At 41.2% G+C, this 72,089-nt stretch overlaps 1 long non-coding RNA gene across 1 annotated transcript; it reads left to right on the top strand.

The window, feature by feature from the left end:
- The first annotated feature begins 29,564 nt into the window (after nt 1–29,564).
- LOC129497182 (uncharacterized) lies at nt 29,565–56,647 on the top strand. The gene is made up of 3 exons (XR_008661894.1): nt 29,565–29,662; nt 53,609–53,671; nt 56,506–56,647. It is a non-coding gene; the product is annotated as an uncharacterized LOC129497182 (long non-coding RNA).
- Nucleotides 56,648–72,089: the final 15,442 nt, after the last annotated feature.

The following is a 72,089-nucleotide window of genomic DNA, read 5'->3' as shown; positions in this document are numbered from 1 at the left end:
GATTATATGACTAGAAACCCAAATCTTAGGCTTGGCATCAGTGTCTGTATAATTTGGGGGCTGCATGTCAACATAAAGGCAAAGCATGGTGCACTATGAACAAGCACCAATTATATTGATGTTGGGAAAACCACTTCAAGTCTTGAGTCTCAGGTTCCCTCATCTCTAGCTGCAAGTCATTTTAGAACATTTACCACATTCCTGAATAGGGTGAGTGGGCAATTAGAGTTGTGATCAGTTATCCTGAGTGCAATCCTGTGACTGAGGGTTCTCAGCAGGAGTCCATTAGGTGAACTCCTTTGAAGAGATACCTTTTTCTATACCCCCGCAAGGGAGGGGGAGCTTTGCCACACGTTCTCACATCATCTTCTTGGTAGCTTGGCATCCATGTTTTACTGTGAGGGGGAAAAGTGAGGCTGAAAGACGTGAAGAGCTGACTCATGCTGTCTCATAGTAGTGGAGCCCAGATTGGAACCTGGATGTTTAATACCTGTACATGAACTTTCTTTCAAGAAAGCTAATTTATTACATGTATGCCCCAAGTAAATAGTTTTAAAACTTAGCACAGGGCTGAAATAGGTTGAACTATATAAAATCACAATACTTGGTGGTATTTTGTGCTACAAAAATGTTAATTCCATGTGGCTCTATCAGTATATAAATAACCCCTTGCCAGGTTATTTTATTCAATTTGGGGTTGGGAAAATATAATTATTGAAGGACCCCTCTGATGTTAATATTCTAGAACATGTAATTCTAGCCCAAATGGGTGCAGTTCCAAGAAGTGATGGCATTATCAATAGGCATGGTCATTACTCCTTGCCAAACATTTGTTGCCTCCTTTCCCTTCTGCACCTTACCATGAACTACTGTCTTCCCACAAACAGGAATAGTACTTCTTCAGTAAAGTACTTTTATCTAACTTAGGTAGCTGCATTTCCAAAAAAAGAAGAAAAAGAAAAAGAAATCTTTACTGCTACAATTATAAAAAATAGAAAGATTTCTTTGTATAGAAGAAGTTTACTGCAGCAAGAGCCACAGTAGGTATATAATCACAGCCAATACCAGAGGGTTGGATTGGAGGATACATGGGGGACTGCCAGTGAAATGAAGCTGAGTCTGTTTTATTTTCTCCATCCTCTACCACACTATCATATACTGTCTAACCCTCCTCTATCTTATATTACTTTGTATGAGAAGATAATCAAGTCAGATCATCAAAAATAAAAGTAAACTCTTCAAAAATACAATTTAAATATGGCAGGACAAAAATATTGTTGTGAAAAGGAAGTCTTACTCTGTCTTTTGGAGAAGAAAGAGTTTGATTTGCTGAAAGACAGTACACCTACAAAAGGAAAGTAGAGGGGGTGAGGGAGAAGGAACACAAAAAAGGTAGAACAGCATTACAGTGAACTGAAAAGATGCAAGAAGCAAGGGAAAAATGGTCACAGAGTGAGATGTCTCACTGCAATCCTTCATCCTTCCAGAGGCCTCCTAGAGCCCCACTCTAAATAGTCTCCCAAGTACACTCTCACATAGGATGGCGTGCCTGGTTTTAGCACAGAAAATTTCAGTTCCTGGGAACCTAGTCAGGAGGTTGGTCACTGGCCTGCCATGGCACTCTCTCCTTTCCTTACACTGAACTTAATACCATTGGGGGCAATAGTTAGTTATAAGGTATGTAATTTCTTTATTCCTTCATTTTCTTACATTTGTTTCCCCCATTAGTCAGTAGATTTCGTGAGTGCAAAACCAAACAGTGGCTTACACATAGTGGGCACTCAAGTGTTTATTGAATGAAGAAACGTGCTGGACAGGAACAGGCAGCCAGGCTGCACATGTGCAAATACAAAGATGGGGAGAGAGCCTGGTATGTTCACGGCATGGCCAGAAAGAGTCAGAAGGCTGGGGTGAGACCATCCTAGGGCATTTGCATTCGGAAGGCCATTGACTCCCTTCACTGTCTGCTGAAAGCTATGAATCTGCTCCCCACAGAAATTCACAATTGCACATCATTATGCATATAGATTCCAAGGTTAGAGCATGAGTGGCAAAATTATAGCCCATTGGTTAAATCTGGCCAGTGGCATGTTTGTAAATAGTTTTATTGGAACACAGCCAAATCATTTATTTGTGTATTGTCTGTAGCTGCTTTCTTGACTGAGGGCAGAGTTCCACGGTGGTAATAAGAGACTGTGATGAGCCTACAAAGCTTCAAATATACCTTTGGGCCCCTTACAGCAAACATTGGCTGGCCCCTCATTTAGAGAGTGCTGAGGGCCTTTGGACCCAGGATCTCCCCTTGCTGTAGATGTTTGAGAACCAGTGAAGGATTTTAAAGGTGACAGCAAAGCTGTCAGTCCCCCTTTGGGGATGATAACTCTGGCTGATGTGATCAAGGCTTTCCTGGAGATGCTGATGCTGTGGATACTGGATCTCAGCCCCTTCTGGCCTCAGCTGGCAGACTTCAAGCCTAAAAAGCTAGTCCATGACCAGGCAGGAGGGGCATCTAGCTGCAATCAGCCACAGATAGAACACTTGGAATTTTTTTCTGACTCTTTCAGTATAGGTAAGTGGCACCAAATGGATATAGATTTGTCTCTATTGTCTGCTCTTCTCTTGCTCCAGCATTGCTTGTCTATTGTGCATAAGGATGTTCTCAGCCCCAGGAAGACACCCTGGCATGGTGAGCCAGACACATGTGATCCTTGCCCTTGGAGATCTTACCATCTAATCAGGAAGAGAGAAAGTAAATAAATACAAAATAATGACCACAATTGTCAGAGGAGCTAGAAAAGACCAGTAGAGCATCACCAGAGCTCCTTCACTGCAGTGGAAGTTTACAATTCAAACCTTGGCTCTACTTATTATATCAGATGGGGAAGTTATTGGACCCTTCTATGCCTCAGTTTCCTCATCTGCAAAATGCAGAGATTTAGGGCTAAACCATATGAGAAATGATGGTTTTAAACTTTGCTGCCTCAGAATCCCCTGGAGGAGATCTTAGAATTTCCAGTGGCCAGATTGTACCCACACCAATGTAGTCAGGATCTCTGAGGGTTGAGCCCAGACGCTAACATTTTCTAAGAGATTCTTAGGTGATTCCAATCTGCAGGCCACTTGGGGAACCAGCCCTCTAGCCCAATGCTTCTCATACTTTAATGTGCCTGTGAATCACCTGAAATCTTGGAGTATGCAGATTCTTTTTTTTTTAAGATTTTTAAAATTTATTTATTCATGAGAGACACACAGAGAGGCAGAGACATAGGCAGAGGGAGAAGCAGGCTCCATGCAGGGAGCCCGATGAGGGACTCGATTCCGGAACTCTGGGATCATGCCCTGAGCCAAAGGCAGACATTCAACCACTGAGCCACCCAGGTGTCCCAGAATATGCAGATTCTGATTCATTAGCTCTGGGATGGGGCTAGAGTATTATATTTCTAGTGAGGCTTGGGCAGTGGTTCTCAGCTGGGCTGTTTTCAGTAGACCTTTTGCAAAGTTGGGAGACATGTTTGGTTGTCAGAATTGGGAGTGAAGGGTGCTATTAGCATCTAGTGGGTACAGGCCAGAGATGCTGCTAAACATCCCACAGTGCATGGGACAGCTCCTGCAACAGAGAATTTTCTGGCCCCAAATATCAATAGTCCTGAGGTTGAGAAATCTTTTTCCCAGTGAAGCTGATGCTGCTGGTCCACAGACCACACCCTGAGTGGCGACAGATTTCCCTTCACTAGTTTAGCCTCAATGATTCTGGGCTAAGCTACTCAAGTGAAGCTGAGAATTTGTCACAAAGTGAGCTGACAAAATTAGCAAAGATCAATCTTTATCCCTTATTGAGGTTTTGGTGGGAGGTAGGGAGGATTTCACCAGCCCCAGATTATTGGTGTTAAAGTCGCTGTTTGAATGTTTGTAAGGATTGGGCATTCAGAAACCAAAGAAGAATGTGCATGCATCCACCGGATTTAAGCAGCAAATACAGAAAGAACTGAAGAAGGCAAGGGCATGAATTATTAACAGGGCTGGGTGTGAAAAGTGTAGTGCAAGCCTTTTTAACACTGTTTGAGATCAGGATGAGGAAAAATGGGCAGAGACTTAATTGTTTCATTGACTTTTGCAGAGGAAATCCAGAGTCATCAAATACGCACACAGAGGGCAGAAGAAGAATTCAAGTGCCACACTTTCCTCCTTTACTTTTTTTTAAGATTAATTTGTAATTTATAGCTTTAATGGCCTGCCTTGTGATGGAGTTGGGATCTGGATGTAGGATTCATAACACAGTGACCCTTGCACAGCTCTCCAGAGTTTTCCCTCCACCCCAATTCCCCTGCCATACTTACACCCTCATCATTTCTCATCCAGATGCATGCAGTAGGCTCCTAAGTGGTTTTCTTGTGTTTACTCAGTCAGCCTTCCCTTCAGACCATCTTCACATTGTGGCCAATGGGAGGTTTCTCAAAAGAATATTTGAACCCTTAAGTCTGGGGGGAAGCTGTCTAATGCACTTCACTGCTCTGGTCAGTTAAGCTTCCTAGGGCTGCACATCCTAGATCCTAGATTCCTAGATCCATGGTCCTCTGAGCATGACCCATGGACCCTAGTGGTTTCCAAGACTTGCAGGAGGTCTGGGAGGTCAAAACTAATTTCATAATATTGAGACATTATTTGTGTTTTTCATTGTGGACAGTGGGCCTGCTGGTACAAAAGCTGTGGTGGATGAAAACGCTGGTGCCTTGCAGGAATCAAAGCTGTGATTGTATAATTCCACTTACATAAGCTGGCATAGTCTTCTTCACTACTATGCTCTCACATTAAAACAAACAAACAAACAAAAACAAACAAACAAAAAAAAACACAAGCAAATAAATAAGGCCAGTTTTTCTTAAGAATGTCCTTGATAAAGTAGTAAAGATTATTAATTTCATGAAATCTCAAGCCTTAGCTGCACATCTTTTAATATTTTATGTGATGAAATTGGAAGTATGCAGAAAGTTTTTCTGCAGCCTGGCAAAGTGCAATGGCTGCCCCAAGGAAAAGCACTTGTGTGATTGCTTGAGTTGTGAGCTCAACTAGCCACTTGTTTCATGCAACACTATTACTTGGAAAAGCAACTGATAGACAAATTATAATTATTCGAAGTTGACTATTTGGCAGATATTTTCTTGACAATGTGATAAGGTGAACCTGTCACTTTCTCATTCAAGCATTCAGATAAAAATTAGAATTTTGGAAAACTTGTATATGCAACTGTGAGCTTGAGAGCTTCCCAGTACTTAAATACTTTTGAATGAAATTGGTGATATTAACAAATGTGGGCTTTTTTAGTACCATATAAATGAAATGTGAAAATATTTGGGATAAAAAACTAAAAAAAAAAAAAGGGCAGCCCCGATGGTGCAGCGGTTTAGCACCACCTGCAGTCCACGGTGTGATCCTGGGGACCTGGGATTGAGTCCCACGTCGGGCTTCCTGCATGGAGCCTGCTTCTCCCTCTGCCTGTGTCTCTGCCTCTGAATGAGTGAATGAATGAATGAATAAATAATTTAAAAATATTTGGGAAAGATCTGTATAACTCAGAGAACCCATATTTTCTAAATGAATCATCATGTATGATCAACCATTTAAAGTGCAAGATGAGGGATCCCTGGGTGGCGCAGCGGTTTAGCGCCTGCCTTTGGCCCAGGGCGCGATCCTGGAGACCCGGGATCGAATCCCACGTCGGGCTCCCGGTGCATGGAGCCTGCTTCTCCCTCTGCCTGTGTCTCTGCCTCTCTCTCTCATTCTGTGTGACTATCATAAATAAATAAACATTAAAAAAAAAAAAAAAAATAAAGTGCAAGATGAACTGATGAATTTTAATTGGACAGATGACAGAAAAATTATTGATACAGTTTCAGATTCTACATTGCAATTAACCTTTAGAAAATACCCCTTGTTGAGTTTTGGTGTAGTATCAAATAAGACTACCCAGAGTTATCTGAAAAGACTATTAAAACATTCTTCTCTTTTCTAACTACATATTTATGTGAGTCTGGATTTGCTTCATATACTTCAACCAAAAAATAAATTATAACAGATTGAATGTGTAAGTAAAACTAAGAATCTAGATGTTTTTTATTAAGCTAGACATTGAAGGGATTTGCAAAAATTGTTAATGCCACTCTTCTCCCTAAATTGTTTTTTTTTTTTGTCTTGAAAACTAGTTATTTAAAAATAAACTTGTTATTTATGTTGGCATGTAATGGGTTTACATGCTATTTTAAATGAATGAATAAATATTTAAAAATGTCATCCATTTGAATATCAATAGACCCAACTCACATAAACAAAAGCTCTTGGGAACCTTAATAGATTGTCATTGTGTAAATGGGTCCCTGGGACCAAGAGTTTGAATACTGCCATCTTAGACCTTCACCACTATTACCTCTTTGATATTCTGTGTGCTCAGAATGATGTGCTACTCTTCTTTTTTTAAACCTGTAAATGTGCACCACCCCAGAGATCATTGCATTTCAGAGAGTGATCACATTACATTATCAGCTGCAGTTTCACAAGGCTAAGGAGTTTGGGAGTTTGGAGGCTTAATGACCTGCAGCATGGATAGCCATGCTGTGAAAAATAAAACCAAACAGCTGGTGGGAATCGAATGCCCACTGAGAGTTGTCCTTGGATGTGTCAATCTTTCACCCCGAACTCATAGACCTGTAACTATGAACTCTCCATTAAGTGGGACCCAGGCTGGGCAATGTATAGGTTATTCCTTGAAAGGGAATTTGTCACAGGTGAATGGGATTTTGGGGGTTGCTTTCTTAGTGCTACATCTTCTTCTTTCTTAGAGATGACCCATTAGTCAGTCACCACCAAGACCCAAATGGACTGGTAGCCAATGAGAATGTCAGCCTTTACAAGCCTGCCTCTGTAGAACTACAAGCCCACCTCTGTAGAACTGCAGGCATTTTCAGGCCTCATCTAGCCTCCTCATGGGGTAAGTTGTCTTGGCCTGGACCAGATGGACTCCCCCAGGAGGTTTAGCTAAAACATCTTCTTTTTCTGAATGTCTGGTGCCCTCAAGCTCATAGGCAAACATCTGTTCCTCTTGAAAATGTGTCTCACCATTGGGTTTGGGGTGATCTGGAATTTCCATGCAAATGTAACATCTCTGTCCCATTTCCTCTGACACCCAGTTCCCACTTTCACAGGTGATGGGTTTGCTGGGAAGATAGACTTAAATGTGATGCTAGCACTTCGGAGTTCTGTGTTTGATTATAGAGTCTAAATTCTACCATTCATCCTCTTGTTCTGTAGTCTCCTGACTCAAGGGAGCTGTGTGAACAAGGGCAAAAGCTAAATGGAAAAAAAAATGAAGGACTTGGACAGAAATTCATGTACCAAGAAATGTGGGATTCTACGATAAGCAGAGATTAGGCCAGGGACTTCAAGAAAACTACTTGTTTCTCCTTCCTGAATCTCTGCTTGTTTTACCTGCAAACGAGAGGATATTATGACTATAATTCAAGATAAAGCCAAATCAACTGCGCCGAATAGACAGGGTAACTAGACACAGGTGGCCTCAGATACTAGTAAGTTACTGGCATGGGCAGTCCAATCCTTGATGGTCCAAGTTACTTGGTCAGTAATTGGAGAAGGAGAAGGTAAAATAGAGATGAGAAGGCTTATTCCCCTCCCACATGGGGGATAGTGCTTGGTCTAGACTAGCACTGGAAAAATATGTCCTTCTCAATCTCAGCACTATTGACATTTTGGGCTGGGTAATTATTTACTATAGTGGGGCTGCCCTGTATGTTCTAAGATGTTTAGGAGCAACTCTGACCTTTACCTGATAGATACCAGTAGGACGTTCCTTCCCTCAAATCACAATAACAACAACAAAACATCTGCAGATGTTGCCAAATATGTCTCCCTATCCCTTAGGCTGAGAACTGCTACTCTGTAAGAGTGGCCTGATGTCAGCATTTGAGACAGGAATTGGTGACACATAGATTAGTGAATATCCTCCAGCTCTGGACAATGAGCTTAGAAAGTCATCTTCTGGTGGGGAAGATCTTGGGAAGGGAATGGGCCTAGGGTCTGAGGTTCTTGCTCCACACTGTTCCCATGGACAATCCCTCTTTTTAATTTCCTATGAGAAGGAAAGCAGAAATTCAGCCTCTCTCCACCACAGTTCTCATAAAGAAGAAGAAAATACACATGGTGGAGTTCAGTGCTATAATGTTTGGTTTATCCCTTGGTAACATACTGTTCCATTTATCGTGCATCATCCAGGACTCAGATTAGCAGCCTTTCTCTACAAAGCATTTGCTGGCTACCCTATATCATGTAGTTTCCCTCTGAAACTATATAGTTTCATATAGTTTCCCTATTAAAATCCTTCAATATTTGACTAAAGACCATTTTTGTTTTCTAGTCATTTTAACAGACATTTTTTGGGTCCCTTTTTTCCACCCAATAGAAGTAAGGTTGCCAGGTCTCTTGTTTATTATTAGATACAGGGGAGGTGTTTATTGATTTGGATCCATCCCACCTCCATTGGGGTAGCAGCATGATGTGACCAAATAAGGGCTACATTGTGGGTTCTAGTCTGGGCAATCTGAACAAGTGTCCATCTCCCCAAACTATAAAAAGAGTAACTCAAGTCAAAAGAAATTGGTGAGAAGGAAACATATAGTTGCCCAAAGACACATTAAAGTTCCATCAAACAGCATCAGTTACAGCCTCTTCACCTCTAACTTATTCTCTGTTAACCTTCAGCAAATCACTTTACCACCTTGAGCCTTAGTTCCTTAATCTGTAAAATTCAAGTGTAGTAAAGCTTTCGTAAAGATGAAATAAGGAATGTACAGAGTAAAGACTGAGCCCTAGGAGGTTCAGGAAAGAGATTACCAAATATACAGGAGTTGAGTTTGGGTGGAGCAGGGGACTTGAGCAGGCATGTGATTGTGCAGAGATGGGCCCAAGAATATTTTGGCTGCTATGAAAGTTTGAGGAGGAGTAGAAACATCTGAACATAATTTTTTAAAAAGGAAGTGGTGTTTGTGGGGAAAAAAGAAATCAGTCTTCCACTTTAAAAAAAAAAAGAAAGAAAGAAACCTAGGTGATTGCTAGTTTATTTATCCAAGCTTTCAAGTCAGATTTGTATCTCTTCCCAGTGGCAAATTCTATAGAAAGAGCCATCAGGGAACCCATGTATTTACATTAAAAAGTGGCCATAAAAACTCTCCTTGAGCTCTCAACAAACACTGGTTTCTTCTTTAGCCCTTCTCTGATAGGATCCTGTGCAGTTATCCTGAGTAGAATCCATGTGTTCCTCTCTCATAAGTGATAGATACTCTAAGTGTGCCAACATGTTGACAAATCTGACTGGGAATGGTGGGGGAAGGAGGTGGCACTTGGATAAAGTTTGTAATGCATCTTTATAATGCAAAAACAAACTTTGTGTCTTTTGGTCTAGACAAGAAGCAATCAAACATAAGCTTGGGCCATGGTTGATTCTATTATTTTAAAAGTATATAGTATAGCAACCATAGAGTAGAGCAACTCAAGTTGCAAAACAGACCTGGCCAAAAGTGTGTTCTCATTATTTCTGGGGTCAGAGCCCATACTGATTCATTACTGAGGCATTCAGAGCAAATTTCCTATGATGAAACCTTTCTGATGAATTTGTGGCAGGAATCGGTGGAAGGTATTTGGTTCCCCATCAACTTTCCAGCTCGCAGAGATGAGACTTGGGTAAGCAGCAAAGAGCTGATGGGCCCCAAGGAGGTCCCAATGCCCAAGAGAGCATCCCTGTGTAAGGAGGGAGGCAGGTGTTGGAGTCAGATGGAGAAGCTCCAGCACATTATGCATTTCTTCTCTTCACTAATAGCTTTATTGAGATATTACTCACATACCATAAATTTTACCATTTTTAACTAGATATTATGTTTTAGAGCAGTTTTAGGTACACAATAAAATTAAGTGGAAGGTAGAGATTTCCCATGTATCCCCTGCTCCACCACAAGCAGAGACTCCTCCATTAGCAGTGTCTCACATCAGAGTGGTATGTTAGCTACCGTCCATGAACCTGCACTGACACATCATTATCACTGAAAGCCAGTGTTAGTCCACATTAGGGTTCACTTTTGATGTACATTCCGTGGGCTTGGACAAATGGATAATGACGTATGTCTACCATAATAGTATCATGCAAAGGAGTGTCACTGCTCTATAAAAACTCTGTGCTCAAATTCGCCATTTTCAAGTATAGAATTCACCATTTTAAAGTATAGAATTCAGTGTTTTTTAGTATATGAACATGCTTGTGCAACCATCACCACTATCTAATTTCAGAATATTGTCATGGCCTCTAAAGAGAAACTGCTTAGCCCTTAGCAACCATTCACCATCCCCTCCTCCACGAGCTTCTGGCAATCACTAATCTTTCTGTCTCTATGGATTTTCCCATTCTGGACATTTCATGTAAGTGAAATTATGTAATATGTGTCTTTTTATAACTGGCTTCTTTCGCTTAGTGTAAAGTTTTCAGGAATCATTGTGTTGCAGCATGCGTTAGTTCTTTGTTCTTTATGATTGTCACATAATATTCCATGCTGTCACACATTTTGTGTATTCATTCATTGGTTGGTAGACATTTAGGTTGTCTTCCATTTTTTGGCTATTATGAATAATATGAATGTGAACATGCATGTAAAGGTTTTTGCATGGACACATATTTCTCTTGAAAATATGACTAGGAATAGAATTGATGGATCATCTGGTGACTGTAGATTTAGCATTTTGAAGAACTGCCAAACTGTTTTCCAAGTGGCTGGACCATTTTACAATTCTACCATCAATATATAAGGGTTCCAATTTCTCCAGATCTTCACCAAGACTTGTTATTGTTGGTCTTTTGATGAATCCATTTATTCTTTCCTTTATTCACTCAGCAGTTAGTTACTGGGTATCTATGTGTGCTAGAGACTATAATAGTGAGAAAATTGCACAAGAAGTTTATGACATTTTCATAGAGACAAATAGTAATTGTAAGATAATATAAATAAACATGCAATTATGTGAAGAATTACAAGGGGGGTGGTGGTGCACAATGCTATGAAATGGTATACCAGTGAGACCTGACTTTGTCCAGGGGTTTAGGGATGGTGTCCCTAAGGAGGCAATGACAGAGGTCACCGCAGGCTAAATGAGAATTATGTTGATACTTAACTATAAGCAATACTGTTAATGTTTCTGTGCCCCTCTCTGCCTGTGTAATATGGAGTTAGCCAGAGTCATGTGGGGAAGCCATTGTCAGGCACAGATGAGTTGCCTCAATTAATGATTCTCTGGTTCCCACTTGTAATCTTCCACCCTCCCTCACACTCTGGAGTAGTTGTCTCTGGACAGATAATGGTAAGGAAGATGTTGAGGTAGGCTAGGATTTGGAAAGTGTCTTCTGTGTGCCAGGTACTGTGCTAAATTCTTTATTATGTCTTATTCATTTCTCATGAGGACACTGCAATAGAAGGGGGTCAGCATAATTATAAAGAGGGAGAAGATAAAGAAGGCAATGGAGATAAAAGGCTCTGAGTTTCTGTATGAGGGAACTGGGCTTATGGTTACAGAAATGATTCTGAGGCAGAAGTTTCTAAGGCTATGTTTAGAAAGTGCCAGAAACAGGTACATGGTTTCAGAAAATATATTTTTATGCTTAATTCTGTTTATACTTGAGTATTTTACTTCTTGAATACAGAATGCAATTTCTTTTATTTCAAATCACTTCTCTGGTATTTAAACTAAATAGTTTAGCTTAATCACATATAACAAACCTCCCAGTATAAGGGCCTGGATCCCGAACTAAACTACAAATTAGTTTCTAGCCCAGGCAATAAATGCATACCTGGAGCAAATTCAAAAAGGGAAACCACTTTAATTAGGTTTGAAAGTGTCTCCAATCAGTTCCAGAATAGCTGTCACTGGATTTATGATGCACCTTCCAAACTGTAGCTCTCTTTATATCCAGCTGAAGCAAGAAGGTCCCAGAGGAAACTGAGCATGATTTCTTGAAACCTAAATATTTATTTGCCAAAATAAGTGCCCCTAGAAAATATGGACAAGACCAGTGGAGGGAAAGCTGGCTCACTTGGGCCAAACCTGTCAGCCTCTCTCATTGTTTCTACTTAATTGTGAGGGTTCTAGAAGAATTAATTCAATCAAACATTCCTTGGAACATTTCCACATGTACAGTCTGGCCCCACTTATCTGTCATGCGACAATTACTTTCACTCTTATGTTTATGTCCAGTGGCAGTAATACAGGGCCTTATTGGAGCAGGAAGCTGATGCTGAGACAGAGTAGGTAAGTGACTTGCAGAATATCACTGAGTTCTAAATGTCAGAACCAGGATTCAAGCCCAGGTCACTCCACCGCCAGTATTTTGAGACCAAGAAACATACTCAAAGGAAAATGTTGCAATAAAAATAATGATCAGTCATCTCATTTATATGATTCCAGCTGTTTTGAAGTTGACTCACCTGTTAATTTCTGTTGGAGTCTTTTATCCTTGTTTTCCCAGCTGTAATACATGAATGTGACACAAACATGAGAAAATACACAGACAGCATGGGGTTTGGAGTTAGAAAAGTTGGGATCAGAGCCTGGCTTTCCATTTCTCTGTGATGTGACTTTGGGCTTAACCACTCTGACCCTTATTCTCCTTCTCTGGATAGGGAGAATTAGTGCCTCTGGGGAGAGAGTCGTGGAGAATATGAAGAGAGAAAATGCCCTGTAGACTCTAAAATACCTTCCATGTTACTTATTACTTTTAAAATATACAAGAGTATAATTAAGTCTGACAAAAGAAGTCTGCAAGGTCTTCTCTGAGAGTTAATCGGAAATGTCGCTGTGTCAGAGAGTTACGGTGCCACTTATCCTTAAGCACTTACCAACCAGCTCTTTTCTTCTTGCAGGAATGGTGTAGTAGTTTCAAAGAAGGTAGGACATCAAGGTTAGAACTCTTAGTATTTCCACAATGTGTTGGACACTGTACCAAACACTTTGTAAATATTACCCCACTTAAATCTGTGTGTTTGATAATATTATAATCCTTGCTTCACAGATGGAAAGTGAGCACAGATTGGCTCATGTTAGCCCAAGTAAATGATAATTTCTTTGGTTTCAATTTCTTTTGCCCTTCCGTTTCCTTGTTGTTATCAAAGTGGCTTGCCAATGGAGGTTTAGAAATCTCTTTCTCTTGGATGACTGTCATGTGATTTTAATCTGATTGTGTGATAGTGTAGTAGACAGAACACATCCCTGCCCTCTTCCAAAGATGTTCACATTCTGATTTCAGGATCTGCAAATGTGTTATCTGACATGGTAAAAGGGACTTTGCCTATATGATTAAGGTAAGGCCCTTGTGATGGGAAAATTATCCTAGATTATGTGGATGGTCACAGTGTAATCAGAAAAGTCCAGTGTAATCCAAAAGGCAGAGAAGGAGATATGATGACAAAGCAAAGGCCAGAGTGGTACATTTTAAAGGTGGAATAAAAGGTCAGAGCCAAGGGATGCAAGCAGCCTGTAGAAGCTGGAAAGGCAAGGAGGTGAATTCTCCCCTAGATCTTCCATAAGGAACCCAGTTCTGAGGGCAAAGTGGTTTTAGGCCAGTTAGACCCATTTTGGACTTCTGACCTCAGGAACTGTAAGGCACTGGGTTTTAGTTCACTAAGCTACTAAGTCCGTGGTAATTTGTTATAGCAGCTATAGAAAACTAATACAGAGGTTCATACCAAATAATTATTCATGGCAAACAAACCAACCATAAAATGTCATCATAAACATTCAAAAAAGTATAGTTCTACTGTGGACTATAAACATGCAGAGTGGCAGTGGATTGGGAAGCCAGCCAGGGAGGTGAAGGCAACACAGCTAGGAAGTTCAGCTCCTGGAATCCAAAGCCAGGTCTTTCTGAGCATGTCCACTATTTCCTTTTTTTTTTTTTTTAATTTTATTTATTTATGATAGTCACACAGAGAGAGAGGCAGAGACACAGGCAGAGGGAGAAGCAGGCTCCATGCACCGGGAGCCCGACGTGGGATTCTATCCTGGGTCTCCAGGATCGCGCCCTGGGCCAAAGGCAGGCGCCAAACCGCTGCGCCACCCAGGGATCCCTACTATTTCTTTATAAATATAGCCTGTGTAGCAACTCACTCAGGAGTCCACAGTTGGTTACCAGCAGAGCTTGGCTTGCATGTGGTCCTTATTCTCCAAATACATTTTCTAAAGAGCGGTGATATGAACACAGACTCATCACAGGCCGGTGATAGCAAACCTCATTATCCTGCCTCCTCCATGTGACTTATTTTTGCAAGCACCTGAATATGGTGTTCATTCATCACTTGTGACTAGTCTGTCCGTACTCATGATCCTATGCTACTGATTAATTGGCATACAATAGACATCCATGTTAAATAATCACTAATGAAGTGGTTAATGTTTGCTGAATGTCCCAAGACTGCACTTTGATTCCTTGTCACCACCACCCATCACTGAAGGACAGTCCTGATAGAAGAATCTCTTTTGGTATAAACAAAGCTGGGGTTACGCACAGTTCAGGGCATTTCCTATAGAATATCATCTCCTCCCTGGTGGTGAGATTAGGACGCAGCTATGTGACAAAGCTGTGTTTTGCAGGGAGGGAAGGAAACTACATGCAGATGGGGCACCCGTTGTCTATACAGAATTAGACTTGTGCTTTCAAATCACTTAATTCTCACAATGGCATTGTGAAGTATTATGCTTCCTCATTCCAAATATGGTTTTTCCTCTCCAAATATGGAGAGACTTAGAAATATAGGATCAGTGGTGTTAAAAAATAAAATTCAACTGAGTAAATTTGAAGACCTAATTGACTTTATTAAGCAATTTATGAATTGGGCAGCATCCCTTCTAGCAAGTAGAGATGCTCTGAGGAGTTGTACAAAATGGAAGGTTTGTATAGGAAGGAGGATGGGGAAGTGATTAGCAAAAGAAAAGAAAGGATTGCTTTAGGTCTTGACTTCTTTGGGGGGTGGGTGGGGAGGGATCAGCAGGATTTTTGTCATGTGGATTACCTCTCCAGTGCTGATAGGAAATTTCCTATAGACTACATTCCTGGGAGAGGTTGAAACTGTAATTCACTCTTGGTTTACTGTCTTAGGGGTCAGATGACTCCATTTTTGGCTTCTTCTCTTTTTTAACACTGGGGGGAAAACAAAGTTGTAATTCATACCCTTGGATAATCAAAAAGTACTTAATGTCCTGTTTCCACTTATAAACAGGAGTCTTCAAATTCCATTATTATTCCAACATGCAGTTTATTTGGACATGCAAATGTCCCAAATGGAGCTGCTCTAAATCTATTTGTGTAGTGCTGGGTGAGACACGGAGGGTTGATGCAAACTATACCAGCATAATATTCAAAGACTCAAATTATAGTTGGGTTATTAGTATTTATTATTAGTATTTATTATTTTTTATCTTGGGCAAATTAAAAATTTAAAAAGTCTTCTCCCTGGACATTCTTACCTTCTTACCTGTTGAGGCAGTGCAGTATGGAAAAATAGCATAGGTTTTAAAGACAGGCAAATCTTGATTAAAATTCTGGTTCAGCAGGTGTTAACTATGGCCTTCAGGAAATCACTTAACCTCACTTGCCCTGAGGTCCTTCATTAGGAAAATGATGATAATGATATGTGGTGAGTAGGGCTCTTTAAAAACTAAAAATAATAAATTATAAGCATCCAGAGAGCAGTTGGCACATAGTAGTTCCTAGTAAGTGGTAGCTATACAGTGAGGAATGTTTGACTAAGTAATCTCTAGATCTTCTGCATGTCTATAATTTTAGTTTTTCAAAACCTTTGACTGCTGTTTATGGGGAACTTATTACATAGTAGGCTCTATGCCAAGGATTATACTTGCATTATCTCATTAAATCTTCATCACGATTTTAGGAGGTAAGTGCATCAAATCCTTGTAGATAAGGACACCTAGGCATAGAGAAGATAAATAAACTGCCCCTGTTACAAAAACTAATGAATCAAGATTTGAGTCTGAATATCACTATTTCCAGAACTCCCACTATTAAAATTAAGCCCTTGTTAATAATATGTATCAATGTATATTATTACTTTCATAGAAAAAGGCTGAACATCTATTCCCTCCTTTTCCTGTAATGCAGATGGCTAAGCAGTGACTTATTGAATTCTTGTGAATCCCTGGATGGCATCAATACAAAAAAAAAAAAAAAAAAAAAAAAAAAAAAAAAAAACCAGCACAAAGCATCTCAGTACTTTCAATAGAAAGTTGTAACTTTCTGTTTGAGAACAACTGTCAAAGCTATGAAAAAAGGGAGACTCAGATGTTTAGTTGTCTATGTTCTCTGTAAGAGAAAGAGTTACTTCTCAAGGTGAATGGGAACCTTCTCTCTAATACCAACCAGGGGATATTTGAGCTGTCAGCCTGGTTTTTGCTCCATTTCTCCATGATGATTCTCGACTATTCTATTAGTTAGACAGTGAGGACAGTCAGTGACTGAATTCTGTGACTATCTCCAACTTGCTTTCCAGAAAATTCATATTTAGTGAATGTCTATAATCTGCATGCAGACTGCTAGCAACAAGAATATGAGAAAGAAGGTGAGGTCCTTATCCTAAAAAAAAAAAAAAAAAAAAAAAAAAAAAAAAAAAAAAAATGCCCTGATATGTAGCATCTGCTCATGTCCCTGGTATAAATACTCCCACCACAGCCAATTTCAAGCTACAAATGTGATGTTGCTAAACACAATTGGCTCTGGTGAACTGGTAGAGTTTGACACCAGTCTCCCACCAGCCTCCTCCTCCTGCGTTCCTAGATACTCTCTTCACTCATCTACCTCATTAATACCCACTCATTCTTCACTTCACCATTCAACTGTCACTTCCAGTGGACCTTTGTTCCAGATGAAAACCCTTCTGAGAGCTCAAGAGGCCTATCCAGTCTTTTCCATTGTTTCATGAGATACAAGAGAGCACCCACAGAGAAATTTTGGCTATGAGTACCTGTGAGAACCCTTGAGCAGGATAGAGAGACTTGGGTATTGCATACAGCCTTGAAGCAGTCTTTTGAGCAGGAACCTTTCTGTCAAAATGACTCTTGGTGTGAGTACTCAGTCCCATGCAAACTTTTACAGTAAATCAAACCAAATCTTCTCATAGAACAACCAAAAAGAAACTAACTGACATTTCCATTACACAATACTGCAATCTCCCAGCCTATGTGTTTATTGTAGAACATGGACTAACACTCGTCTTTTCAGCTGTTGTAAGGTTCTCCCTTCCAGTGGCATTTGAGATGTCTCAGGGTAGAGTAAGGACATTCATTGAGGGCTTTGGAAATACTGTAACAGCACCCTTGTCTTCTCTCTAGAGGCTGCTGAGCTCATTTGGATAAAATAAGAGATGACTTTACCCTTTAGTCTTAAACAAAATTGGGACAAATTAAATGTCTGAACTTTAAAGGAGTTCACCCAACTTCTCCCCATTGGTCTTGCTTCTGCTTTCCCTTCCTAATAACTGTACATGATCAGCTGTGGGGATGTCCCATTAGAAGTCAGCTCTGCCTGGGGTATTTCTGGCTTCATCCAAAATAGGATGAACCTGAGGTCTCCTGAGAACCTTATCTCCAGAGATTTCCTGTCCAAATCTGCAATCCTGAGAGAGAGGAACATTTGCAGGACTTGCTGTCAGTGGCTGAACTTTTGCCTGTTCATCGAACTAAAGAGAGGGTCACATGTTACCACTGACTCTTCAGAGGGTCACATGTTACCATTTGTCACCATTGCCCAGGAAATTGATTTTTTCTCATGATCTGCTCTGACACCGAAGAGCCTTTTTGGTGCCTCCTCTTGGGTCTAGGTGGCCTTTATCCAAAAGGCCTAACTAGGGACACTTTTATTGAATTCTTCCTGTGTAAATAGAGTGAAGAATTGCCACCCCCTTCTTCACCTCTGTCACCATTATTGCAGACATTCATATGGCCGCCACAGTGATCCAGTGTCATGTTGAGCATGAGCATTTTACATGCAATATCTTCTCTAATCCTCATAACTACCCACCCACATATGGTTTACACTTTAAAGTTGAAGGTTCTAGGGCAGCCCTGGTGGCGCAGCGGTTTAGCGCTGCCTGCAGCCCAGGGCGCGATCCTGGAGTCCCGGGATTGAGTCCCGCGTCGGGCTCCCGGCATGGAGCCTGCTTCTCCCTCTGCCTGTGTCTCTGCCTCTCTCTCTCTCTCTCTCTCTCTCTCTCTCTCTCTCTCTCTCTCTCTGTGTGTGTGTGTCTCTATGAATAAATAAATAAAATCTTAAAAAAAATAAAGTTGAAGGTTCTAGGACTCTGAGAAGTTAGGAAAATTGCCTAAGATCACATAGTTAAGTGACAGAATTGAGATTCAAATCCAGGTTTGATGAACAAGCCCTGTACTCTATCAATATTGCATCTAATAGAAATCAATGGGATGATACAATTTCATTTGGGAAAAAAATAACTTCTTGATAAACAGGTCACCTAGAGGTTGTATCACTAAGTTGCACTCAAGAAAACTTGCTGATTGCCCTGCTACTGGTAGAGACAGACGTAACCCATGGACACATCAGGCATAACTTGATGCTTCCAGCCCAGGGCTCTTTGGGGTCACCAGCAGCTGCTTAACTCATGGCCATCTCCTTTGTCCCCTTCCCTTCCATAAGGACCTGATTGGCTTCTCTTTCCATTTCTCCAAAAGCCAAGCAAGTTGATAGGACATATATAAATAGTGAAAAAATGTATTTAATAACTTTATTCCCACTGCACATATATATGCCTCAGATTCAACAACAGGAGATGTTTGGCTCCTTTTTAATGACTAATTTCAACAATGTTTACTTTTCCACACATAATACCCTTGTCTCCAAAGGCCTTGGGTTTCCCCCTCACCATGTGGGGAGTGGGCTGGTCATGTGCTCCTTGCAAGGAGGCCATGAAATTCTACAAAGGTAGAATTTCCTTAACACAGTTGGAGTGACAGATTTTGCCTCAAGGCTGTCTTTGCTGTTTTCCCTGGATAAATGATGCTCAAAGTGCTCAGTGGATTCTGCATTTAGTATTCTATAGTACAAACAATCTCACTGTGGGTGAGAGCAGTGGGCTTGTAGGACCTCTTCGGGACCCCAGGGAGGAGGAGAAGAAGACCAGGACAGAGTCAAAGTTGGGAAGGGATTGGATGACTTCGCAATTGGCCTGAGAAAGTTCAGCCAAGCAGACCGGAGTGCTCTGCCCAAGTGATGGGAGAAATTTAGGGCAATTCTGGCCCAGGAACTAAATTGGGAGAACAATAGGTAAATCCCTGAGTGTAGTTAGATGGGTGTCTATATTAGGAGATCTGACTATATCATAAAGAAGATAAAGAGGTGAGAGGGAAATTACACTTAGACAGCAGTTACGTTGTGCCATGTTCTTAAATATGCCTTATTTTAATGTGGGACTGGAGCATCAGATAGATCTGGGTTCTATTTCTGGACCACGCCAAGCCCATCACTTCTACTAGGAGAATGGAGTAAAGTGTTTGGCAAGCTGGGTCACTTGCTTAATTCTACCTTTTGTCGGGGGTCATGGCTCAATTCCATTCACTTAAATCCCATGGAATGAGTTCCATGCAGGAAGGAAGTGTTGAGTTACCAGAAGTGAAGAGAATGCATGTGGAACAGCCAGAAGCAACAGATGTCAGTTCAGTGATGGAGCCCAAGTCCCTCAATATTGCTAATCTCTGCACCAAGGGCAGGAAGGAGGGGAGGTAGCTTCAGGAGCGCCAGCTTCAAAGAACTAGGGAAGACAGAGGGGAACCACAAAGTACAACATTTTACTTCAATTAAAGACTAATTTCCTAGATCCTTAGAGAGGACTAAAAGCTGATTGTTTTCCTCCAGCTGAATGGGCAACTTAACAGGGGGAACACGGATGCACCTGCCAGGTATGAATAGAACAAAAGCAAGATAGGGAGGGAAAGGAGTGTTTCTACTTCCCCAGAGAATAAGAACATCACCCTCTTTCTCTCTCTCTCTCTCTCTCTCTCCCAGGTGTGTTGACAAAGAAGGTGGAGCCTGTCTCATACTAGCCCTGAGCACATCCAGGGAGAGCTGGTCCATCTTGAGTGGGTAGGAGGAGGCAGGAAGTGCAGTTTCTATCAGCTGCAATGGAAGCAGCACAGACAGTCACTGTGGTGGCCATGAGCCTCTGTCCTGCAGCCCCCCAACTCCAGGAAGGGAAATGTACCAAAGCCCACCTGCCATGCTCTGAGTCCTTCACTGTGTTTGCGCCAACAGGCAGTCTTCCTGTGGGCTGCTTCCAGCCAATGTCTGAGCATGGCAGCCCAGTCCAGAGACACAGGACTCTTTTGACTGGTAACTTTGGCTTGAGGACTCTTGATGATCCTGCAGAACTTTTCTTAGACTGCAAAGTGGTCTAGGATTCTTTACATAGGTTGTTTTCCTAACGAATTCCCACTAAACTCCTCTTTGTCTGTGTATTAGTCTCCCAGTGTTGCTGTAAGAAATTGTAACAACTTAGTGACTTAAAACAATGCTGATTTATGCTCTTACAGTTCTGGAGGTCAGAAGCCCAAAATGGGTTTCACTGGGCTAAAATCAAGGGATTGGCATAGTGGCATTCCTCTTAGAGGCTTTAGGGAAGGATCTGTTTCCTTGGCTTTTCCAGTTTCTAGAAGCTACCTGCATTTCTGGATTTGTGGCCCTTTCCTTTATCTTGAAAGCCAGCAGTATGGCATCTTCACATCTGTCTCTCTGACTCTGACCATCCTCTTATAAGGACACTTGTGATTGTTGGGCTGATCTGGATAATCCAGAATATTCTCCCCATCTCAGAGTCCTTAGCTGCATCAGCAAAATGTTATTTGCCAAGCAAGGTAAATATATTCACAGGTTCCAGAATGTAGTTTCAATCTAGATTGTGGTAGACAATCTATTGAAGGCTTATCCAGGAATTGGCTATTCTATGAAGACTTCTTTTACTCTTGAGTCAAAAGCAGCTAGAGGGCAGCCCGGGTGGCTCAGTGGTTTAGCACCGCCTTCAGCCCAGGGCCTGATCCTGGAGACCCAGGATCGAGTCCCACGTTGGGCTCCCTGCATGGAGCCTGCTTCTCCCTCTGCCTGTGTCTCTGCCTGCCTTTCTCTCTCTCTCTCTTTCTCTCTCATTAATAAATAAATAAAATATTATAAAATATTTTTTTTAAAAAAGCACCTAGAGGGATCCTTGGGTGGCGCAGTGGTTTGGCGCCTGCCTTTGGCCCAGGGCGCGATCCTGGAGACCCGGGATCAAATCCCACGTCGGGCTCCCGGTGCATGGAGCCTGCTTCTCCCTCTGCCTGTGTCTCTGCCTCTCTCTCTCTCTGTGACTATCATAAATAAATAAAAAAATTTAAAAAAAGCACCTAGAAACAAGTATTCATTCCTATGAAATGCATAATTTTAGTTTTGTCATATGATATTGTATTATTGAATACGTCATACTGCAGTGCCCTTATAATTTTTATCCCATGAACTAGATGGTGAGATCCTTGGGGTAAAAGGTCATATCTGTAGCAAAGTCTGCCACAGCTTAGATTTCAGTAAACATTCACCTGAACTGAAGGATACACTTTGTAATGTGTAGATCGCATTTTAAATATTTCCAAGGTGGGGTGGTCCATTAAAAGATCATTTGTAGATTGTCTAATATTTAGGACAACTAGACAGAGGGCCCAAGAAACAGGTAGAAATTTGGGGAGATTTAAAAATCCAGCCTAATTCAAAAGCCAGGGTGGAAATGTCAAGGCAAGGGGGTGGACTCCAATGTAGTATCTTGGGGCAGTAACAATCTGTTGGAGTTGCTGGAACATAAAGTTCAAGCAGGAGCAGAGTCTAAAGATGAGGCTGGAGGGAAAAATGAAAATCGGTGCCAGACTCTTCTACATCCTACTACAGAGTTGGAGCCTTGTTATGTGGGCATCAGGGAACCATAGTGATTTCTAAGTTGAGTGATGTGATTGGGTTTATGTCTCCTGAGGCCAGAGTGTGGAAGGTAAGGGAGCAGAAGGCATACTGAGGGTAGGCATGTGGGAATGGTTCACGAGAAGGACGCTCCTGTTCTGAATTAAGGCAGTGAAAACCCAGATGGAGAGACTGAGCTCCCTCCCTGTCAATAGCAAGGTGAATGAGGGAGTGACCACATCAATTTCTGTTCAACATTTTACCCCAGACCCCACAAAGTGTTGGTGGGCATTCAGTGATTCTGTATCTGCCAAATAAGTGACAGAAGTAGTTCATGTGATATTAGGGGGTAAAAAGAGGATTGGCAGAGCTAGGTGGTTGGAATGTGTGCAAATAAACATACTGCAACTAGTCAGGCAGCATGGGGTAACCTGCTCCCAGGTGAGTTTTAACCCAGCATCCTTTGGCTATCAGAATACTGACTAGGAGCACATGTTAGTGTGCTGGGGGGGTGGGCCTGGGGTGCAGGAGTTGCTCCCTCATGATTTCTATACACTAGCCGGTATATGCTCCCTGCCCTTTGACCTTTGAGGTGACTTTCTCCTGGCCGTTCCCTGCCCTGCACCTCTCTCTGGGCTAATTCTCAGCTACTCAGGTTTCTAGTCCTGGTTTACCCCAAAGGGCATCCTGCATAGCATTCCTTCTCCAGCCCACTCAGGGATTCTTAAATGTTTCCTCATTTCCATACTCCCAGCATTTGCCAACAAATTCATTTGGGTTCATTTTTAATAAGCTCCTAGGCGCTTGGCTCAGACCTTAAATATTTCACTTGATTTGTGTTTGAGAGGGGGGAAAAACCACAAACAGACCAAAAATGATGGCCCTATATAAAATGACAAATATTTATTGGACTTTTCTAAATGCACCCAATACTTTTAAAGGCCTCTGGGAAAATATTAAATTAAAAACTGTCTGTGCATTAAACAACCTGCAAAATCAACCACTCTTGGTACATAAAGCTCAATTTCCCCCCTTGGTGTGTATGGGTTTAGACCATTTGGCCACCACTGTCTTTATGAACAGAGAGAAAGTGGCTATGAAACATTACCTATATCTCAATGATTTTTCCTTGTGGGCCAATTAAAAAAAAACTCCCACCCACCACATTTGTTCTTCCCTCTTGCTTCCGTATGTGATTTGCCTCTCTGTGATTCAATAGACTCAGGGAAATTGATCTACGGAGAGATTCTTAAATCTATAATTTTACCACAGTTGGGAGAATATGAATAGTGTAATTGACCAAATATAATTCTCATCCCTGAGGCCCCATACTATGTCGATACTACAGAAAAGAAATAAACCAACATTTATTGAGCACCTACTGTGTGCCAGATATTGAACTAAGTGCCTTTTTGATCCTGGCTTCTTTCGTCTTTCTTGTAGCAAAAATTATTGTCTTTGTCTCTTAGCTTAGGGAGAGGCAGCTCAGAGAAACCAAGCGCCTCCTGCAGGGTGGATTCAAGAAGCGGGAAGAGCAGGGTTCAAGCAGGGTTCAACTCACATTTCTGTTTGTCACCTGCTGGAGTGGTTGTAGGAGCAGAGAGCAGTGACAGCCGCCAGTCACCTCCCAGATAGTTCTCCTTCTCACCTAGTTTGCAGGGCAACAACTTGCCCCCCACAGGCTGGCTAGATGGAATCAAGGCTATCGTGTACAAGATGGAGAGGGACTTCTCTTCAGGAGGCCCCACTTTCAATTGCTGGTATCCTTCAGGAATTACTGTCTTGCTGCTGAATTGAATGGGAATGCTTTTGATGTTTCACAGTTAAATGTGATGGTGGCTTGTCATTCAAGATGGTGTGTCTTGTTTCCTATTGCTGGTGTAACAAATTACCACAAACTGGGTGGCTTAAAACAACAGAAATTCATTCTCTCAAGGTGTTGGCAGGGTTGATTTGGGATCTCTGAGGGCAAAACTGTCCCCTGCCTCTGTCTGGCTTCTGGTGGTTGCCAGCAAGTCTTGGGGTTCCTTGTCCTGTGGCTGTGTCACTCTAGCCTCTGTGTCCATCATCTTGCCTGTGCCTCAGTGTGTCCATTTCTGTGTCTTATGAGGATATTCTTCTTGAATTTAGGACCCGCCCTAATCCAGTATGTTCTCATCTTGATCCTGACCTTATCACCTCTGCAAACACCCTATCTCCAAATAAGGTCACAATATGATATTCTGGGTGTACACAAACTTTTTGGGAGATACTGTTCAACTCATTACAGATGGATATTGTTGATGGTATTTAGAAAGTATTTCAATAAAATGCTATCAGCATTTGGTGCTTTATTTTATGAAATATATTTTTGGCTTTCTTTGAAATATTTCCTCTTTGATAGATTGAAGAGGATCAATCTATTAATAAAACCCCTTATTAAATGATACTTTAATGATGGTATCAAGCTGTCTTTAGCAGAGAGCTTGGTAGTGTTTAAATGCATGTAGTAAGTAGTAGTATTTAAATGCATTGCTAGATTGAGTTTGAAAACATATTATTTAGAATTTTTACATCTGTTCTAAAAGTTCTAAATGGGGGCAAATTTATAGTTTGCCCTTTGGAGTATTTTTAGTTACAGAGTCATTCTAATTTAAAAAAAATCAGAATTGTCTATTTTATGTGTTCTGGATAAGATTACATATTGGAAGAATTAGTTAATCTTTGAAGTGTTTTGTCTGTTAGTCCTGGACCCAAGGCTATTTTAAATAAGTAATGATAGTGGGAAACTTTTTTTCAATTGTGTTCAAATAAATATTGATCCAAACAAATGGATCAATTTTGTTAGCCTCCTAGAAAATTTTTAATGCCAAATTGTTATTTTTTCTAATTAATTAGTACAATGTCATGTAGTGTTGTTTCAAAAACTCTGCCTTCTTTTTTCTCCTTTTCTTTTTGTTATTAGTTTCAGAGGTAGAATTTCGTGACTCATCAGTTGCATATAATAATACCCTGCCTTGCTTCTTATCAAAACATTGTACTTTTCTGTTTCCTCTTTTTCCCTCCATTACTTTATTTCTCAGAGTTCATTTTATTTTCTGACCTGCTACACCAGTGGATCAGCTCTCAGACATTTTGGTGAGCAGCTGTATGCTTTTTCTGTTTCTTACTTTACTAAGTTACTATTACTTACATATTTCCCTTTATTTTTCAACTTAAGTGAAAAAAAAAAGATTATATATGTGTGTATTTAAACATATGACCTAACATGTAGCATGCATATATAGCATTTAGAGGTGTTTGTTTATTTGTTTTTAGTTCATGAGAGACCGAGAGGCAGAGACATAGGCAGAGGGAGAAGCAGGCTCCCAGCAGGGAGCCTGATGAGACATTAGATCCCAGAACTCTGAGATCATGACCTGAGCCAAAGGCAGACAACCACTGAGCCAGGTGCCCCAACGTTTAGAGTTTAAAGTATTTTTCACATTCCTAATATTTAAACTTGTCTCATATATATGCAAAAATGTATAAACATTTACTCTCTGAATCTACTTCTGACTGTAGCATTTAACATATATCGTATGGATTTATTTGTCATGTATTGGCAGTTTATACACTACATAATCTTTATTATAAGTATAGGTGCAAATTTTAATTTTGATATATTTTTTTCTAACCCATGAGTTATTTTAAGGTGTACTTACTCAAAATAATTGCAATTCGTCCATTAATTTTTTTTGCTCCTCATTTCCATCTTATAACTTTCTGATTAGACCATGGTGCTTGGACAGCTTGTGGTTTTGGAACTGTATTTAGATGACCAATTTGTGTAGATATGCCAAAGACATTTGGGGAAAATAAAAAAAGTGATCTCAGTAAGTAAGGTATAAAATTATTATATAGACAATCCTATTTAAATTTTTATTCCTCTGAACTTTCAACTTTGCTCTATCTTGTTTCAGTTAGCTAACTGTTGGTGAAGCATTAGTTAGATCCTAAATTTGTTAGTATCTTTGGTCTCCTCCCAGGGAGGATTTATAGCTGTAGATAATACCATTGACAGTAGGTTCATGTCTCCCACATTTTTTGTCCATTTCTACTTCTGTTTCTAATATTTTGGATTTTATATTTTGAGCCTATTATTTTATCCATAGAGCTTCATGACTGTTATATTAGATAATTTCTTTGTCCATAGAGAGTGAGACTGTTGCCAGTACTCTTTAATGCATTTTATTTTTAATTCTACTTTTTCTACCTGACATTAAATTTCACCCCCTATTTCCCATTCCTTTGTGATTGCTTGCTGTATACTTGCCTTCCATCCTGGAGGTTCAACAGAGGTACCATCTGCTAACATTTCTCCACAGTGTGTGTGTGTGTGTGTGTGTGTGTGTGTGTGCACGTGCACACATGTGCATGCATGCATATGTTATATGCAGGTACAGAAAGGAAACTTTCTAATAGAAGAAAGCAAGGTGGGGAGGTCTGAAATTTTCTAATAGAGGAAATCAGGACAAAACTTAAGGGTTGTTTCCATGTTTTACAAGACAGAGTGCTCCTTTGCAGCCACCTTCTTTTGGAAGAAGCTGTTAGTGAGACAGGGGGACCCCAAAGACTACTCTTCTCAGATCTCGGTTCCCATGCCATGCCTTGGATTCCATAGACTACTATTCTACTTTAGCACTTTGGAGTGTGTGCTACCAAAACGACAGTTCCTGTCAGGATAAACACATAACACACTGGTAACATTGTGTGCAAGCAGAGTCTGATGGCCATTGGTGATTTCTTTGGAATCCATTCTGTTTTAGAAGACTATTTTGGAAAAAAAATAAGTTATGCCATCATGTCACTCATTATTCATTCAGTAAGCTTTGAGCAGCTAATGTAGCCATATGAGGTAGATGAGCCCTGAAAACAAAGGTGAATAAGGCAGATGTGGCCCAAATGCTCCCTCACAGGATGGAAAACCTGCTCCTCTGGAAGATAAAACAAGTAAAGCTATGATTGTAGGTCGCCTGTTTCCATGAATCACACCATCGGTGGGTAGAGGAAAGAGACATGGGCTGCTACAGCTCCCTCGCATTTTGGAGAAGATAGTATGGAGAGGTAATTTTTGTGATGAACCGCTGGGGAGGAAAGTAATGTGACAGAAAGTGTCATAGCCTCAGGCTAAGAGAAAATCAGCAATTAGCCAGAGAGAGACTTGTCCCACCCCCCAAAAAATAATTGAAGATGGGAAAAAAGTTCCTTAATTTTTATATATATGCTAAGGAAAGGGAACTGTGTGGGGAGTGACTTCCTTTGCCCTGGGTACAAATAAGACTATAATCCATCCACATGTCCTGGCAGACTCAACCGAGAGCATGGGGAAAGTCCTGAGGTTACATTTTTCTTTTTGAAGAATGCTGCCAAATTGCTAATTTGGACTTACGTTCTTTTTCTGCAACATAGCTTCCTCTGACCTCGAAGGAGCGAGGATGTAGGCAGCTGAGTATCTTAATGTTTGAGAATTGCCAACTCTGCTTCTCTTCCTAAACTCTCCGGTGGATTGGTCCATAGGGTTAAATGGCTCATTGCAATTCAGCAAAGTGGCTTTTATGTGCAATTAATGTTTGTTAATTTGGTTAAATGTCAAAGTATACAATTTTTTTTTTGGGAAAAAAAAAAAAGTTCCTGCAATACAACTTCCTCCCCCAAACCTTTTAAACATCGAGGGGTGAGATGTTATTCTCAAACAAATGCAGAGGCTATCATATTCAGCATCTGCTTGAAATTGAATGAACGATACCTTAGTTAAATGTTCCTCTTGGGAGAAGAGAGTAATATGTCAGCACATCTGAGTTTCAAGCCAAAGCTAAGGGACAGTTGAGAAAACCCACTGGAAAAATATCGCCTTTACCACCTGGCCCCTAAAGAAGAAAGAAAGACTTTGACTCAAAGTCTGTTGGTTCAATGCTTTGATCTCCATCTTTCTGTTCCCCTAATATTTTAATATTTCCCCCTTATGTCTTGTGTGCTCTGGATATATTTTTTAATCTTTGATGTGTCCATATGTATATATATATATATATATATATATATATATGTGTGTGTGTGTGTCCATATATATATATATATATATATATATATATATATATATTCAGGTTTTGTTAAGGTATTAAAGGTTTGGAGATAGTTTCTGGATCCTTTTTATAATGAGCATTTTTGTTAAATAAAGTCTACCATCCATTTATGTAAAATATATGTAGTAAAAATATACACCATAAAAATATAAATGGGCTATAGCTCTTGATTCTTCAGCCCTGTATATATCTAAACTAGAAGAAAGGTTGTCTTTTCCAAATTCCCAGGGAAAAATAGATTTAAGGGTCTCAGTACTAGGATTTCTCTCATACTTCTTATTTTTTCCTCAAGAGTTTGATCCATGCTATAGTCTTGTGCTGGTTAAATTGCACTGCTTCCATGTTTAGTGGGACTTGTGGATGTCCTAGATATTTTTAATTCTGTGTTTTACCCTCTTTTAAAAAATTACTCTCTTTGTACTGCTCCTCTCTAATATCTCCATGATACAATGCAGTGGTTATGTTTTTTCTGCCCTACTCACTGCCCATTCACCCTGCTGCATGGGGGAAAGTTAGGCTAATTCCTTCCAAGACTAAGTGATATATTCCGTCTTCTTTTTGTTTTATCAATTGCTTTATACTCATCAGTCCCTTCTTCCTCATAACCTCAGAAAATAATGACCCCCAGGGCCAAGATGGGGTCTGTGGATATCTCCTTTTCTTTGCCCATTAGGTTAAAGGGACAAAGGTCATCCTCGTGGCTCTTCCATACTAGGAAAGACCCTGATCATAAAGAACATATATTTTCTCAATATATCCTCTCTTTAGATCATTCGCAAGAACCTATGACAATGGGTTATTTCCAGTAGGACAAGCTCTATGGGCCTGTGACCTGGTCCCCATGCTCAGAGGGGCCCTTTACTCGGTTTAATGCTCTGCTGTTATTATCTTAAAAATTCCTAATAATCTTTGAACAAGAGGTCCCACATTTTGATTTTTCACTGGGTTTCACAATAATGAAACTGGTCCTGATTCTTTGTGCAGGATTCTGACCATTCCTCTTTGCATATCATCAACCCAGTAAATGTTGGCCAATAAATGGGAGTTCCCATCCTCCTCATCTCAGGAGGGTCAGGGACATTTATGTACCTCCCTGGGCCTGGAAGTACACTTTAATATTCCCCAGGGTTCAAAGGGGAGAATTGAGTTCAACAGTGATTTACCTTAACTGCCGAGGAATTTACAATTATATTGGGTGGTGAACTTGTTCACTGATAGCAATGTTTTTATGAATGGAAGGGTCCAAGGTCCAAGGTACTTATCAGTACTGTGGAAATCAGTCATGGTTTATCTGGGAAGCTCTATGAATTTTGTGGTCCTGGGATCCTTGAAGGTTACATCACTTCAGGTTTAATATGGAGTCCTATGTCCTACTTTCTTTATGCAACCAGTAGTTGGTCTTTGTTTTTCTTTCTTTCAGGACTTCTGCAGAGTCCTCCAAAACTTTGCAGAAATAACCAGTGGATTTCAACCAAAGAATGTACCATTGCTTCTTGTGGGATGTGCTTTGTTCAAGAAACAGAGTATGGTAGGCCAAAAGAAACATGTTCTCTTTTCCCTTTTCCTGAATTTTTGTCTCAGGCCTTTAGTTGTATCTCCATTGCTTACTGGAAACAAACAAGAAATTCCTTCTCAGCCAGGTGTTCAGGACACATGCCATTCTGTTGTAAATTTATTTTTCTAGAGAAGTGCCTAACTCCAGTTTTTGGGGAAGACATTTTGCTAGAATTGGGGAAGGTGAATTACACTTTCTGTGAGAAGTGTGGCCTACTTGGTGTTCTGGCCTATGGGTTACATTCAAGAATGTGCAGACAGGTTGGTGAAAAGAATTGATCAGCTGGCTCTTTGTCCTGGAGGCATAACCTATGATCTCTTTCCTTCTGACTCTGTCTTTGACTTCCTTTTGTGTGTGCTGAGATTTTAATTGGATTCATGAAGGAAAGAGAAGTGATATCCCTTCAGCATAATGCTCCACTGTAGAATTCTTGCTTAGGGTATAGAATTCTGGGCAGGATTGGGTTTATTTCTTTGTTTCTTTTTCTCAGCTCTAGGTTTGGTAGAGAAATGAATTTAAAAATTCATTTTTTATAAAAAATACCATGCTAGCCTGGACTCAGGCTATCCTTCCTTGCCAGGGCCTCTCTTTCTAGGAAATGGAAAGGTCAGAATGGGGAAGGAGTCTTTGGAAGGAAACTAGGGAGTCAGGATTCAAGGATTCAAGTCCCAGCTATGTGAATTGATGTCAAACTTCCAGTCTCATCTTCCCCACATTTAAGTAGGGGTGGGGTAAAGTTCATGTATCATAGTGGGATGTGATAGTTCCAGAATATGGTGTATGGAAACTCCCTAGCCTACTGTCTTATGGGTAAGAGGTGCTCATATTGTATTCAGTCGAACCAGAGCAGAGGAGTAGCTCTGTATTACAGTTTTTATTTTTATTAAATGTCCCTTTAGCAGGAAACTAGGGTTGATCAAAATCTGCTTCATCATTTGCCTACCTATATGCTCTGTGATTTATCCACACACACACATACACCATGTATATATATACATATACATATTCATACAAACACACACACACACACACACACACACATATGTATAAGTGCAAGATTGTGACAAAGAAAGCCAAAAATACATAACTGGTATTTGTGCCCAAACCTCAATGCAGGGGAATATGGTGAGGTGGAACGTGCAGCAATCTACCTTACTAACATGGTTAAGCTTAAACATGTTCCAGGCCAATATAACACACCCACTAGTCCTGGAAATATGGTAACAGGAAGCAAGAAAGATTCTACCTACTTCAGCCTGCTGCTAAGGAGTCACCTTGGTTCTGGTTGACAAGTGAATCAAAAGGGCAAGGTAGCCACCAGGCAGCTTCCGCCGTGAGGACTAACCTGAAGCTCTAAGAAGGACAGAGGGGAGCGGGAGAGGGAGAGGCAGAATCAGAATGAAGGAACCAGACCTATAATGTGGCCCTCAAGTGCACCATGACCCTGGCTAAAAACCAACAGAGCTAAGTCAAACACTGGTCCTAGTTCTGGCAAATCCATAGTAAATTTTCCTCCTGGGTGAGAGAAGCATTTCAAAGAGGAGGATTAGAAGTTCACCTCCATCCTAATGGCCCTTCAGAGGCCACTCCTTGTAGATTTGATTTGATGTCTCTCAAGGGAAATGTAGATTTTATCTTTGTGGGAGAATTCTATAGCAGATCACACTCATTGGGGTCTTACTTTTCCCGCCTGAATAGAAGAGGGGCACATTTTAGGCCTTCATGGAATTCCAAACTCAGATTCCAAGAAGGAAATTGCATTCATTCATGTAATAAATAATAATGCATTTGGGCCTGACAGCTACTAGGCATGGCTGCAGAAGATATATAATACAATTAGCCCTTACTGGGAGTTGCCAGCTGACAATGGGGCAAGATTTATGTGTTTGCTTTTTCCATAAGTACAATTTTATTTGATAAGTACGGTCCAAAGATATAAAGAATTAATCCAAGGTCTGCATTGTGGGATATTTCCTCTGTAATATTAAAATAAATATTACCCCTCTATCCAATTACATAAAATTACGTTAATAATATCTTCTTTGTTGTTGTTGTCTGCCTGTTTCATCTTTGTAGCCAAAGAGTTTATTAAAAGCAGTGACTGGCTTCCTTTCAGAAAGAGGTAGTTTTTTTTCTTCTTTTTTATCATCTTAGAAGAGTACAATTATTTCTTTTTAAAAGAAATACTCCTAACTGGGGTGGAGGGTCTGTGACCGTGAGGATTAGTTTTCATGAGACAGCCTTTGCTCTGAATTCTCTAATATCTAACTGCTACCCTATGGTGAACTTGAACTTATAGGAGAAGCAAAGTCATACTCCGCTGTGTGTGGGGGGGATTGGGAGCATATAGAAGTGGAGGTGGGCATGTGATCATTTTGAGGGATTCAACATCTATCATCCACGGGGAATTTACCCTGCAGTGTGAGAGGGTGAAGGGCCAGGGCTTAGGGAGGAGTTACTTTCTCAAATGCCCACATTACACCCAGACGTTCAGGGTATTTACTGGCAGCTACTTTGTAAGAGCTTATCCTAGGCCGGGGATGGCATAGACAGTCTCTACAAAGAGACCTAGAACCTAGGAGAGAAGAAGTGATGGAAATATGAAAGTACTCTGCAGGCTCAGAGAGAAATAACAAGATCCGCTTCTTCACACAGGCATACACAGCGGACACACTTGCCAACTGCTTGCTTTGGATCACACTTTACTGAAAGTGTGGTCCATTGTCTGGTTTGCCAGTCTGTAAACTTCTGGTTACTTACCATCCATAGTAAGGAAAGAACAAAAATTGAGAATGGGCATTTGATTACATGGATAGCAATTCGACACTGTCATCCTACATCTATGGAATCTAATAGTAACAGCCATACAAATTTGGCATTATAGCTTGTATTTCATTGTTTTAGTTTTATCATTTTCTAGTAATTAATTTTTATTAATTGGAAGTACAATGAATTGAGGGGAAAGGAAAAAAGATAATCAGGTTTTTTTTTTTTTATCAGATGATTTGAAAAAGCATAGGTCTTCACAGATAGAACTTTTTCTGTCCACAGAATCCATTACAAAAATAAATATATGACAGAGCCTTGGTGAATTTTGGTCATCCTGGCATGACCTTTGCAGGTGATGCAAGCACCTGTGCTAAGCCCTAACTTCTGCTATTGGGGAGGGGAAGAGTAAGAAGAAACTTGGGTTTACCACAGGATCCTGAGTCCTACATATGTGTATACTGAGGCCTCACAAAAACACTTGGAAGAAGTGTAATTGAAGACATTTTACAGAGGGGAAAACCATAGACACACAGGTTACTCAGCTCAAAAGGGGTGGAAGACAAGTTTCAATCCTAAAAGCAGGTTCTTTTTCTTGATGTGGCTCTGCTTAGCTGAGACTTTCAGACAGCAGGTAGTGCATGCCCATTGATGTAGGTTCAGTGTAGAGCCCCTTGCAGGTATTCTCTCAGCAATTCCTCCAGAGGCCCTCAGGACATATTTAGTTCTTTACAGATGAGGAATTTGAGTCATAGATTGTTTAACATCTGCAAGAAGAAAGACCAACCAGTGTCTGACACTGATTTTGTTCAGTGAGAGGCAGTATGGCCCAGCAGTTGATTTTAGGTTTTAGAGTCAAACAAACTGTATTCACAGCCACCAAGAAGAAGGGTGGCACAACTGCCATGTACAGCTGTGTAGGCTGTGCACTCTACAACATCAAGGATTGCCATTTACATCACTATCTGTGTAATGGAGCCCCTTGGAGTTGTGCAGCGCATAACCTGCATGGCTGAATCAATGGGCTTGGCTGGGAAAGGCTGTAGAGTCTGAAACCTGCTGTTCCAAATAGTCCCAGATGCACTTTTCAGAAAACACACCAAGCTCCACCCTGCTCTCAGCAAAGAGAATGCCTCTCCCCACTCCCCTGGTGCCCCTATTGTGCTGCCCCTGGTGCAGGTCACTGGTCAGAAACAAAGCAAGATGAGCTTGTGATATACCCTTTGTTGGCCCTTTAATCTCCGGCTCACTGTGCTTTTATGAAATGTGAAAGTAGATTATGGGCTGCAAAACACTATAGAACTCCATTAGGTAATGATTAAAACATAGCAAATGCTGCCAGTGATAATAAAGGAAGAATGAGGTCATAGGAAAACTCACTCACGTTTCAGCTACTCGTTGTTTTAGAAGATCCAGATTCCTGGGGAACAAAACAAGTATTTGTTCTCATCTAGGTCTCTACAGGCCTCTCCCAGCAGACTTGGCATGGGCTATGCGTTCAGTTAAGTGTGGACAAATGAAAGAAGGAAGAAATGAAGGCAAGGTGGGATGATTGAAGAAGTGACATTGCAGAGATGACAGGGAATGGCAAATTGCTGCCTGGCTGGACTATTTTTGGAGAGGTAGATAAATGTAGATTATGAAATAGTACCTTTTTGGGTATAAATTGCTGGTCATGGACACTAGTGTTTCTGGAGACCCAGCTGTATGTCAAGCACTGTGTTAGGTGTTTGTCTACAAGCTGGTTCATTTAATCCCTCATCAACCTCACAGTGTAATTACTCTGATCTCCATCTTACAGGTTTAAGTAACTGGCTTAGATTCATGCTTTCAAGTGACCAATATGGAATTTGAACACAGTTCTGCTTGACTCCGGGAGCCTACACTTCTCTGTAATATCTGTTAAGCCAAGCATAAGCTCTCCAAAGTTACATAGGATAAACTCCCTAAACTCCCTTTGTGGAATTATGGGCTTTTGGAGTGTTGGGTTTCTTTTCTCCCCCCTCCCTTTGTGTCTCTTGTTAGAGTTCTGGCTTCCCTGAGAAATCCTCTCTTCTCCACATCACTGGCCATGCCCTGGCTCCAGGAGTGGGGATGGCAGGTAGAATCAGGGGTCCTGCTACATGGCCAGCTCAGCTCCAGGTTTTGTTCCAGCACAGAATCAAGCTACAGCTGCTGCCTGCAAGCCACTTCTCCATAGGGCCAGGGCTGGGTTAATGGCTGAGAAGGGCTATTCATAAATCAGTGTGCCCAGGAGATCTAAGGAGAATTTTCTTAGAAAGGGGGGAGGAAAGGAAAGAGAAAGAAAGAAAAAGACTTAACTTTCCAAAGTTGAGCATTGAATTATTGGATTCACCTTTTCCTTCAATGATTAGTGGTAGAAAACACTAGCAAGAATTAGGATTCAGTGTAATGAGAGAGGAGGAAAAAGAGCCACTTCTTTGTCCTGTCATTTCATGCCATAGCATCCTGAAGTGGGACTGCAAACTGCTGGCAATTATTTGGTGGTGGTTGTTAATTTTGCTTCAAACCTCTGGAAGTCTGAGCAGTAGGCCTGGGGAGGGATGCAGAGAGAGAGGAAAGGGTGTGGAGGTCAGGGGGAAAGAGGAGACTCGCCAAGTGTCAACATTGTTCAGTCTTTTCAACCTGTCAGCTTGGTGCCACTACTTCTGCCAAGGCCTGGAGCTTTCCCTGTGGTCCGCATGTCAACTCGAATCTGACTTTATGTTTCCAGGGCATGACTTATTAGCCCCTCCCCCCTCTCTTCTGTTTATATGCTGACCCAGAATCCATTCCATTCACTGCCAGGGTATCAGGGCAAGGGCAGAGCTCCTGGGCCCTGAGGCCTCACTGACAGCCTAGTGAGTCCTGTGCCCAGTCCACAAACAAGGGCTGCTTGACAATCCTAGGGTGCTCCCTGTTGGGCAGTGCCAGAAGGGGCAAGGGCCTGGGCATGGTTTCTTGTCAGTGGTGTTTGTTTACTCAACATTAAATTCTTTTAGGATTTGAGGACAATCAATAGAAAGTTGCTGAGCTTGGTGAGTGGGCCTCTACTGATGGAGCAGAGAACTTAGAAGGCCCCAGGTATCTTGATTTGCCATGCTCAGTGCTGGTAGGGGATTTGAACATATTGCCCTGATGTCTTATTTTCTCAGCATTTTAGAGACATCTCTCAGAGCTTTGTAATTCTTAGCCACATGGGGAGGTCTTCTGGTGTTTTTAACTGTGTGCTCTTAATCCTGAAATCTTATTTCAGACTGGCATGAAAATGTGCTCTGTGTTCGAGGCTTACATTGTGCCCAGTATCCTCTGGTTTGCTGCCTACCAGCAAGGCTCTTGCAAAACCCAATCTTCTGTGTCTCTGGTGGGTGGGTGGGTGGGTGCTAGACAGGTTGCCATCAGAACCATCTTTTTTCCTCCAACTAAGGACTCAGGGAAAAAAAAAAAAAAAAAAAAAAAGACAACCCTATGGTTGTTTAGGGTGAAATTTTGCCTTCAAATAACCCAGGATGTCTGGGCCTTCCTATCTCTTGTATTTAATCCTCCGGAAACTTTCTGAATAAACCTTCCAGTTGTGGTTCTGTGCAGCTGCTAAAGCAACTGACCAAGTGTTTATATGCTGATTAGAAATGTTAAAACTCACATTGGATTTGGTTCACGGGATTTTGGGGTCATGTCTTTTATTCCTTTGATTTGGCAGCCTTTTTCCTAAACACACAGATGACTACATTTGTTTTGCTATTCCTCCCATGAAGAGGTGGAATCTTATTCCCCTCCCCTTGAATTTGAATGGCCTTATGAATTGCTTAACCAATAGGAGGCAATAGAAATGATATTCAGGGACACCAAAGACCAGGTCATAAAAAAACCTTGCAGCTTCAGCCCAGACATCTTAGAACACTTGCTCTAGGGATGCATATGTCCTGTGGGAACACAGATGCTAAGCCCTAAGGAGATAGCACATGCAGGAAGTCTGTTTAACAGCCCCCGAGTCAGCAGCCAGCATCAACACCAGCCTTCCCAGCCTAGACTCCAGGCTACAAGTAAAGGGACCACCTTGGAACAGACCCTCCAGCTCCTAGCAGGTATCACTCCAGATAAGAGATGAGTCACCCAGCTAAATCCATCCTGAATTTCTTATCCATAGAATGTGAACAAAGGCAAATGGCCTTTTATTTAAAGTGTCCAGGTAGTTTGGTATGTAGCAGTAGGTAACTAGAACAGTTCATCAATAGATATCTGAGTTCTTGGGAATATCGGGTACTGAGAAGGGTCAGTGTCCCAAATCAGAAGGGAAAAGGAGTAGAGGGCTCTGTGTTCCCTGTTTACAATTTCTGTGCCATCTGATCTTTACTTACCTCCTTCATTTCTTGCGGTCCAGTCAGTGGGATTAACTAATTTCCCAATTCAATGTTCCACCTGGATATTTTTGTTAGCTTCAAAGTGGCTTTAGAAAATGCAGAAGCAGAGCATGGGGTGGTTCGACCATGGAGCTGCATTTTTGCTGTGTTCTCTTGGGCAAATCTATGTGATCACAAGGTCAGAGAGACAAATAAGGCAGGCCTGGCCATGAGAATTCCACCCTGTCTAAAAGGGTATGTGGGTTCAGTGTTGTGCATCATCAAGTACAATCATCCTGTAGCAGGTTCCTGCAGTCCAGAGTTGAGAAGATTCCTGAGGTTAACACCGGGCTTGGTGGGAAAGAGCATTACTAGTTATTTGTGACCTTTGACTTAGCTAGGAATAGTTAGTGCTACACTTTGAATTCCCTGTGGCTGGAGATGGGCCTCTACCAGTGACTTCTGAATCTGATACAGACCGTAGATGGCTTGTTGAGCTACTCAACTCAAGGACTATCAGCTCTGGAAACTATATGAAAAAATTTCAGTAAATTATAACTGTGAATCTTGGGAGCAAAGCCCAGGGAGCATATGATTTTTCCACAGTTTAAATCAGTGAGATTGGGGATGTGTGTACTCTTTGGATTCAGAAAAGCTATGGCATGTGATACTTGTAAGGGATTTTATATAAGATTATAACCACACACACACATCATGACAGGGTTGCATAGTGAAATACACATTAGACATGAAATGAGAGACTTGGTATGCTAGGGCAGCCTAGCATGACAACATACCACAGACTGTATAAGCAACAGATATTTATTTTCTCACACTTCTGGAGGCTGGAAGTCCAAGATCAAGGTGTTGGTAAGGTTGGTATCTTTTGTGTTTTCTCTCCTTGGCATGCAGATGGTCGCCACTTAGTCTGAGATTGTGTCCTAATCTCTTCTTATAAGGACACCAGTCATATTGATTTAGGGACCATCTAATGACCTCACTTTACCTCAATCACTTCTTGCAGACCCCATCTCCAAATATAGTCATATTCTGAGGTACTTGGGTTAGGTCTTCAATATATGAATTTGGAGCAGGGGGCATAGTATAGTCCATAACACTTGGGTTTAAATGCTGGCTTTTTTACCTACTGGTTATATGACCATAAGTAAGCGATATAACCTTCCTGAGCCTCAGTTTTCTTATTTGCAGAATGAGAGTTAAAAATCACACTTAGCTGGCAGTATGTTGAGGGGTGAGATGATGTAAAATATGCATACAGCAGGCACTTTGTGTGTACTGGCTGCAGGTAGATAACCACTCCTGGTTTCAGCTTCCCTGTAACAGCCCCCTCTGGGTTGGGTGACATTAATCACCAACATTTGTAGAATTATTTAGACATTAGATATTTAGGCAATTATTAAAGGTATTTTTCAGATGTAGTTCATTTAATTAAATGAACTGTGTGGTTACTATTAATATCCAAATTGTTGTTAGCAGCGTCATTACACTAACCTGACAAGTAGGGAAATATGGTCTGTCTCTCTCTCTCTCCCACTGTAGACCCTACCCCTCCACATGGCTGAGTATCACATCACTGAGAACTTTCACAACTTCGGGCACTGGTAGAGAGGGTTGTCTTACCATTCAGCCTCAGCTCTGAGAGGTCTGTGCCAGGCTTATGATTAGGAATGTGCAGGAGGGGATCCCTGGGTGGCTCAGTGATTTAGCGTCTGCCTTTGGCCCAGGGTGCAATCCTGGAGTCCCGGGATTGAGTCCCATGTCAGGTTCCCGGCATGAGCCTGCTTCTCCCTCCTCCTGTGTCTCTGCCTCTCTCTCTATGTCTACCATAAATAATCTTTAAAAAAAAAAAAAGACTTAAAAAAAAAAAGGAATGTGCAGGAGATAGACATTGTCAGGCAGTACTTTTATTTGGAAGTCAAGGGTCTGTAGGTTTCGGCATGCTCTTTCTGTCTTGCTTTCCCATTGTGAAATGGGTTACGTAGAAAATCCAGTGTCTTTAGGTATTCTCTGGCTCCTATTCTAATTCCAGAATTTGATTCCAATGACTTCTTGTTGACTCTTATTGTAGAACTACCTCTGGCTGGCTATGAAGAAATGCCTTATCAAAGTTCAAAACTGTTATCTTGAGGAGGTCAATGAGAAGGCAAACAACATCTTATCAGCTGGGAGCCAAGTTAATGTTTCTCCATTTATTTTAGCTGTAGATGGGGGAATCAGAGGATTAAGGGGTACATGAGTAATGATAAAACCTTAGTATACAGCACGTGGCATGTCACAGAGGAATCTTACTTTGTTTTGCAGCTAAAGAGGTCTCTGCTTTGGGAATAATTTAAAGAGAACAATTACTTATGGGGCTCTGTCCAGGGAAGGTGGAGGGTTTGAACATGTCATAAGCTCATCATCATATGGAAGCCAACATCTTGCATGAACATACTGTGGGCTGGCTTTGGGTCAGGTGCTTTGCATACATAATATGACTTAATCCTTCTACAGAGCTACAAGGAAAAGAAAGAAACCAACTGCAAAACTTGGCATATATATTCTTAATAAGGGTTCTGGTATCAGCATGATTTAAGGTCAGATCATGACTCTATGATCAATATGTGCTTGAGGCCAAGTGTACTAGTTCTCTACACTTCTGTTTCCTCCCCTGCAATTAGAGGTAATTCAAGTGGAGCCCTTGACCTAAAGTCTGTTATGTAGTAAGAGATCAGTAACGGATAGCTCATCTTCACAGTCATCATCACCACCATCACCATCATCATACTAGATGCTTTGATTTTGTCATTTTCTAGAAGGCTTAGTGAGGTGGGGCTTAGTGTTATATGCTATGGAAATTGTTTTCAAGTTCTTGCTGATACCTTGCTTTATATACTACTTCTCATAGAGAGGAAGTCACTTCTTTTTTAACTACTTTTCAATCCTAATTATCTGAAGGAAAATGTCACCATTTGGTACTCATAGGGGTTTAATGCCTCTCTAATACTTGTTAACAAAGAGGAAGTAGGCCTTAGGCTCAGAACTCTAGATGGGGGATGCTATATAATTGGAATTTAACAGTATGGCTCTTATTTTTGTTTCTTCATGTCTCCTTTTTATAAACAGCAAATAGTAGTAGTTTTACACTTAAAGTGGTGATTAAAGCTTTGTCTATAAAATGATTAAGAGAAAGCATAAAACAAGATTAAAAACAAATAGCAAATAGTACAGAATGTAAATGGATATGACAAAAATGATGATGGTGGTACACGAATATTTGTAGATTGGAATGTTGCTTCCAAAATACCAAATTAATCTTGGCTCCAGGCTCAGAATTGTAGTGCTTTTTATCTATTTCCGTTCCTCCTGAAAAGCCTAGTACAGTGTCCACTGTGTCAGAATCACTCAGGAGGACCTAATAAATATGCAGATTCCCAGCCCTGTCCCCATGGTGTTCTAGAACTGGCTCTTACCAGCTCACGAGAGCTTTGTGGGCACATCTCTTCCCAGTTCTGTTCCGTGATATCACATGGGTAGCTGAAATTTGCCACAGTGAGAACATTTATACCAGAAAATCAGCAAATGCCACAAAGCAGGACTTTCTCCTCCTTTTCCTCCTCCTCCACCTCTCTTTCCTCCCTCTGCCCCTCCCCCCTTTGTCTTCAGCAAAGTTAGTTGCAAAATTTACCAGCACACTTAATGCCCCTACTGAGGCAAAAACTCTTCCTGAAGCAAAAACTCTAGAGGGGTCCAGATATCCATGCTTATTAGGGTGTGTGCCATCCGGGTGATTCTGCTGCTTGTTCTCCATTTTGAAATCATTGTCTGAGAGCCTCAGAAACTTTCTGGACCTACAACTTTTGCTTTCTCAGAGCCTCTCCCTGCCCCACCCTGCTTATGCGCCAGCCCTTGTGCCTGTGAAGGCTCAGTCAGGGGAATGGAAATGCTGCGGAGGCTTCCCTATCTGATGAAGCAGAAAGATACCAGACAAGGACAGAGAAAACACTCATTTAAACACAAATAGCTGAAATAATTGCTGAGCAAATCTAGAAAAATGACTGGCTAAGTAAATTGCTTTTTTTGTGTGTAAAGTTTCTCTGCGTTCGCCCCTGGTTGCAGGGGGAGGGAGTAAGTTACTTCTTGAGAAGCTCGGCTGATTCATGGAATCCCTAGCTTCATCTCCCCTGGGTTACACAGGCATTTCCTACTGTTTCGGGTCATGGCTACCTCTGCCTGCAGGACCCCTGAGCTTCCCTCAGAGGCTGGGGAAGGATGAGAGGGATTACTGCAAGACACTGAAATATCAGTCCGGAGTTGCCATTGCGTTGGCTTCTCAAAGTCATGCTATGGTATGCTTGGAATGGAATTCAGATCAACATACAGCCTATGAAAATCATGATTTAATTTTCTTGCAAATAAGAAGCTTAGGGACATCACTCCCCATTATTAAGCATTTTATATGTGTTGTTTATTATGCTAAAGTGATTTTATTTAGAACATAATCATAGCAACTCAACACAGGAAGCACATACTAGGTACTGTTTCAAAAACCCTTTATGTACATTCACTTATTAAAAACATAGAGAAAAAAAAAACATAGAGCAAGTCTGTAGGTACATGTTCTTGTTCTCCACGGAGGGGCAGAAATAAGACACTTGCCCAGAGTCACAGAGCTGGGTTTCCAGTGTGGCCAGTATGCCCCAGGGGCCAAACTCTTAACAACACAAGTGAAACTGCCTCTCACATCAGGGCACAGGCATTCCCTTCTTAAAGTCCTGTGACATTCATACTGATTGTGTTTGTGTTGCTAAGGAAAGTAAAACTCAACAAGTTAAGAGACTTGCCCATGATCACATAGGAAATTAAGGCAAGGGCTGGAAGGAGATAAAGAACTGAAACAGAAGTAAACACATAAGGATGTGACCATTCTGTGTGTTGAGCTGCTGCTGCTCACACCTGTGTGGGATGGAATCTTCAGGATCACAAACCTTAAGAGCAAAAGGGACCTGTCGGGTCTTGGCTGAAGCAGCTCTCCACTCTGTCAAGTTATAGTAAGCCTTTCAGCCTAAAACTTTGTCTGCCCTCCTGTAAAATGGCCATTATAATACTAGCTCAAGACATCATCACAAACATATAAGCTAGCATGCACAGCCTTTCTAGCAAAATTCTGGACAAAGCAGGGGAAAAAATGTGTTGTTATTATTATTTCAGCCCAAAGCTGGATGTTTTTGTGAGTTTGTTATCATGGTGATTTATAGGAAAATCCCTCAAAGCCTGGAGCCTGCCTGTCCCCAAGGTTAGTCCTATGATAAGCTCTAAACCCAATCAGGGGTTTCTTCCTGGCTGACATCCCACAAACTTTAATGAGAGAGAGAGAGAGAGAGAGAGAGAGAGAGAGAGAGAGAGAGAGAGAAGAAGAAGAAGAAGAAGAAGAAGAAGAAGAAGAAGAAGAAGAAGAAGAAAAGAAAAGAAAAGAAAAGAAAAGAAAAGAAAAGAAAAGAAAAGAAGAAGGAAGAGGAGGAGGAAAAGCAGGAGGAAAAGGAGGAGGAAAAGGAGGAGGAAAAGGAGGAGAAGGGGATAGAGAGGGAGAGAAGGATCAGGAGAGAAAGAGAAAGGGAAAGAGACAGGGAGGTGGGGAGAAGGGGGGAAAAGACATAAGGTCAAAGTGCCCTGGCCCTCCAGAAGAGGCCATCTGGACCCCAGCAAAAGTCTGGCCAGGGCCCCTGGGCTGTGGGGAGGAACATGTATTGGTTTTATCTCCCCAGAGGAACTCACTTGTTTGTCACCACCTAGTCTGACCTTAAGGTTGACTCTCTTGCCCTCACACAGCAGCAATCTCAACGTGGAGCCAGCTGGGGATCAATTTGATCTCAGAGTGGTCCGTTTAGACCAAGAGTAAACTCCCTTTTCCTGTCAGAATGAAGGCTGCCTTGTCTCCCGCTGGACTAAGTAGACATATTGGTTTCAATTTTTGATCCTAGAATGTCAGCAGTTGTCCAAATGTAATACAAGAAGCTGCCTGGGGCTTCTTGTTATTCTTATTTATGTTTTAAAAAACTTCAGAATATTATAAGTGCAATACTTGGTGATTGAAGATAGTTCAGAAAATATGAATAAACTAAAATAAGAAAAAAATTAAACTACAAATCCTACCTTCCATAAAGATAAAATATAGCTTGATATTCTTAATTCATCTCCAATTCTCTTATAAAGTAATGGAATAAAGAAAGAACTATGAATTGCTAAGTGGTTAAACTGTCTAGATTTGGTTCCTTCAAAAATTCACATGGGTGAACATTTGGGGCACTTGCTTTGAATTTTGGAAAGGAAAGAGCTGTTCTTGACTTCTTCTGAATAAAGTTTTCAGGAAGACATGGAATAATGGTGGCCTTGCCCCCCGCCCCCCGTCCCCCTTCAGCTGGTACCCACAGCAATGCCATATCCCAAAGTCTGAAATGAAGCTGTGAGGAGTATTTAGATTACTATTTCAAGTTGCTTGCCTTCCTGGGAATGAATAACAGTTAAAACAAAAGTGGACTTAGGTGCGTTGGCACAGAGGAAGGCTCCATCCCACTTACAGATCCACTCCCTAGGCTTTCTGATCTGCACAGAGAGGAGGAGAAAACAAAGGAACAGAGGGAAAGTAAGAGCTCCCACATGTTTCCAAGGCCTGCAGAGGGGAGGAGACAGTGGCCCACCAGCCACCCATTGGCAACCCTTTGGTAAAATCATCATGATTCAAGGTCTGACCTCTTTTTTGCAATCCCAGATTTGGCAACGCCTTGCAAATGGAAAGGTTCATGTTGGCACAATTGGCCCAATTTTTTGCCTTTGAATAGCTACAGGAGAAGCCAAATTGCAATCAGGAGATTACTTGGTGAGTGTGCCATAAGAACAAAACTAATGAGCATCGAAGCAGCTGGTGCCTGCAACTTAGCCTTCCATCTCTGCTGTGAGGAGAGAGTGGCCAGGAAGTCTGGGTATTGAGATATTTTCTTTCCTGTTTTTCATGCTTATGATGTTGCAGGATTTGAAGAAAGTAGACCTGGGAGTCACTTTTGTTTTCCTTGTCTCGGTTTTACCACCTGTAAAGTGGGAATGATGGAGTATCCACACACGCTGGTTTATGTAAGCCAGCTGGTATGCTACGTTGCTGTTGTCAACAGCCATTTTCTTCATTTCTGTCTTTTGTTTTTGTTGTTGACACCTGGTAATGTGACCTATTAGTTCAGGCTTAGATCAGGGACAATTTTGCTCCATTAAAATGACCCTCAGCCTTCAGCTAAAAGTAGTTGCTGACAGTCTGTGTCCATGACTGCCCCGTTTGGTTCCTGATCCTAACTCCCACTCAGGCTTCCCAGATCTATAGGGAAGGGTGAATGATGGGGTATTCTGGGAGATGAGCTAAAGACGTCCAAACCTGGATTATTGCCTCTATGAAGAGTCCACATTCTGAGTACCTAAAGACTCAGGAGATACTTTGTGATCTCCACTTCTGCCATCCAAGGTAGTAGATGTCATGCTTTCCTTTAGTCCCATATTGTGGGAGAAAACACATCTACATCTAATAGAAAATCTTAGTATTTAATTAGAGAGGTACCACCACTCTAACCTAACAACATTTGATGTAAAACAGAACATAATCTTATAAATCTCTCAGATTATATATCATTTATGGGAAAGTATTATTAGGCATTCAGATTGTAAGGAATTAATTTTAACCAAGAAAGGAGTATATTTTGGAGGCAAGCAGAAACATTTCAGAATTTTTTATTAATTTCAATTGACATCTAGGGATTTGATGGTTTTCTTAAAGAAAGCTGGCTGGAAAAGCTGAGCCTTTAGTCAAGCTAATTGCTCATGGACTTGCCCACTAACCCATCATTTTCTTTTTGCCCAAAGCCTGCTTTATGGTCCACACAAGGATTTAGATGCTCTGCTGGTATGCAAAAGTTAGATCAGTTGATATCTTCAAAAGCATATTTGCCAGTCTTGGCTACAGAGAGCCTGGGATAGTCTGAAAAATCTCTCTTCTCATTCTGTTTTCAGTCCATGTTTTAAGGCAGCATTTTACAAGTCAGGGACTTTGTTCTTCCTGGAAGGACCCTTAACACTTTGGTACCTTTGTTTCAGTTGGTACATAGTATACAAGGCATTAAATAATACTATCACACATTGTAAGACAGTTATTTTTTTTTTAAATTTTCTTCCAATATTTCTAAAGGTATCTCAGAGAAAAGGCCAGTGTGATGCTGGTGTAAATTGTCAATCCTTTTCTAGGCTTGTCAATTTTAGCAACTAAAAATATAGGACACCTAGTTAAATTTGAATATCAGATAAACAACAGATATGTTTTTAGTATAAGTATGGTCCAAATAGTGCATGGGCCATACTTATACAAAGAACGTGCCTGTTGTTTATCTGACATTCAGGATATCCTGTATTTTATCAGGTAAAATTTCTGATTTCTACCAATGGCCCCCTTTTAACAAAGATTAGCAGATTTCAGGCTTGAAAACTATGCCTGGCAATGATGTCTAATTAAAATTTAATGACAAGATTTTGTTTTAATAATATTTATTTTTACATATATCTTTTAACTAAGGAGAAATAACTCCAGTTATGTATTTACAGTAGATCATTTAAAAATAAAGTTAATTTTAAAAGAAATTTGAGTAAAAATGAAAGCATGGAGAGATTAAAACTTGTTAGTATAGAGTGATTTTGAGTGTAGACCAGAATGAGGCTGGGACTTGCTGGTTCCCTTTTGCTGTAGTTAGAAGTATGTTATATATAAACTTGGGATAAATACTTGGTGCAAGTTTGAGGAATCCACAGCTCTCTCTATGAATTCTTATAATGTTGGAAGAGGGAGAAAAAAATCTCAAATTGCCTTTTTTATTTTTTTGGTTATCTCAAGACTCAATCAATGAGACTCCTCTCCTGAGTGAAGAGATTCAAACTTTTATTTGGACTGTTCTCTTATTTGGGATTTCTTCCCTCTTTCATTCCTTATACTTTCTTCCCAACTTTTCTTAGTTCAGTAGATCTCAAAGTGTAGACCAGAGTGCTGAGTTAAAGTTGGGGGCATGTTAGAAATGAAGATTTTCAGGTCCCACCTCAGACTAACAGTCTCTGTGTTTACAAGCTCTTCAAGTGATTCTGATGGGCCTTCAAATTTGAGATCCTCTGTTGTAATTCGTATATTGAGTCACAGCTACAAAGTAACATCCCTTATACTTCTCTTAGCTGGCCATGTTCTCTCCCTTATCTGAGTATCCATAACAGTTCATCTGAAGTCCCTTGTTTGTTTTTTTGAGGTTACTGTAGTTATTTACAGGCAATGTCTGCTGTCCTGTTTCACTGTGAGCTTCCTGACAAGAAGAGCATTATAGATGTATATATAAAACTTACTGAAGAAATAACAGAACTCTTTATCTGACAAGAGGTTTTTAAAAATACATTTATAAGAGCTCTTGTATGTAGGAATCATTAAGAAAAAAATATCACTAAACTCTTAATGCCAGTACCTTGGGTTAAAGGTCAAGCAAGACAAAACACAGAAAAAGAAATGTAAATAGCTAAAAATGCAAAAGTATTCAGTTTCACTGGAAGGTAAGTTAAAGCAAATTAGGATATGAATAAAGAGCTATGTTAGCTATTAAATTAGCAAAGATTTTAAAATGGTAATATTCAGGTTTGGCAAGAATGCAGAAAAATAAGCATTCATCTAAAGTGCTGGAGGGAGTTTAAGTTATACAATTGATATGGAAAGTAATTTGGCAAGATGTGGAGAGAGCCTAAGCAAAGGTCATGCCCTTTGACACAGTCATTTTTCTTCTTGAGGAAAAGTCAAGGAAATGCATATGAATATTTATACACAAATACGTTCATTGAAACATTATTTAAAAATAGCAAAAATGTGGGAATGGAATGCATGCCAAAATGGTTAAATAAATTATGTTAAATAGAAATGATGGGACATATGCAGCCATAAAAAATATGTTTTCAAAAGATATTTAATGACATGGAAAATGTGTGTCTTATAATGTTAAGTTAAAAAAAGAGAGCAAGATAAACATTTATGCATACAGTATCATAAGAATTATTTTAGAAATATGTGTGTGTGTATGTTTGTGCATGTGTACAAAAGAAAATAGACTGAAACATTGGCAATACTCGGTCTGAATGGTAGGCAATCCTTTTATGATCAGATGCTCGGTCCCTTTATTTTCCTCTAGACTTTGTGGTACTGAATAGACAACTGGCTCAATGGAATACAATGTGCAGAAATAGATTCATGTATATTTAGTCAGTTGGTTTTTGTGGAACATTAAGCTAAGCGTATAGAAAAAAAAAAGCTCTTAACCCCTACCTCACTCCATAATTAAAGATTAATTTAAGATGAGTCTTAGACTTAAATATTAAATCTAAACCTTCCTAGAATGAAATATGGGAGAGTATTTTCATGGCTCTGAGATAGGCAAAGACTCTTCAGCAGGAGTGAGGGTAAGGTGGTGAGAAGTACTCTGAGTTAAATACATTTGTCCTGGGAATTCCTGGCTGGCTCAGTGGTTTAGTGCCTGCCTTCAGCCGAGGGTGTGATCCTGGAGTCCTGGGATCAAGTCCTGCATTGGGCTTCTTGCATGGAGCCTACTTCTCCCTCTGCCTGTGTCTCTGCCTCTCTCTGTGTGTCTCTCATGAATAAATAATAAAATAAAAAATTTAAAATAAATAAATAAATTTGTCCCAAGTGATTGTAAATTTCTTAACTAACCTTCCAGGTTTTTTTTTTTTTTTTTAAGATTTTATTTATTTATTTGAAACAGAGAGAGAACACAAGCAAGGGGGAGCAGCAAGCATAGGGAGAGGGAGAAACAGTTTCTCTGCTGAGCAGGGAGCTCAACCCCAGGACCCTGGGATCATGACCTGAGCCAAAGGCAAATGCTTAACTGACTGAGTCACCCAGGCACCCTTAACTAACCTTTCAAATAAGTGCCAGAGATTTTGTCACTTTTCTTTCTTTCTTTCTTCTTTCCTTTTTTTTTTTTTTAAACCCACTTTCTCTTCTCTTAAAGGATGCATATAATAGTGAATTGTTTGAAACAGTGCTGAATAGCATGAAGAAGCCCTGCTTTGGAACCAGGCAGACATGGGTTTAAGGATGGGCTCCTCTTTTAGTAGCCTGAGCCTGTCACTCAACCTCAGAGCTTCACAGGATTATTTTACCAATTAAGCAAAATAATAACATAAAGTGGCTAGCACCTAGTCTAGTGCCTGTCACATCACAGGTACTCAGATCTATGTTCCCTTTCCTCATTTTCTTTATCCAGGCACAAATGTTGACATCTCCAGGCTGGCATACAAAATATTAGTGTTGAGGGTTGTGGAGTTAGGCCATTTGGATTGAAGTCACAAATGCTCCCTGATTAACTTGGAACAAATTTTATTTAATCTCTTTCAGGGCTGTAGTTCCTTCAAATACAAAATACTGAATTAACCCATGAGACTGTTGCAACATAATCTACATAACATGCTTAGCACAGTGGCAGAGCATATAGTAAGTACTCAAGAGATGTTAGCTCTATACTCTTTCTGAAGAGGGACCATCTTCAGATGTTAACTAGTATTCCACTATGATTATGGGATAGAGGAAATAGTGCTTAGGGCTTTAGAGGGTTGTCTGAGTCACAGAGATGCCTCCACTCTTCAAGGCCATACTCTTTGTGTTTCCAATGTCAATTAGATGCTGAAGCACATGCTTCTTAGAACCCAGAGCAGCACCAAGGTCATTCTACTTAGCCCAAGTGACAGCTGAATTATGAACATTTTTCATGTCCTCAACTCTGGGTCAGGATAAATCACACTCTTTTCTTTCTTATTATTTTCATGGGGTCCATGACACGGTCTCTCAAAGTCATGTGGTGTTGAAACATGAAGACAAGTAACATCTGTGGGGAAAGCCCAGTGTCAAGCCAGAAGCTATGTTCTCAGTCGGCTTCCTTGTCTATGCTGCAGGGGGAAGCTATTTGTAGAGTATTCCTTATTTATATTTGTGTAATGACAACTTTGCTGGCTCTGAAGGTGAGCAGGTACTCTATCTCTGATAGGCCTCTATACAAAGAAAAAGACTCCATGGATATCCAAAAATCAAAACAGAATTGAGTTATGGCTCCCACCAATCAGTGGGATGTAAAGAAGAGTGTTTGTAACTCAATGGTAAGTAAGAGTTACATTCTCAGCACTCTGGTCAGGGAACAAAGAGAATGCCATTGAAGGTGGGGTGTGTTACATCCTGGCAGCCTCAGGGTCCCTGAGACTTGCCAGATTCTATTCATCTGGTGTGAGGAGGGTCATCAGTTCAGCCAGCAGTATCTGGTATCCACAGCTACAATGGCATGACCCAAAGAGAGGGCAAGAGGACTTTTTCTTTGATGGTCTGGACTTAATGCAGTCATACTTTTATTGAGAGGGATGCACATTCATAGATTAGTCCACAAAAGCACAAGTTAACTCACCTATGCTTTCTCATTATCCCTCTTAAAGCCCATCAGGATGTATCTCAAATCTCCTATTTGTATGTAGTACCATACCTGAGTGTAGGAGGAGCTCAGTAATTGAACAGCCCCTTGAACTTTGCCTAAAGGACATAACACTGCCCCAGACCGCATTTTCTATTATTTCCTCAGTCCCTTTCCAAGGAGATGATTAATTGGTGAGGCCCTGGGGAAGAAGCTGGGAAAAAGGAAATCATGAACATCTCAATGGCTTTGTAGAACAAATTTGACACTGGGGTCTTCTTAGTTAGGAGTCTTGGTTCCAAGCAACTGAAATCAGCTTTACCTCGAGGAACTTGGGAGGGAGAAGTTTGTATTATAAGACTCTGGGGTAGAATATGATCTTCAAGGGCAGGGAAGGAACCATCATTGGGCTTGGGTTTGAATCCAAACATGTCATCAGGTCTCTCCCATGTCTTGTCTTAGCTTCTCTCTATGTATCTGGTCTTCCCCTCTCTCTTGCTATAGTCTTTCTTTTCTAGTTCACATGACTAAAAATGCCCACCAGCATGTTCACCATGGAGACCAGGCAGACTGAAGCTGGGGCTTCTTGGTATTTGTTCTATATTCCCAAGAAAGAGATTTTAACCCTTTGGGGTAAGATCCTTTTACCAGATGGAGAGTGTATGAGACAGAACAACTCCCAGCAGAGATACTAAGCATATAGCTCAATTGGTGGCTATTCCTTCTGTGATACTAATGCTTCAAGATAGTCCTTCTCTTCCCTAGGAATGTTAGGAAGGATTGAGGAAGAATCCCAACAAAGTGTCCAGGAAACACTTTATTAAGAGGCTAATGAAAGATGCTACTAAGATAGGGGACCTAGGAGATGGCCTTGTGACATGAACAATTCATGCATAGGATCAGAACATTTCATCAGTTAGTTCTTTGGAATATGCCCTTCTGTCCATCCTCATAGCCATTATCTTCTTTGAAGTCTCATCCATTTCTTCCTCAACTACTTGGTGGCCTATTTGGCCTCCCTACCTCATAGTCTTCCTATTCCCACTCCTGTTCATTTCCTGTAGTGCTTTCAGAGACTAGGATTCCTAAAATTCAAGCCTGGCCATGTCCCCTTCATTCTTAAAAATGTTAATGGCTCTAATAGCCCTAAGAAGTCCATATGCTTTGCTCTACTCTTCAAGATACCAACCAGTGGTTTTGGCTTTACTTCCTCATCATGCACATCAACCAGAAGGTATATTTTAGATTTGTCCAACTCAGCTAACAGGAAGGGCAATAGAATCAGACCCCTGGATTTATGTTTTCCCTCACAGCCACCTGGCTCTGTGACAGAAGAGAAAGTACTTAAGTTTCTTCCTTTCTAAAATAAAAACTAAATATAATATCCACACATAAGTTTGTGGAAAGAACTAAATGAAATAGCCCACATAAAGTGCTTTAAATGATGCCAAGAATATATGATAAGGATGCAGGAAATACTACCTATGTTCATCATCATTAGCATCACCAATTAAATTAACACCTTGGTCAAACAAATAAGCCACCATTTTGATTCCTAGACTTCCAGTTCTCATGAATTCCAAATTTTGCTATCTCAATGATTTCTCTGAAGCCAGGTTGAACATTATTCTTTATGTATGGCCAAAAGGAAGCTGGGAACTCTAGATATAATGAATAAAATGCTGCTTCGTTAATGAACTCTTAGCCATGCCTTCCTCAGAGGCATCTAAAAGATAAGAATACTTCTTTTTTTTTTTTTTAAGATATAATGTTATTTTTTTTTTCCTAATCAGACTGTGTGGAGCATTCCAGTTCTTAACCTTGAGCTGCCCACACAGGAACCAAAGGGCAGAGGACATGGACTCAAGATGGCTGCCACTAGGTCTGTGGAACGCAGGGTATGAGCTATAGCACCTAGCTTGTCTCCACTGTCACAGGGGAAGGATATAGCAACCCTGTAATTCATTACCAGTGGAAATAGAACATCATTGAAGAGATAAGGGCAACAATGGCCTTCTATTCAGTGATAAATTACTAACAGTCGCATTATTTTCCCTTATTTATATATGGGTCTCTTTATTGAATTTAGGGGGGAGATAAATAAACGATCTGCCAAGCGTCTGGTTAATATTACTTCTCAGGGACTCGTTTTAGGCCCAATTAGACTCCTACTGAAAGCTTTTCAGGAGGGAGAGACATAACATTTGTTTCTGACAAGAACCCTCTGTTTGCCTTATCTGTTTCATTTGAGAGGCCGTCGACCCCTAACTTCTTTGGTTTAAACAAACTCTTTCCAGCCATGGAGGAGTTCTTGAACTTGATCCTCGCCACACAATGTGACTGGGTGTCCTGGCTGCAAATCTGAGGTCCCCTGTCATCTATAGTCAGACTTAGTGCTTCCTGTTGGCCACCAGGAGACAGTGAGGGACATGGTGCTGAGTTTCACCCCTAATGCATCAAGACAAAGATTCAGTTTTCAAATTTGAATATTCTTTCCTGGTCAGAATTGGGATTTTTTTCTTTTAATCATAGCATTTACATTTTTTTTTTTTTTAATTTAAGGAGATACTAATACACATGGGTTTAGAAACACACAGCTAGGGACGCCTGGGTGGCTCAGTGAGTGCCTGCCTTTGGCCCAGGGCATGATCCTGGAGTCCCGGGGTTAAGTCCCACATTGGGCTCCCTGCATGGAGCCTGCTTCTCTCTCTGCCTATGTCTCTGCCTCTCTCTCTCTGTCTCTCATGAATGGATAAATAAAATCTGTAAAAAAAACAAAAAAACAAAAAAACAAAAAACACACAGCTGGTCTGTGGCAATGAAAAATAGCCCTAAGCCACAATAAAAAAACAAATAACCCAAAGTTTCCACTAACATGCTGCAGGAGGACTGTAAACTCAGAGACCCTCTTTATTTTCAAGATCTGCCATTCTATTTTAGTATATGTGCTGCCGAAGCGAGCACAAGATCTGCCATTCTAACACTCTGACTCTGCATACTATATTGAAGGCATCTTTCTACATAGGCCTAAGGAACTTGTGGTCTTTCTTTGTTAGCCATTTCAGAGATAATACCTCTGAGAATCTTTCCCTGATCCTAGGTCTTTGTCTCCAAACAGCTGATTGCTTTGCTGGGCTTCATGTTGGCACCCATTACACTGCTTTGCTGTGTGTGTCTACACACTCCTTCTTGTTCCAGATAGTGAGTTCCTGGAGGACACACCACATTCTCTCTGTATCTTCAGGGTTTAGGAGAGGGTTTGGCATGGAATAGGTGCTTAGTAAATATCCCTAGATCATTGTAAACTATAATGGGAGAGTGTTTCTCTCCCTGGAGTGCTGGTCTTAGTTTTCTTTCTTTGGTGTTATTATTTGAGAAAGGCATCTCTGTCTCACCAGACTGTAATTTCTGAGAACTTTGAGGGGACACAAACACTCAGTCTATAGCAAGTATCTATCACTTCAACCAGGGAATGAGGTTTTTTTTTTTTTTTTTTTTTTTTTTCCTGAGAGAGCAGAAATTGCCTCCCCTATGTATACACCATTTCCTCAGTGTCTAGCACAGTGCCTGACATTTAGTTGATACTCGACATATGATCACCAGGTGAATGAATGAAAGACACTGGGGCTTGGGATTCAAGGCCTATGCATGTGAGGCAGTATGGCAGTACCACGTAAGTGCCACATAGAAGACTGCACGTCTGAGTCGAGCTTGGTTCGAATTCCAGCTTCAACATAGCCCTTGGGTAGAGACAAAAACAAAAACAGGAAAACAAAACACAAAAGTTAACCTCTTTGTACTTCAATTTCATCATTTGTAAAGGTGAGAAAAATCTTAGGGATGTTGCTAAGAATAAATAACCTATGACTCTGAAAGCTTCTACTTCACTTAGAGGCACCATTTTGATGTTAGTGACTCTCATTGACTCATGTCCTAGCCTTGACTGCTTCCCTGATCTGCAGTGAAACAGGTCCAGGTGAGGCTCAATAAGAAGTTCTGGGCCCTGGGTGACTTTCACCTTGCAGAAGCCATGGTACCTGAATGAGAGAGTCACCTGGGCAGAAGAGGATGAATTTTTATGGCAACAAGATCTGTCCCTGGTCCCTTCAACTGTGCATATTCCTTGATGGGGGTCTTGAATGGGCTATGCTTGTTTTGATCATCAGTGGTTCCTTTTTTTTATGGAATCCTCCTTACGTCATCCCACATGGCCCATTCATTCTCTCTCTGTGTTTCTCTGTTTCACTCTCTGTTTCTTTCTAACTTTGTCTGCCCCTTCTTTGATCTTCCAGTTGAGCTTGGTGCCAATTTCCAGCTGGGATTGAACGAAGTCAGACAACCCTTCCAAATCATAGGTGAGTGGGTACAATTTGGGAGTCTGGTAACTAACGTTGTAGCAACAGGCTCTGCATCATCCTACCCAATTAGTGTGCTGAGTTTTGTCTAAACCTTTCTCTGTGTCCTGCATGCAGTTCACCCTTTCTCATCTGCCACCACCCAAACTCATGCAGGCTCACTGCTTTGCTCTGAAATTGCTGAAGGCACTCTGGCTAATGAGCTAACTTCTGGCTAAAATTCAGTTTAAACTCTGAAATCCTTCACATTGCTACCAACATTATTTTTTTAAAACCAAATTGGGAGCATTATATTCCCTTTATCCCATCTCTTGAATGAGTTTCTAATTCTCCCAGTTAAATTTCATATGCTTCCTGAGATTTAATGCTCTGGGTATAATGTGCCTTTAACTCAGCTTTCTAGCCTCATTTACTTCTGAATCCTACTAACTGCCGACTCTGACATCCCCCTCAAGCCCTTTTTAGGGACAGGGAACATGGAACACTGCCTCTGTTTCCACCCATTTCCATCCATATTTGTGCTATTTTGTGTATACCTTCTTTGCAATTTTAAAGTCACAATCACCTTCAATTATCACTCTTAGGAAATTTCCTAGAGTCCTACAATTAAAATAAATTTCCCTTCAACTTTGCTCCCAGAGCAATTGGACTGTGGCACCTTTTAGCCCATCACAGCATGAGTGGTTTCCAGAGCTATACTTACTGCAGTGTCTCAATCAGGTCAGGGTGCTATCGCAATACCTTTGACTGAGGGGCTGAAGCCACAAACATTCATTCCACACAGTTCAAGAGCCTAGGAAATCCAAGGTCAGGATGCCAGCAGATTTGGTGTCTGATGAGAGCTCTGTTCCTGGTTTGCAGATGGCTGGTTTCTCATTGCATCTCCACCTGGTGTGGAGACAGAGAGAATGAGAGAGAGAGAGAAAGATCATCTCTCTCATGTCCTTTTTTTTTTTATAAGGACACTAATCCCATTCATAAGGGCTCCACCCTCATGACCTAATTAGCTCCCACAGGCTCCATTGCCCAAACTATCACATTGGGGTTTAGATTTCAACATATGAACTTTGAGGGGACACAAACACTCAGTCTATAGCAAGTATCTATCACTTCAACCAGGGAATGAGGTTGTTTTTGTTTTGTTTTGTTTTGTTTTGTTTTAGGACTGTCTTGTTTCCATGCTATCCCTCAGCTCAGTCTAGGACACAGTGAGTGTTAATATCTCTATGGGAAATGAATTTTAATAGTTTTCCCATAGATATCCTTTTCCCCTTTTATTGCCAGTTCCTTTTAAAGAACTACTTATTATGGAAATTTTCAAAGTACACAAAAGTTGAGAGAATAGTTTGGCAAACCATGTATTCATCATCCAGTTTCAAAAATCTTGTCCATCCTTTTAAAAGCAAGACTCTTATGCAGACAAAGCCTTTGGTGGTGAGGGGCATAAAGACACCATTCTGTAGTGCCCAATTAATTCAAATCAAGTTTGAGCAGAGTTTCCTCCCCCAGAATAACATCAATAGGACTCCCAGTGAAAGGATGTCTTCCTAAGGCAATTCTGAAGACAAAAATGCAATATAAGAACACACTTCCCAATAATGTGAAGATGTATGGCTCTACTAAATAAAAATGTTCCCTTAATGTACTATAAAAAAAATAAAGATGTTTGGTTAGATTTATCAACCTGCTCCAGGAGCAGAATTAAGTTTCCATGGTACATTTTTTCTACTTATTTAAAAACACCTGAGTTGTTATGTAGCTAGTTGGACAACCGCTTCATTATATAAGTATAATACATGTCTGCCCTAAAGATTTATGGTTTTAAAAAAAGGCTTCTGTGTTCTCAGAACTGTGGGATACATGTTAGTAGATAAAATGACTCCTAAGAACTCAGATATGGATGCAATTAGCTACATGTTAAAACATTACTCAAGATTTTAATAAATTAATAGTAAGACATTTAATCTAGTAGAGGTTCTATGTTCTCACAAAATGAAATTAAAGCCAACTCAAAAATTTGAAGTTTTGCAGCTTGGAAATCTAATGACAAAGCAAGCTGGGGACAGAAATCTTTTATTCTCAATGGGATGGATCACCCCAGGAGATTCATAGTTGGTGATAACGAGTGTATGTTCATATTGACATGTCATTATATCACATTCTCATTTTAGAATTGTGCAAAGTTCATGGCCTAAAGTTCTAACAAATAGTGCATGAGGAAGGGTCACCTGGGTAACTCAGTGATTGGGTATCTACCATTGGCTCAGGTCATGATCCCGAGGTCCTGGAATTGAGTCCTGCATCAGGCTCCCCGCAGGGAGCCTGCTTCTCCTTCTGCCTATGTCTCTGCCTCTCTCATGAATAAATAAATAAAATCTTAAAAACAAAACAAAATAGTGCATGAGGAAAGGTTTTTCTCATGTCTTTGCTCCTTACATAAGCTGTTCACTGGTATTGCCTGCAGCTTCTAACCCAGGCAATTCATAGCCAGGAGATGATTGAAAACAATCCAATACAGAGTGCTAAAACAGTGACCCATGTCTGCCAAGCTCCTGGAGGGAGTAAGACAGAGTGAGGCAGAAGGCTGGAGAAGGCTGGTGAGAAGCTACTACAATATTATGAAGGTGAAAATCAGAAGGCATGGGGTTTCATCACTTCTTTGAACCAATTATAAACTCCATTTATGATGGAACCAGGAGATTTGGAATAAGCCAATGAAGTTGACAGCAGCTTCTTCTCCCAAAGGCTTCCATAAACCTGGACTAGTTGAGTATTAATTTGTTGACTTTTTTTTTTAATTTGTTGACTTTTTTATTTCCTCTTTTCTCTCTCAGTGTGAGCCCAAAAGAGCTGGAATATTACATTTCCTTGGGAAAATCACTCCAAACTCATCTTAGCAGCTCTACCTCAACCAATAATCCTGTTTATCAAGATAGCAGTGCCTTCATCATCAATTAATTTATTTGCTTAAGTTGAAGTAATGAATGATCAGTCTCCCATGGCTTCTCTCCAGTTCTCAATCTCTCCTGATCAGGACTGACATATCAATGTAATGAACGGCCTCTGTTCTCTTGTCTTCCAGCCATAGAAAACACCACCACTTCCAATTAAATTCTACATGATTTATGGAAACCCACAAGCTCACTTGCCTTAATTCTTCCTTCTTCTGCTCTTGTGATCCTATTAAATTTCTTCCTTAAAATCTAGTGCTCCTTACTCTGAAATGGTGTGGGTTGTCTGCAAAAAATTTGGAAAAAAGAATGGGCTAAAGGAAATCTGAAAAATAGTAATAGCTTCCTATCACTTAATGAGCAGTACCATGTTCCCAAAAAAAGGCACTGTACATTTTAGTAAGGAATATATTCATTACCTTAGTAAATCCTACAAATCTCTATAATCCCCCCTTGAAAGAGGGCAGATTGTCCCTGCTTTATGTATATGAGAAACAGAGACATGGAGGGATAGTCTTTTCTAAGGTTCCGTAGTAAGTGGCAAAGCTGAAGCAAGGAGGCCTGGTATGTTGTTGACATCATGTTACTCATGATTACTAATCTTGTTCCATGCTATGGTTAGGTATCCATGATCTGTATACTTGTAGAAGTCAATGAAAGTATTACTGATTCCTAAAACCATTTTTAATATTTCAAACACGGAAATTAATTCATGCATTTCCCAATGAAATGGTGGCACGGTCTAACAAAACATGTTAATTTTCTTTGTTTGGGCTGGAATTCTTTTTTTTTTTTTTTTTTTTTTTAAATTAACCCAGAGCAGCAGTTCTGGTTGATTAGAGTACTAGCAAGGTGAAGGAAGTCTCCTTAATGCAGTTTGACATTCAAACCAACCAACCAATCAAACAAACAAACAAATGGAAATTTAAAATATAGGTTCATCGGATAAAAGAATGACAATAACCATGAGAATATTTGGTCTTGTAGTGAGGAGAACACTGTTTTGTAGAGACAGGGCAGGTATATGTGCAAACTCCAGACACATGCAATGTTGTAAACATAAATCGAATGCTTTGGCCTATATGCTGCCTTCCTTTGTATCTCCCAGGAATTCTGGATAAATACCAAAATGGGTGGGTTAGGTCAAGGTATCATCTGAACAGTTTTAAGTTGGCCCTGAATAAAGAGTGAGAATTGAGTCAAAACAAATTGAATATGCATTTCCATGTAGAGGAGCATAAACACCGTACAATAACAATCTCACTTGTTCATCATATTCATGTAGCAAGTATGCATTGGGTCAGGTACCAGACTAGATGCCAAGTGTAGAAATGAAAAAGTCAAGGACTATCTCATGGAGCCTTGCAAAGACGGCTGAAGCATCAATAAAACAGTTTACCATGGAATGATTAAAGCTATAAGAGAAACACATACTCAGCAAGACAGTGACAAAAAAGAGGAGTTAAGTAAGGCTTTTCTGACTTACCCAAGCTGAGTAAAACATGTGAGTTCTTTCTTGAAAGATGATGGACCAGGAATTGGCCAGATAGGAAAGGAAAAAAAGAAAAGGGGGAAGCCACTCATCATCCTGAGATATCACAGTGAATATGGATAGTCAGTGAATACAACTCTGTTTTCAAATCATTGAATAAGATACTTATTTTCCAGTTTAGTCAATGGAGGATATGTGCAATTTAATGAAATGAGCTTCTTGAAGTATCTTTGCAACCCTGAGAGATTGACTTGCATAGTGTAGCTGCTCAATAATTTTTTTTTGACTCTTGGTTGGGCATAAGGACATCCAGAACATGTGGTACAGTGAAGAACATTGGAATCTTTTGAAATGTATTGATGCTCAAGCCTTAGAGGAGAGTGATGTCACAGAACTGATTACATTTGTAGGAAATAATGAGGTGGAGAGGGCTGTGGGTAAGCCCCAATGATAAGCATTGATATGGTCACCAGTTGGCCCCAACAAAACAAATATTTATGTTGGGGACTATAGTTTGTTTGGTTGCAAAGGGCAAGGCACAAGAGTGAGTAATGGGGTAATGTCTTGTTAAAAAAAACTCTCAAGAATAGGAGAAAAAGACTTGAATTTCACTAGCATGGATCTATGCTGAGAGCTCTGGTAGAGCAACAGGTTAATGGTTCTTGTTTTGACTTGGCAGCCATTCTGCATAAACTAATTGTTAGTTAATGATATTTTACTGCCTATGTCTCATACAAATTGGTCTTTTCAATCTCATCTTCCCAGAGTGGTTTCTTACTAAGCATAGCATTCTGCAAGACTCAAACCACAGAAGTGCTTGATGGCTTCTCTCTTGTAACATGCGCTTTTTTTGAAGTCATGTGAAGCCATGATAGAAGATAAACTTATGAGCAACTTTCACATGTACTCTGATAAAAAAAAAAAAAAACCAGACATGAGTTTTCTAAATATGGACAGGTCTTTGGGGGGGCATTAAGAAACATTGAAATGATCAGTAGCTTGGGGGAAACATCCCTTTTTCCTAGTATGGACTAGAGAATCACTGAAATGTAGCTAGGGAATATCTGTAGGTTTTACTTCATTAAAATGACTAATATATATGTGGAGATGCAGAGGTTAATTACATGATCTTAGGCAGGCACATGCATCTACAATGAAGAGAGCTTCAACCACCAACATAATACCACTTTAATGTCTGAGGGATCCTAAGTTTCCATTTTCAAATCCTGTGCCTTCCTAAAATTTTCTGGAGCCCACCCTGTTACCAACTTGAAGACTAATGCTTGAATATTAACATATTTAATAGTTAAGTTTTCCTAATTGTCTGAAGACCAACTTGGGACCTCATGGTGTTCTCCTTCCCTGCTAGCCACTAACCCAAATCCCAAAGATTCTGTAAATTGCACCTCTTTCTGGAGGCCTTCCATCATGCATCCTTTGAATATCTTTGGTGCTAGGGGCTGGCTTTGAATGGGAACTGTCCTATCTCTAGTTCCGTTATGTCTGTATAACCTGTGCCTTTAGCTAGATCTCAAACCCCTGTAGACACAGGCACATCTTTTCCATCTTATGTGTTCTCTATCCCAGACCCGAACATGGAATATGCCTTCAATGGGATCAACCTGTGGTGATCCTACCCTGTGCACAATGACATGTACAGAAAGGTTTAAAGGAAACAAGGATATATTGAACACTTACTGTATGCTAGGTCTTGGCTCAGGTTCTTTACATACATTATTAATTCTTATTTATTTAGCAACCCTGAAAGTTAGTACTCACATTTTAGAGCTGGGAAAACAGAATCAGAGAGTGTTAATAAGTAAGAACCAATATTTAAAGACAGAAAAGCCTGACACCAAGGCTCTAGAGCCTTTCTTTTCAATCCTGTGCCATCTTTTATCCTGACCAGAGGCCACTCAGGCTCCTGACTTTAACTAATATACTGCAAAGAGAGTGAATAAAAGGGATAGAGTGTTAAATAAGTCTATGCTTACTGCTTGACACTATTCCTCCACAACCACTGCCCATAAGATATATTGATATGAAGCCTAGGAAGTGAAGCTAGTGCAGTAACTTGTAAGACTTCCCCTAGAAGGTAGAGTCAGTCATTATTATGGGACCCATTTTAAGTGAGATACTTACATCTCACAGTTGCTTCACCCATGGACACTTCTTCCAATTAAATACAATCAATGAGAAAGAAGCAGACGAAAGGAGATGTAGCTCAGAAGGATTTGGTTTTTGTAGGTTCAGTGACTGACTCCTAGGTTTTAATTAGCTTTTTGTTACCAGGACATTCTAAAGAAATAATTTTTTATGACCCTGAGAGGTCTGGCAGTCATTGCTTTTTTAAACACTGATTTGCATATTCAAACATTCAGTCAAACATGAATTGAGAGAGATTGGCCTTTGCCTGTGATGCTGAGCACAGACTCTGTCTCATGCCTCCCTGATTTTACCAGTGCTGCCCTCCCTCCCATGCCATTTGCCGAGAGGAGACATCCTTTCTAACAAATGTCACTCAAACTTCACCTTCCCTGAACCCTGTCATGTTCTTGAAAACACAGGTCCCTCTACCTCTGAGATCCCAACTTTGGGATGCTTTTGGCATCTCTCTCCTGCTCTTCAATGTGTTAAAAGCATGGGTCTCCACTCAAGACATCTGATTATTTGAGGAGGCAGTACTGCATGGTGGTACTGAAGACTATCTGATTTCTGATCTAGACTCAGCTTCCACATGGATAGAAGCGATATCTCTTAGGTTGCTGGGGGAGCTAAATGAGATAGATGATTTTAGTCAAATGCTTATTAGTACATGCCTTCAACTAGCATTAGCTATTTATATTGCTGCTATGCAGCCCCCCAGACTCCCTTTGACCATCTGTTGGGTGCAGAGAGCTGATGGAGACTGGTCCCTATCCACTTGTATGGCCCCTGCTCTGTATCAGGCAAGTGCCATTTGTTGTGCTTGGCATGTTTTCCCCAACTCTCTGTGGCATTCTGATCCTTGTTGTGAGGGTTGACCTAAGCTGCACCTTCTCTGGAGTCTCCTGACCCACCGAGCCCAGGGATCCTACAGACTGAATTCCGACAGTGTGCACTTATCTGGGATGACTAATTGTCACATTCTATCTTCTCATCACTTTGTTTCTCAGTTGTCTACATCTGATGTCAGACTCGTGGTGAGAACCTTGGAGGCAGGGACTGTGCCAGGATTTTCCTCTCTTCTCAGAGGATGGATAAGGGCTGTCCCACACAATCGTAGAGCCTCAGCCATCATAGATTCTGGGACAGTCTTTCAGTTGATGTTTTTTTTTGTTAGTGCCTTCCACCATGCTGGACACTGAAGTACATCTGTGAACAGAGGACCCAAGGCACCCCAAGCACCCCTGGGGTTCATCCTAGCCCAATTTACAATCCAATAGGATTGTTTTTTGTTAGTGCCTTCCACCATGCTGGACACTGAAGTATATCTGTGAACAGAGGACCCAAGGCACCCCAAGCACCCCTGGGGTTCATCCTAGCCCAATTTACAATCCAATAGGCAAGTCAACACATGAAAGAAGGCAGTAGTTCAAGATAGTGTTAAATATGCAGCAGATCTCTTGCAGAATGACTGGGGGTGAAAGCCTATGGTCAGCCTCTCCTCTCATTACTCAACAATCAGATACAGTATTTCCTAAGGAGTGTTCTCTTCAATAGCCACCAGGCCAGAGGCTCAACTACAGGAAAATGCAGGGGCCTATTGTCAAAAGCAGTTGGAAAATACATCCTGTGTGTTTATTCCCTGTTGGAGCTACACAATTTATTTGAGTATATTAAAGGTATTGATACTGCAGTAAAGACATTTCTATTTTGTTTAAGCTGCCATTTCCCCAAACTGTTCTGATAGAACTTTTTGTCTGTCTTTTAATATTTAGCACCCATTAGTGTTCCCTGAAACCCATGCCTATGGAACAAGCTTTGGGATATACTGATTATGTTGAAGAATATTTATTCCCAGCAAAATTCTTTTTTTTTAAGATTTTATTTATTCATAAGAGACACAGGCAGAGGGAGAAGCAGGCTCCATGCAGGGAGCCTGACGTGGGACTCGATCCAGGGACCCCTGGATCACACCCTGGGCTGAAGGCAGCGCCAAACCGCTGAGCCACCAGAGCTGCCCCCAGCAAAATTCTTTTTTAAAAAATGTTTATTCATTTGTTCATGAGAGACACAGAGAGGCAGAGACATGGGCAGAGAGAGGAGCCACAGGGAGCCCAATGTGGGACTAGATCCAGAGACTCTGGGATCACAACCTGAGCCAAAGGCAGACGCTTAACCATGGAGCCACTCAGGCATCCTCTCAGCAAAATTCTTATTTGCATACCCCACAGAGAGGTTGGTCCCCATGTCATTGCCAAGCTATGCAATTTAGGCCAAGCAGAAGGAACTGCACTGAGTGAGCCAATACTGAGCTTATCTTCTTAATTCAGTTAGATCTCACATCCTCTAATCATTAAGCACCTACTGGGTTCCAGTAAATGTTCTAGATGCTGGGAATAGAGGAGAGAGCAGAGAGCACTGTTTCTCTCATCATGGAACCATCCACATGTCCTGCTGGATGAGGGCAGTCACCTCCTCCCTGGCCTTTCCTATAACTTATTCTCTGCAGAGCAGCCAAAGTGAACCTCCACAAGTTCAGGCAGATCATAGCACTGCTTTGTTCAGTTCCTCAAGGGCCTTTCACCTCATGCAGAGCCATAGCCAGTCATTTACAGTGATCTGTAACTGAGCTGTCCTCAACTCCAGCCACTGACCACACGTGGCTTCTTAAATTTAAATGATTTAAAATTAAAAATTGATAGTGCACATTGTGCTAGCCACATTTCAGCTGCTCAACAAGCACGTGTGGCTAGGCTCTACTGTAGTGGGTGGCATTGCTACAGAACATTGCCATCCTTGCAGGAAGTACTGCTGCTCATGTATTGCCCTGTGAGATCTAGCATCTGTTGCTATTGTCTTCTACTCTCACCCTTAATTCCTTAATCCAATCCCAGTGCCCTCCGTGTGGTTCTCCCACACTCTAGACCCAGTCCTACCTGTCTTCCTGCTCCTTCCTCTATCTGGCGTGCTCTCCACACCCCCTCCCCCCACCCTCTGCCTCCACTATGGCTGCCTGGCTCATTCCCTTGCCTCTTGCAATTCTTTTCTCATATGTTACCTTCTCAGTGATGCCCTCATGGCTGCCTTGCTTAATATCGCAATGCTCACCTCACCTCTAATCTTACCTTGCCCTATGTGCCACCTTATTTTCCTTCCCCTTAGTGTTGATCACCATCTCAGGCACATACTCTTTACATATTTGTTTCCTGTTTGCATCTTCCATGAGGGTACAGACTTTTGTTTGTTCTGGTTCCCCGCTGCATCCCAGTGCCTAGGATAATCCCTGGGACATAGCAGGTGCTTGATAAACATTGTTGGCTAAAGCAAGGAGCTCTATAAAGAAAGATGTAACAACAACTACACAATAACAACAATGTAAACAGATACAGATTTATGATGTCAGGTAGTGCTAAGTGCTGTGGAGAAAAAAAAAGGAAGCCACATTACATGGAAAGTGTTTGATCACCATTTTTAATAGCTAGGGAAACAGAGGCTCAGGAAAGTTAAATAAATTGCCCATGATCATATTCATAATGGACCAACCAGGATTTGAACCTACATCCAGTGTGGTGCTGTTAACATCTAACAACTGGTTCTCCAAAGATAAAGCTCTGGGTTGTAGTGTTTGCTTATTTCTATGGTATAAATACTCCCACTGTGGCTGATTTTAAGTGACCAACATGATACCAGTGACCTTGGAGTCGAAAAGAGATGTGTACGATCTGCTGCCTCAAGCTGTGCAAGTTCCCATGAACCACTGTATCTGACCTTGAGGTCCAAGCCCAGCCCACTGTACGATGTGGCCACTCCTGGGAAGAAGCAAGCAGACCCCTCTGAAGAATCCCCACTGTCCTAGACTACACTTTGCAATCACTGGCTCTTTCTCTTACCTCCATCTCCCAAAACCAGTTGGGTTTACATTCGACTTGTTTGAACGATGGCATTTTCCTCCTAAGAGGATCATAGTTATTTGACTTGACAGAAAAGTTGCTCTCTGAGGATTCTTTTCACCATGTTAGCCTTTGAAATGACTGCCTAGATGGCACAGGTAATCCTATTGGACCTTTGGGGCTTGGGTGGACTACTTTTTAATTGATAATTCCATGTTTCTATAATAAGTGGCCTCCTTAATAATAGCCTGCCACGTCATATGTGATGATTGCTAATTTAGGTTTTCAGGCTTCCTGGATGTAATGAGCTCTAATAAGCCCAAGACTTGTCACAGACTCAGGAAAGCCCATTTTCCCCTTGAAGCAATGATTTCCCTCAATCCCTGGACACAATTGGGCATACTCTTAAAAATATTAATAAGTGTGACTGGGATGTTCACCCCTTTCCAAATAAAACATAAAGTCCTGGTTTCATTAAGCCAAGCTATTAAATTAAGAAAGTGTTTTTAATTATCTGAGCATTTCAGGGAGCTCATAAAACATTTAAGGACCTCACAGGGGTGGTGCTGAAGCCCTTTCAGAGTGAATTAGAGCCTTGACTTCTGGAGCTGGATGGTAAGGGCTGGGGGTCCATAGCCACGGTCTCCATCTGGTCCAGAGCATCAACCTGCCAGAAAGGATGAAGCTGCAGGTCTTGCTGTTTCGGAGGCGGGTGTGCACTTGTGTCCAAGCTGTAGAGGAAAGCAGATCAACTTCTCATAGCAATGAAACATTTGAACAAAAAAACCAACAAACATTTCCTAGCACTTCCTTTGTGCCTGGTTGTCCACTGGATGCTAAGATTTCAGATGATGCTCCTTCTTTCTGAGATACTCAGAAAGATTCTCTTAGATACTCAGCACTCAATTTATATTCACTCCTGCCCTCCTGATAAAAGTCATGTGGGTTTCCTCTTATTACCCCCATTTGATAGGAGAGGAAATTGAGAATTGAAATTACCCCTGATAGGGATCTAGTGAAGCCAGACCCCAGAAGAGCACTGGTCCCATCTGACTCCAGGCCCACATAGTTCACACTGATGGGCGAGCTATAATCACACTCTACTGCCACAAAATAAGAACTACCGTCATTGTCATGATGGGATAACTGCTACCATTTTTCTGCCAGGCACAATGCTATGCCCTCCACATAGCTTTTTGATTTAATCCTAACCATCCTGTGAAATTATTAGTCCCTACATTACAAATGAAGAAACTGAGTCATGAAGAGAGGTCAAGGAAGTTCTGTGAGGTGACACAACCAGTGCTGGAGGTGGGGTTTGTGCTAAGACAATTGATCCTTGGTCTCTGCTCTTATTCACTGTGACCTTCTAAACCTTCATGCAAGCTTATCTGGTCAGCTACCCATGCTGGTATTTTGCTAAGCACATGAGATATAAGTTGTACCTGAGCACACACGGGATGGGAAAGGTATTTTTTTATGACCCTGAGCTATATATGTACTTTCCAGCTGCCTCTTTTCCCTCCTTAGTTCTTTGGTCACTCCAGCTAATTCATCCGCCCCCAAATTAATTGGATGAAAGACCTAATTAATGATAATGGATCCTTTATTGATAAAAGTAGGCCAATGATGTTTTGTTTTGTTTTTAAGTATCATAGTTACCTGACTGGTACTACATACAGATTGCTGAGAAACTGATGTCCTAGGCCACCAGGTACCTGGGTCCAGCTATCCTGAGTCCAGTTGCCTCAGGCTATGAGCAGCTTCATTTGTATACCCTGGTGTCCTGCTCAGATACCACATGTGCAAAGGTCACACTGGTTAATTGTTCAGTCTTTATGACATTAAAAAAAAATAACTAGTAGAATCCATTTTTTGCCTCCCAGAGTGACAAAAAAAAAAAAAAAAGCAATCTTCTAGCAAGGTTGTAGAAAACAGGCTCTTATGAGTGAGAATGTCATTTAAAACTCCCATGGAGGGCAATTTAGCAACATTTATCTAAATTGTGAGTGCATAATCTTTTAGACTCAGCTATTCCTCTTCCTTTTTAAATTTTAGCTAAACTTCCTCTCAGTGCTGTATGTACATTATTATTTGCTGAAATATTGTGTAAAGTAGAAAAAAAATGGCATATGCACTGTGAATGTGGGCATGGTTTACATCAATTATGGAATGGCTATAGAGTGGAATACTATACAGCTATAAAAATGAGGCATAAGTTTGTGTATTGAGATGGAATTACCTATAAGGTAAATTGTTTAGTAAAAAGAGGAAGTGAGGCAGATCTGCATATAAATTGTGCTCCCTTTGTGTAAAACCAGAAAGAAGATCATATATGCCTGGATATGGTTGGATATGCTTTAAAAAATCTCTTAAAGCATATAGAGGTGGGCATTGAGTATAGAAGGAACTGTGTGGACAGGGACAGGCGAGGGCAGAGAATTTATTCTGAATAAACTTTTCTTCTTTTGCTTTACAAATCAAATGTATTACCTATGCAAACATTGTGGCAGGAATGTGGACAATGGTATTCTAGATGGAAGGGGTGACACATGCAAACAGGAGCCTGGTGTGTTCAGGGAACTGAAAGAGGGCCAATGGCCAGAGCAGAGAGGAGAGAGGGGTCGGAGCATGGCTTTTGGGGCTTTTTGAAGACTTTTGGGTTGTTATCCTCAGAGGGGTTCTGAGTAGTCAGGGGCTGTCTTGATCAGACCTGCGTCGCAGAAGGATCACTCTGGCCACATGACAGGTTGGTTAAAGAGAGATCCAGGAGGAGCTGCTGCCTTTGCCCAGATGAGAGCCCAGCCAGAGACTATTGCAGAGTAGGGGGTGGCTGAGGCAAAGAAACATAAGATGTTTTGGCAACATTGTTAAGAGGTGAACTGATGTACCCAGGAGGGATGGAGCATGAAGATGGGGGAAATAGAGTGGGTGAAGAGTCTGTCCAGGAACTGACTTGTGCAACAGACAAGTGGAGCCAGTTCCCAAGAGAGGCCGGGGACAGGTGCATGGCAGGGAAGACTTGGGCGTAGCCTTACACACACGGAGTCCAGGTCCCTTTGATACGTTACAGAGGAGACAGCAAGAACATAGTTGGAGGTAGAATTCTGGATTTTGGAGAAGTCTGACCACAGCTGGGAGCTGTATATGCAGATAGAAATTGAGGGTGTACCTAGGGATGAAATTTCCTGGGACAGAAGTAGTAATTATGCTTTCCTCCCAGAGATGTGAGCAGAGCCCCATCATTTATTTGCAAACACCATCCACATAATGGGTGCTTGTTGGATGTCTGTGTAACCAGTTACAGAGGAGCAGTCAGCAGCAATTATGGGGGTTACCTGCTCACTCTCCATCTCTTTTCTTCCCACTTCACCCCCTCCCTACTGAGCAGCCCCTCCTGTGCCCTGTTGAGTCTGTCTTCAGACCACCCACACAGCCCCTCACCCAGGGTGTTATGCCTACAGCTTAGAGGTGAGCTGGTGATAATGCCCTCCTTCCGAGCACCTCCCAGCCCAGGGAGCAGTAGCGGTCTCCGGGAATAATTGATATTACAGAAAACACAGGGCCGGATGCCAGCTTCACATTCTCCAAACATTTAATGATTCAACCTTTTCAGTTTCATCAAAGCCAAGCTTGGAAACTCCCTGATGGCCCACTGTGAACAGCTAGCAGGGTGCCTGCTTTTGCCCTGCTGCTCCCCACGTTTTCCAGGGCATAGATGGCTGCATGACAGCAACCAGTTGGCCCCTTTGGAGCCTCAGGTTTGGCAAGCTGCGTGACCCCTCACTCTTTCAGGGCATCAGCCAGCTACATTGGCTCAAATATCCAGAGGTTGGCACGAGCCAGCTTTTAAAATGTGTTTGTTTAAGCTGTCAAGACAGGAAACAGCTGTTTATGACAGGGAAAAGGAAGCACAGGATAGGCCAGCTTGTGTGGTAGAAGCAAGGGGGGCCTATTTTGGGATTGCCAAGGCCACTAAGGAATGAGAATGGAAGAAGGAGGGGTAAGGGAGCAGGGGAATGGGGAATGGGACAGAATGGGAAATCCAGAGACAATAAAAGACAGCGCTACAAAGATAGAGACACACAGAAAGAGGCAAGAGAAAGTCAGAAATCAGAGTTGTGCACATGCATTCAAAGAGGCACCAGGACAGAAGTGGCAGGGGTGACCTGGGTCCAAATTCATCAAAAGACACTAGGCTTCATGTTTGTTCAATTACCACAGTGAGCCTCGAAAGCGGAGCCCCCTGGTATGTTGTTGCTATTTCTTGTAGTAACAATAGAGATAGTCATCGTTGTGGTGGAACTAGGATGCGCTTTTATAGGGAGCTTTGCAGATTCCTCGCTCAACTATCCAATGTAGACTTTATAATCTCTGCTGATAGTTTAATAGCTGAGAAAACCAATGCTCTGAGTAGTCAAATCACTTTTAGAAACTCACCTACCTGGTCAGGAACAGAAGTCTTGGGTTTATTCACTGTCTATCCCTAGGTATTTCTGTTCCACCTGTCTTTCATTCCTACTCATTCCATAAGATGAATGTATTTATTTGAAGGCAAAATTGCAGGAGTATCATGATTTTTTTAAAAAAACAAATCTTCAATTTGCAGACATTTCCTCTTTCCTCCTGGGTATAGGGACTGAATCCTTGGGAACATAGGTGAGGAGAAAGAAGTAAGGCAGAAAGGAAGAGAAGAAATAAGACAGAGACCTTTGGCAGTAGCTTTTCGAGTGTCTGCACAGTGTTCCAATCCTCACCATATGACAGAAGGTGGGATTGGGAGTGTACACCTGACCTGCAGTAGGACCACCAGGTTTTCTCTCAAGGAATATTTAAAAATTTGAAACCAGAGGCACTGAGCCTGAGCTCTGGGAGCCGAAATGCCCACAGCATCCCTCTGGGGCTGCTGGCCTCAGATGTGCTGTGGTGTCCACCATTCTCAAGGCCTGCCTGTCCACCTCCCCCTTGAATCCTGTGAGAGATTCCCCTACTTGCTTCAGTCATAAGGCTTTTTAATTCACCCAGAACCCTACTTGGAAAACCATTTCTCTCCCATTCCATGTCATTCAGGAAGGGTTGACCTTGTCCCTTAGCCTCATGACCAGGTGTGGCTAGAGTGCAGCACCTTTCTGCTTATCAGGATTGGTTCAGCGATGACGAGGCCAAATCGGACCAATCAGAGGCTTCCTTTGGCCTTGCTGGGAAGATTGTTCATTCTTAGGGCCTCCAGGTTATATGGGAATGAGATGAGTCATTGCTACTTGTGGACCTCTTCCCCAGATGCTTGAAGAGGACATGTCCTAATGGTGAAACTGGAAATAACAGCATTAGAGCCTCAGCATCAATGTGTCTCAACATCCATGAAAGCTGTCTCAGTCAAGGGAGCCAACGTAGGCTTATGTTTGGCTTATGTTGGTTTGAATTTGGTTTCTGCCCTTGACAATTAGAGGGTTCTGATAAATGCATCTTTCATTAATTCTTCCTTTCAATTATAGGTACTTTTGTTTTCTGCTCCTCCTACCCACACAAGCTTTAATTTACTGTTATTCTCTGTTGACGATGAGAAACAAGACTGCTCCTAAAAATGTCCTGTTGTTAGTAGTCTCTGGGGATCATTTCTTGACCCAAAGCAGCTTTCAAGTAATTATCCAGGTGCCACCAAAATGTGAGCCTACTTAAAGGCAGGGTCAGTCTGTTTCTATAGATTTTTTTTTTTCCTTTGCCCAAACCAAACCTAAAGCACACTCAGCATGAGCAAGGAATTCAAATGCAAAGAGGGTTCTTGTGTGAGAGGAATTAGATGATCTCTGAATGGAAGTTCTTCTGCTTGGTGGCTTGTAGCAGTTAACTATTGCTGCATAACAACAACCACAAGCCTACTGATTCAATGCAGTGAGCATTTTTTTAGCTCTGAATTTGCAGTTGCTTGTGAGGTTCTACTGGCTTGAGCTGGGCTTTGTAGAACTCACCCATTTCTGAGGTCAGGTGTGAGTTGGTTAGGCAGCTTTGCTCAACTTGTTAGGGTTTTCCTTTATGTTCTGGTTTCTGCTTCCCTGTATCTTCTTACCTCTCAACAAGCAAGTCCAGACTCATTCCCATGCTGAAGACACAGAAATGAGAGAGAAAGAGTAAATGGAAAGGACTCTTTAAGCTTCTGCTTATATTGAGTTTTTTTCTGCCACATCTGCTGAAGTAAGTTAGGTGGCCAAGCCCAGAGTCACTGTGGATAGGTGTCACTGAAGAGCATAGATACCTGAGAATCTTCTGTTGTCTTTAGTGAATATCCAGAAAGTCTTAGAAGAAAATTATCTCCTCTTTGGGCTAGCAGATGGTAATTGCTGTTGTGAGATACTGAGAATTGAGAACTTTACATAGAGGTGGGTGGGAGAGGGGACCCTTCAGGAAAGAATTTAGAACTGTATGTACTGCTATTCTTCTGTTCAAAGTATTTCACACAGAGACCTGTCTCCCCCCCCCCCCCCCCAGTGTTTCACAACTGCCTCTAATCCTTCTTTTCAGGCCAAGGCCCCTTTTTTTGGCTTTTCAGAAGAGGGTCCTCAAAGAACTTACAGTCTAGAATGAGAGGCAGACACAGAAACAGAAAATTTCAAGATCAAAGAATAAGGACTGAGGCAGAAATAAGCACCGTATGCTGTGGGAGTCCAGAGGCAGGGCACTTAGCCCAAGCAGGCAAACCATTTAGAGAAATCTATTTTAAATTGATTGTTTTATTTGCTGGATTTTATATTGACATGTTTTGCTTTGTTCTCAATGTGTTCTGGGACTGCAGCCTATTCATTTATTATTAAGAGAACGGTAATTATTTCCAGGAGCTCCTGAGAATACACTTTGCTTCCCCTTTGCCTGATCTCTGCTGATTCTGGTATAACCTTCATATCTGTGAGGATGTCTGTGGCAGGAAGTGACAGCCCCTATGTGCCTGGGGTAATACCCTAAAGACTCTGATCTGCAAGGAAGGTTTGCAGACCACTGGTTCTTGAACTTTAATGAGTATCTGAGTCCCCTGGGAATCTTGTCAAAATGCAGATTCTGATCCAGGAGTTCTGGGTTGAGCCTCTAGATTCTGTTTTTCTAAGTTCCTAGCTACTGCTGCTGCTGCTGCTGCTATTACTACTGCTGCTGCTGCTGCTGCTACTGGTCTGTGGACCACATTTTGAGTAGGAAGACTGTAAAAAGATCAGCAGTACTTCCTGCAGCAGTGAATATTATAGCAGGGCTAAACAGAGGCTTACGTACCTTATCTTGCTATCTATCTAGACTGTAAACTCAATGGAGATAGTACCTTTTTCTTGCCTGCAACTCTATATCCAGTGCCAGGCACATAGAAACATCTCAGTAGGGATGCCTGGGTGGCTCAGTGGTTGAGTGTCTGCCTTCAGTTCAGGGCATGATCCCGGGTCCCAGGATCGAGTCCCACATCGGGCTCCCTGCATGGAGCCTGCTTCTCTCTCTGCCTGTGTCTGCCTCTCTCTCTCTCTGTGTCTCTCATGAATAAATAAATAAAAATCTTAAAAAAAAGAGAAAAATCTCAATAATATTTGTCAAATGAATGCCTCATGTTCCCCCCTTTTCCATGGGTATGTATATGTGGAGGTTTACCTGCTGCTTTCATTTGATGCTGTGAGTACAGCCTGGACCTGTATCTGTTCCCTGGGCTGTAGTTTTGATCTCTCAGTTCAAGACAGCCTGCTGGCTCAGGGCTGGGCCATGTGACCTGCAGCTCTCTCCTAGATTTAGATAAAGCTCATTCTACTCCTTGAGTGCATGTCTGATCTGAGGCTCTCCTTCCATTGACTATCTTAGTGCTCCCTCCCTATATCATGATTATGGACCAGACCAGCTGGATATTGATTTTAACAAAATATTTCATTAGAGTTCCTTATATCCTTTTAGACTCGCCAATTGACACTGTTGACTTC

Source organism: Nyctereutes procyonoides, unplaced genomic scaffold (genome assembly GCF_905146905.1).
Source record: "Nyctereutes procyonoides isolate TBG_1078 unplaced genomic scaffold, NYPRO_anot_genome, whole genome shotgun sequence".
In the NCBI taxonomy this organism is placed as follows: Eukaryota; Metazoa; Chordata; class Mammalia; order Carnivora; family Canidae; genus Nyctereutes; species Nyctereutes procyonoides.
Note: the sequence above shows the minus strand (reverse complement) of the source record. Positions and strands in the feature narration are given on the sequence as shown.